General features: G+C 34.7%; 5 protein-coding genes across 7 annotated transcripts in view; all 5 read right to left on the bottom strand.

Moving 5' to 3' along the window:
- Window positions 1-29488: 29488 nt before the first annotated feature.
- Window positions 29489-32530, bottom strand: LOC136063171 (chitin elicitor receptor kinase 1-like; the record flags this gene model as incomplete). Its single annotated transcript, XM_065763152.1, has 4 exons — window positions 29489-29812; window positions 31845-32006; window positions 32094-32192; window positions 32327-32530. Coding segments are annotated over 4 exons (663 nt in total), but the record flags the coding sequence as incomplete, so codon positions are not given.
- A 776-nt stretch (window positions 32531-33306) lies between these two features.
- On the bottom strand, window positions 33307-36505 carry LOC111999190 (chitin elicitor receptor kinase 1). 2 transcript variants are annotated; one of them, XM_065763164.1, is made up of 5 exons: window positions 36326-36505; window positions 35934-36228; window positions 35122-35330; window positions 33473-33812; window positions 33307-33395 (listed from the first exon to the last, which is right to left on the bottom strand). In XM_065763164.1, the coding sequence occupies exons 2-4, from the start codon at window positions 36064-36066 to the stop codon at window positions 33693-33695; spliced, it is 462 nt and encodes a 153-aa protein (XP_065619236.1). In that variant the 5' UTR covers window positions 36067-36228; window positions 36326-36505; the 3' UTR covers window positions 33307-33395; window positions 33473-33692. The 2 variants fall into 2 exon arrangements, with proteins under 2 accessions (XP_065619236.1, XP_065619237.1); XM_065763165.1 differs by having other exon boundaries at window positions 33311-33388.
- A 309-nt stretch (window positions 36506-36814) lies between these two features.
- Window positions 36815-37779, bottom strand: LOC136063174 (lysM domain receptor-like kinase 3). Its single transcript, XM_065763163.1, has one exon. It carries the CDS (start codon window positions 37624-37626, stop codon window positions 36943-36945), a length of 684 nt encoding a protein of 227 aa, XP_065619235.1. The 5' UTR covers window positions 37627-37779; the 3' UTR covers window positions 36815-36942.
- A 16724-nt stretch (window positions 37780-54503) lies between these two features.
- On the bottom strand, window positions 54504-60157 carry LOC111999209 (lysM domain receptor-like kinase 3). 2 transcript variants are annotated; one of them, XM_065763159.1, is made up of 12 exons: window positions 59372-60157; window positions 58921-58954; window positions 58807-58844; window positions 58560-58709; window positions 57753-57961; window positions 56816-56905; window positions 55885-55981; window positions 55648-55799; window positions 55481-55572; window positions 55200-55338; window positions 54973-55071; window positions 54504-54891 (listed from the first exon to the last, which is right to left on the bottom strand). In XM_065763159.1, exons 1-12 carry the CDS (start codon window positions 60003-60005, stop codon window positions 54790-54792), a joined length of 1836 nt encoding a protein of 611 aa, XP_065619231.1. In that variant the 5' UTR covers window positions 60006-60157; the 3' UTR covers window positions 54504-54789. The 2 variants fall into 2 exon arrangements, with proteins under 2 accessions (XP_065619231.1, XP_023887097.1); XM_024031329.2 differs by having other exon boundaries at window positions 58819-58844.
- A 5846-nt stretch (window positions 60158-66003) lies between these two features.
- The window catches only part of LOC111999212 (chitin elicitor receptor kinase 1-like), a 4646-nt gene continuing 1199 nt past the window's right edge, over window positions 66004-69450 (bottom strand). Inside the window, exons 2-6 of the mRNA XM_065763161.1 lie at window positions 69386-69450; window positions 68560-68649; window positions 66590-66683; window positions 66350-66504; window positions 66004-66273 (exon numbers count right to left, since the gene is read on the bottom strand). The exon at window positions 69386-69450 is cut by the window's right edge and continues 144 nt beyond it. Of these exons, the coding sequence (XP_065619233.1) occupies window positions 66175-66273; window positions 66350-66504; window positions 66590-66683; window positions 68560-68649; window positions 69386-69450 (503 nt within the window). The 3' untranslated portion in view covers window positions 66004-66174. The remainder of the gene's footprint in view (window positions 66274-66349; window positions 66505-66589; window positions 66684-68559; window positions 68650-69385) is intronic.

Below are 69450 nucleotides of genomic sequence, written 5' to 3'. Positions count from 1 at the left end.
AATTGCAAGTTTTAATGGTTATTTTTTAAAAGAAGATTTTCTTGATTGGTTACTTGATCTAGAGGATTTATTTGACTATGAGAATATTTGCTATGAGAGAAAAGTTGGACTTGCTTTGTATAAACTTAGTAAGTATGCCTTATGTTGGTGGGAACGAGTACAATCTGATAGAATCCGACAAGGTAAAGACAAAATTCGATCATGGCCAAGGATGAAAAAGATGCTTGCTATCAAATTTTATCCTTTGGATTGTGAAGAAATCTTGTCGTATACAATACAAGATTATTATTGGCCAAGAAATTCATACTTGAATTATTTTGAAGAGCCAAATATTCCACCGCTAAAGGAAGACTTACATGTTGAAGCAAATATTGTTCTTGAAAAATATGGAGAAGTCAAAGAAGAATCTGAAATCAAGATTGTAGAGGAGATTAATGAAGACCCCATTATAGAGAAAGATCTTGAAGTTGAGATAGTAGAGACCATTAAAGAAGAAATTATAGAGGAAGTTGTCAACGATCTCGATGAAATCAAGTTAGATGATTGCAACATTCAAACTCCTATTATTTTATTGGGAGACATCGAAACAAAGTTTATTGATTTTATTGAGGTAGAAAGATTTGACTTGATCATTGACTCTTATTTGGTGAATATTATCAATTACATGAAGATCAATGGAGAAGAAGTTCAAGTTGCCCAATTAATGACTTTTAAGTTTGGCAAGAAGACAAAGAAGATGAAGTATTCAAAGTATTTGTTCTCTTGGCATGGGAGATTTCAGATTTCAAAGATGAACTCGAGGACGAGTTTGTTTCAAGTAGAGGGGTCTGATGTAGGACACAATTTACTATTTAATTATTGTAATTTATTATTTTTGGTATTTTTATGTAAAAAACGTTATTTTAGGTTTAGGTGATTTATTTCCTTGTTTTTAGGTGAATTTAATATTTTTTTGGTCAAATTTGATTCCTGTTATGGTTAGCTATCAATTAGGAGTTATTTTAGATTATATTTTCTTGTTTGTCAAGTTTTAAGGAGCCCTTAAATAGGCCCTTAAGTCTGTAAACGTTTTTCATAGACCATTATCAATAAACACAGACTTTTGTCAAATTTTCTTCTGGTGGATTCCAGTTTTATCTCCTTGTAGATTCAGGGAAATCCCTCGTGGATTTGAGGTTTACTACCAGAAACTAACAGTTTAGTTTCTGTTCCATCAAGAGAGTATCGTGTGTGTTTCTCTTCAGGCTTCCGCGACATCAATATTACAAATAGTTTGTATGTAATTTAAAAAGCTTTAGGTAAAATCCAAGAATAGCCAGGAAAGGCTTTTTTACCAAGCATGGTGCATGGATGGCGTGGCAGACATGGATCTAAAATCCTTGGGTGCAGAGACCCTCTTAAATTCTGGGATCGAAATTTAATTCCCTTATGTGGGAAAACGGACGAAATGGGTAACTAACCATAAAATCCTAACAACATAATTAGTTGTCAACGTTTTCAAACTATATTTTTTTTTAGCACCTCGAGTTTCAAAAACTCGATTTTGGCACATAACTCGAGTCTTTGAGACTCGATTTTTATGGCCTAATCATATCTGATGTAGCATATTTTTCCACGTGGTGACCACATGGAAATCGAGTTTCTTATACTCGATTTCCAAATAAATATAACCAAATAAGAGAGGAACCATAACAGAGAACAACCCGGAGAAAAAAAAAAAAAAAACACAGAATGAGAAGAACCCAGAGAAAAAAGAAAAAAAAAAAAAAACCAGAAGGAGAGATCAGATCGGACCACCGCGCGCACACAGGGGCCCAGGCCGCGCGCGAGCCCCAGGCCGCGCATGAGCCCGGCCGCGCACCGCCCAGCGCCTGTCCCGGCCGCGCCTGGCTGGTGAGGCTCTCTCCCTCTGAGCTCTTTCTCTTTCTCTCCCTCTGATTTGAGTTCTGGTGAGGCTTTCTCTCCCTCTAAGCTCTTTCTCTGTCTCTCCCTCTGAGCTCTTTCTCTTTCTCTCCCTCTGATCTGAGTTTGGATTGAGAATGATGCGTTTGAAGTTTTTGAAATTTGTTTTTGGGTATTTCAGTGCATAGACTTAGAATATTTTTTAATTTTTTTTTGTGTTAGAAATCGAGTCTAAGAAACTCGATTTCCATGTGGTCGCCACGTGGAAAAATATGCCACATCAGATATGATTAGGCCATAAAAATCAAGTCTCAAAGACTCGAGTTATGTGCCAAAATCGAGTTTTTGAAACTCGAGGTGCTAAAAAAAATATAGTTTGAAAATGTTGACAACTAATTATATTGTTAGGATTTTATGGTTAGTTACCCATTTCGTCCTGGGAAAACTGGTTGATCGAGCAAATTTCGTTGCGCCACAACAGGATCTTGGCATAGAATTTTAATGGTGGTGGTCCACCAATTGCTGGATGTATGTGCTCTTGTAGCTAGAATCTAGATTCACATCTTCTCTTATCTTGATCAGATCAGAACTCGGTATTTGTAAGGCTTCATTTGTTATCAATCAAATTCTGAAACTAAGGGAAAATTTATTTATACTTGATGGTGACTTCAAATTAAACTCTATAATATAAAATGGTTCTAAATAAATCTTAAAATATAAGATCTTTATAAATTAAAACTTATAATTTCATTAGTTTCAAATTGAATCTTGAACATCTTAGTTGGAAACCCTAATATGTGTCAGTTGAAATACAAATCTATTGGTAAGAAACAGTGAATTTAATAATTTTATCTTACACTATCTCTTTATGTGTGAGCCTAAATTTTCCTTATTAAGTGGGACCCAATATGTGAAATTACATAAGAGGTAAGGTTGAGACTTGAGAGTGGAGACAAGGTTTAAAAACATCTCTTCTTTCTTTTATCAAGTATTGTAATATGGAAATTTTTAAGTACTCCCGGAGTATAGTGAAATGGAGCTCCCCCCTCTCACATTCATGGTGGACTATATCATGAATGTAAAAGAAGAGAACATCATTTATGATGCTCTGAGAGTATCTAAAAATTATTCTTGTAATAGATAGCTAGGATAAGTCATTTCATCCTTTAAAGCTTCAAAGCTTTTTTCAAACTTTGGGACCTACAGAAGAGAGAGAGATGAGTCTTCTCATCTTTGCACGGGGGAAATCTTAAAAGGGGTTCCAAACGACTGGACAACGAGGACTTACTATTTTCATTTAGGATGTACCGCACATATTTATTCTAATATTATAATAAATTACTAGCCGTTTCAAAATTTCAAACTATTAAAAAAATTGGTAAATTTTTTTAATAATAAGGAAAATTTATACATCTGCCTATCTGAGTTCAAGCTTATTCGTTGTGCTCAGCTCAACTTAGTGTTTTTACTATTACGATTTATTTTGGATTTGGTGGGAAGCATATATCATATTCCAAGTCTATCCATAAAATTAGAACCAACCCACGTGGGCTGGAGTTACTGTACAGGGCTATCCAAAGGTAATCCCTGTCCAACGTACCACTGCAACAAATTAGTTCCATTTATTTTGTGACATTAAAATATTTACAGGCCTTAGATGGGTCCAGGCCCAAAAAGCTCGACATATATATGTGATATGTCCCATCTCTACATTTCCAATCTTTTAGGGCCCACTTCTTGGTAACTAGTTGGTAGTTATCTTGCCTGACCCATAAAATTTTAAATTAAAAAAAAGAAAAAAGAAGACAGTCCTTGGATTGTATCCGAAGGGTACCTTTCTATGCAGCAAAGCAATTTAGCTAGGGTCCACCCCAAGTTGTTCTTGTCTTACAGTGTAATAAAATGAAAAAAAAAAAATAAAATAATAATAATAATTTATTTGGTCCCTTTCTTCACATTAAAATTTGATTATGTGACCACACAAGACAAATAAATCATTCTGAAGTGGGGAAGAAAGCACTATTGAATATTGATGAAGTAGTAGGTCTTTGAGTCTGTCACTGGGCCGAGACCATTAATGAACAGTAACACAGACAAAGGCCTAAGGCCGAAGGCCCCCACCTGAGACAAACATTTATTTCACATTGAATGAAAAAGGTTGAATAACCTATAACAACACACATTTAAGATTCATGGGGGGTTTCCGTTTTCCTTTCTCTTTCACTATTGTAGTTCGTTGAATGAGTCACTTAAACCATCCTCTATCTAGAAAATTTACACCCAGAATGATACTAAATTAATAAGGAAGAGAGTGCAGTCATTGATATATATGGTAGTGCATGTAGTTTTCAGCATACAACTAGAGGGTTTCAATGTTGATGTGTCTCCATTGGCTATCACAAAAAAAAAAAAAAAAAACTCCCATGCATGAGGCCCTATTCCAACAGTAGAAAACAAACTTTAGAATAAAAACATTTAAAGAACAAGGACGTGCAGTCCGTTGAAACACCTTAATCCTACAAAGTAAAGGTGCATTTATTTTTTTATGTTTGTTTTTTTTTAAGCATCTCCTTGTACAATATCGAAAGTGACATCTTGATACCTAAATATAGGGAAGGGACTTATATATATATATAAACAGTTTGCTTCATAAGGTGTATTTATTTATTTTCGTTTGATAGCTGCTACATATCTTTTCACATACTCTTTGAACGTTTTTATTTTTATTTATTATTTTTTTCTCTACTAGCAAAATAAACTTTCTATTATGATCATCATTTACCTTGAGTTCACTAGCGACTTGATTGTTGCTGCTGAGCTACTTTGTAAAATCCGATATAGGACACATTGTTTTTGGTTTGTTATGGAGTTCCTCAAAGAATAAGCAATGTATTAGGTGAAGAGTAATTGTTGCTTTACAGAATATTGTTTTGGGGTTTAAGGAACCTTCGTGGCATTGGTTATAAGGTAACATAACAAAACCTACTGGTCTAACAGTGCGATGAGATAAATAGAGACTGTAGATTGACAAGCTATAGNCCCCCACCCCACCCCACCCCACCCCAAACAAGAAAACAAAGGGAGACCTTCATTTCAAATGACACAAAATTAAGTATCTGGCCTACTATCAAAAAGGTTGATCCCATAAACTCATGTTTACACTACCTATGCTGAGTTTATACAGAATTCACAAAAATTGGATGCATATAATGTAGTGAAAATAATATGTTTACGTAGGATTAAGTGTCTGTTTGGGAACAGTTTATTTAGTTGAAATTGAAAACTTTTTACTAAAAATACTATAGATATAGGTAAAAGTTGGCTAAATAGTAAAATGAGACTAATAAATAGTATTAAAAAGTGTAGCGGAACCCATGAATAGTAGCAAAAATAAGTTGAAATTGCAAATAAGCTGAAATTTTTAGCTTATCCCAAATGGACACTAAGAAGAGATAGAAGAAAAATAGACAATGAATTTACATGGTTCGACAATATGTCTATGTCCATGGGCATCAACAAAAAGAAAGTTTGATTATAACAAATAGACACTCTTGCAAGACCCAAACCCCAAACACAACCTTATTCCTCTTTCACAAAGAATAGAGAACACCCTATTGTATTTGACCTACTGTTGCAGCATAGTCTTTCTTACAATCAATATTACCGGATTCTCTTAAGACATCAGTTAATAAATTATTTTTAAAAAGTTTTAATACTTTATGGGAAATATAAAACATTGTCAAAAAAATTCAAGTGCTTTTTTCCTTTCTTATAAATAGTTTCTAAAAGTATTTCCTAAAGGAATGTTCTTAGGCATTTGTTAACAAAATCCTATTGTTAAAGTTGCAACTAGAACTTAATTTCCAAGTCTTCAAAGGACTTAGTATCCTAGACAAAGGCAAAAATCACTGACTAAATGCAAACCACAAGCCACAAGCCACAGGCAACATGTAATCATTCATCTAACTTGCTAAAACAAAACATTCAAGAATCCAATTAGTAGGAAAACAAGTTCTTTTACTTAAATCCAAAAAATAGTTAAATTCACATCTAGTTGTTACTATTCTTAACACATTCCTGAATTCAATAAGCTAAACTGGCAAAATCCCATCTCAAGTATCTACAAAACAAAACCAAAAAAAAATTCATAAAGTCAAAGCATAACAAACCAACCTTTGCCTGGAATATACACCACACCACTCCCTTGACTGAAATTCACTCCTGGGTTGTAACTCTGCAGCAACGCTACACTAAGATTCGTAGCCGAGGCAATCGATTCCACGGTGTCCTCTGGCCGAAGTGGGCACGTAATAAACAAACCGTAATCCTTCGAAACCGAGCTATCTCCACAAGAACAAGTGACCGTGACATTCAACTTGGCATTGGTATCAGGTATATTGTTGGGGTCATAGCTATTATACTTCTGCAACAACTGATACGTGGTCAGATTGGCATAATACTTCTCTGCCACCGTCAAGTACGTATCCCCTGAATGAACCGTGTACTCGAACATGTGACCCAGAAACTCGCCGTTGATACAGTCACATGGGAAAGGAACATTGACCTTTACACCATCTTGAACACTGTCTTGATTGGGTATCGTTTGCTTGTTGTAACTGACAATTGTACTAGGGTTGATATTAAGGTTAGACTGCAAAACTTGAGCTATGAAAGTGAGATTCGTCTCCGAAAAGTAGTATGAAGCTAAAGCCAAATCACATCCTTTACTACATTTGGATTCAGCTATGGAACTAAAATGTAAAACTGAGACCAACACTAACAACACCAAAATCCCCAACTTGGGTTTCATCGGATTTGCAAGATTGGAATCCTGAATTGTGAAATTTTAGGAAAATCAAGAACTGAGATTTTGGCGATTGGGGAAGAATAATTGGATTTTTGAGACCGTTTTGAGTTTTCGGGATCTGGGTTTGAAAAGAAATGGAGATATACGTGGATAGATGTTATTGGGCGATGAGAAGGTTGTTTGAATCGGACACCGTTAGTTAAGTAAGGTTGAACAAAGACTGAACCCAAACACTGTCTTTGTTTTCATGTTTTGTGTCTCGCTCGGCTAGCTGGCAGTACAGTAATTCCAAAAGTTGCCGTTGGTCCCAACTCCCAACCAAATAAAAAGAAGTTGGGAAGGCGTAGGAGTTTGAAGTCGAGTAATTCTAAGGATTAACCAACCACATCCTCAAATTTTACGGCACGTTAATTTGTGTGATTTTTTAGTAGACAATATAAAATAGTGAGTTACACAAAGCAAGATACATTGACTATTTAAAATCACAGAAGTCAATAAGTTATTAAATTGTAAATTGGATGTATAGTGAATACAAATAGCTTGTTCAAGTTGACTTATATCATCATCATATCATATGAAAACAAAAAAGAGAGGGAAATTGTTGTATTTTTGAAAATATTCAACAAAAATTTGTGTTGAAAATGTTAAAATATGTCGGTTAAATTACAAAACTCACAGTTAATTAGAGTATTTATTATATGCTTGAATTGGAATTTTATTTAATGAATCTTGTCCACTCCTTTTTTTTTTTTTTTTTCAAATTATTTAATAATAAAAAAATATAATCATGTCTTCAAAAGTTTAGAAAGACCCTAAAATTTGGGAATTTTTTTTATAAATGCTTTTTTCTTATAGAATTTTTCTCTTTTTACATTGATTTTTTTTTTCTTTTGGGTTCAATTCCACAACCTTCCTTTAAATTATATGTTTAAAAAGAAAGTTGATTTTTTATTTTTTTATATAGAATAGAAATTCTACTTTAATCTAATCTAAGTGTATATATGTGTGAAACTCCTTCTTAGAGACTTGAACATCGGTCCTTACCCCCCACACCCCATAAACACTTATACTTGTGGAGTGATCATTGCACTAAGGGTGTACGGTGGTAAGAGAAAAAAAAATTGATTTAATAGGGGATGGGCACATTCAAAGGGCAAGTTTCTAAGGTTGAAAGTTTAAATTGATGTAGCTCCTCCTCATAAATGTGGATTTATATTGTCTTGGACACGAATTCCAAATTTACTTAAGTATGTAGGTTTTAATTAGTTAAACAAGTAAAGTATAATGCCATTAAATAATAGATCTAGGATTCAAACATTACCTATACAAAAACTAATTGATATTTTAACGTGATGATAAGAGCAATTATCATAGAGTGAATGTTATAAGTTTAAATTCTACAAAATCTATCAAAGAAGCTATAATAGTGAGCAGTTGTCTGAATTTTGTTTTAATTGTGGATAAGCTTTAGAGGATGTTAATTTCAAACATGGGACAAAAAGGAGCTATGGTCCATGGTTGGTAATGGACCCCAACTAGAGGGAGAGAGAGAGAGGGGGGGGGGGGTGGGGGAACTAATAGGAAGTAGGAAATTCGAGAAAAATCCAAGCCTTCAACTCGGTTCAAAGGTTGGTTGGAGGAGCAGGAAGATGTGTGAAGTTCTCGGTGCCAAAAAGGGAAGAAGAATTGGTAGAGGTTTCATTCCTGTTGGTAGAGGAGATCTGGTCATTAAACGACATCTCCAATCCATAATAAAATGGAAAACTAATGGCTTGTTTGGAAGTTTAGAGAGGGAGGAGAGTAGAGGGGAGTAGAGGGAAGGGGAGTAGTGGGGAGGAGAGTAGAGGAGAATGATTCACCTCCACCTTATTTGGATGTTTTTAAAATTAGTAAGGGGGAAGGGAGTAATTAGCCCTTCTCATTGTGTAATTTTGTTAATATAATAAAGGTAAATTAGGTAATTTACTTGGTCAATAGTTTATGTACTCTACTCCCCCTCTAAATCTCTCAAATTTGGGGGAATTAAAATTGGGGGGCTAGAGGGAGTCCAAACCCCTCCAAACCCCTCCCGCTCATTCTTTAAAAGACTTCCAAATAAGGTAATTGCATTACTCTCCCTCCCTCTACTCTACTCCCCCTCCTTTTTTAAACTTCCAAACATGCCATAAAGGTGAGCTATGAGAACAATCTGGCAGGCTCAAGACAAATTCTTACCCCACTCATTAGTCCTTTTTTATTTATTTATTTTATTTTTTATTTTTTTTTTGGAGAATAAACGGCTGACCCCTCATTACTCATTACTACTAAAAAGTCTACTACCCTCTCAAATCAACACGGGAGACGTTCATTTCAAATGATACAAAATCTAGTACCTGACCTAATATCATAAAGGGTCATCCCATAAACTCATGGTTTCATTACTTATGTTAAGTTGATAGGGATTCAAAAAATTAGATTCTCAATTTTACAATTGGAACGTTAATGAATGTCTGAATGTCTTAAAGGCATTACTTTATAAATTATTTTTAGAAACCTTTTATAAAAACAAGAAAAAAAAAAACTAACTTTTTTTTTAATAACTTTTTATATTTATCATAAAAGTGACCTCCTTTAAAATTGTCCATCAATAATCTAAGGTCACCTGTTAACCATATTAAAACCTTACAATTAACATTTTCTTGTTTAAATTTATAGGCATGATAATACCTTCCAGTACTTCCAATTACGAAACTTCAAGCCAGATATTATTTCAAGGACAACAACCAAATCTCTTTACGACATTCACTTATAGTGACTAGCTAGAAGGGGCGCAATGTCTAATCATGAATCTTATTTGCGATAAGTATCCAATTATAGAAAAGCACTTAACTATTTACTTAACAATGTTTCTCATAAAAAAAAAAAAAAACTATTTACTTAACAATATTTAAATTCACATCTAATTGTTACTGTTTTAACACATTTGTGAATTCAACAAGCTAAATTAACAAAATTCATATTCAGATATCTTTAAAAAAAAAAAAAAAAATCACAAAGTCAAAGCATAGCAAAATTTTTTGGTACCTTTGCCAGGGATATACACCACACCACTCCCTTGGCTGAAATTCACTCCCTGGTTATAACTCTGCAGCAACGTTTCATTAAGATTCGTAGCCAATGCAATCGATTCCAAAGTGTCCCCTGGCTGAAGCGGATAAGTAATAAACAAACCGTAATCCTTCGTAACCGATCTATTGCCACAGGAACATGTGACCGTGACATTCAACTTGGCATTGGTATCAGGTATATGATTGGGGTCATAGCTATTATAATTCTGCAACAACTGATAAGTGGTCAGATTTGCATACCAATCTTGAGCTACCTTCAAGTACGTATCCCCTGAATGAACCGTGTACTCAAACACGTGACCCAGAAACTCGCCGTGGATACAATCACATGGGAATGGAACATTGACTCTTACACCAGCGCTAACATTGTCTTGATTGGTTATCGTTTGCTTGTTGTAACTGACAATTGTTTTAGGGATGATGTTAAGGCTTGACTGCAAAACTTGAGCTATGAATGTGAGATTTGACCCCGACCACACGTAGTATGAAGCTAAAGCCAAATCACATCCTTTACTACACTTGGATTCAGCTATGGAAGTAAAAACTGAGACCAACAATAACATCAACACCAAAATTCCCAATTTGGGTTGCATCGAATTGGCAAGGTTGGAATCCTGATTTCTGAAATTTCAGCAAAATCAAGAGCTGAGATTTTGTCCTTTTTGTGATTGGGGAAGAAGAGAGAGAAATTGAGTTAGAATAGTTGGATTTTTTTGGGACAGTTTTGACTTTTTGAGATCTGGATTTGAAAGAAAGTGAGATAGTTGTGGATGGATGGCATTGGGTGTAAAGAGAGGATAAAAAAAGGGGTTGTTTAGATCAGGCACATTTAAGGAAGGTTAGTTGACAAAGAAAGAAGTGATCCCCAAACGCTGTCATTGTTGTCATGTTGAGAATAGCTTGAGAACCCAAACTCTGGAGTGACAAAGATTACCCGTCTCCCATTTGGAATATCTAATTTAGCTTTGTGCAAATTTTTTTTTAAAAAATTAAAACTTAAAAGTGTACTAAAATATATTTGTATTTAAAAAAAAAAATGTAAGAAAAATGAGGTTTTAAAAAATTGTAAAAAAAAAGAAAAAAGAAAAAAAAAAAGCCTACAAATCAATGCAAAATAGATTTGTCTCAGTTAGCTGCTGATGGTACACTCCTGCAGTTTTGAGTTGGGCTCAATATTTAAAAAAAAAAAAAAATTGTGAAGGTGTAGGCATTTGAAGTGTAATGTACTCGAATAATTCTATAGATACAGTAATCATTTACTTAATTTCACAACTCATTAATTTGTGCAATTGTGAGTGGTTAATGTAAAGTGGTAGGTCGCACAAGACATAAAAATAATATCAACTACTCATAATTGTATACGTGACTAAGTTCTGAAATTAGATTTGTTTGTTTGTAAGCAGATGCAAATTGGTTCCACTTGTCCAAGTTTGCTTTTCCAAGTTTGCTTTTATCATTGACATATTATGTGAATACCAAAAAGAAAGGAAAATTTGTTGCACTTTTCAATATTCAAAAAAAAAAAAAAAATTGAGGAGAAGTTTGTGTTAGAAATACTAAGAACTAAGAAGTGTTATACGTTGGAATTGAAAATTTAATGAATCTTATCCACACCATTTTTATTTTCAAATTATTTAGTAAGAAAAAGAAAATTATGTATTCAAAAGTTTAAAAAGACCAAAAACTTTGGGAATCCATTTTATAAACTCTTTTCTCTTATGAATTATCTTTTACTTTGATTTCTTTTTTCTTTTGGGTTCAATTCCACAACCTTCCTTTCAATTATATGTTCAAAGAGAAAGTTGAGTCAATAGGGAAAAAATTGGATGATTCTTGGAGATTGATTTTAATAAGGGATAGGCACATTGTATCCGTTTGGATACAAGTCTACGTTTTAATTCTGCGTTCCCCCCCCCCCCACTTTTTGAATTTTGTTTTATTGTGGACGACTATGGCATTTAAGAAAGAAATTTCAAGTTTCAAAAGGCATTATTTGAAACAAAAAAGGAGATAGTAATGGACCCAACTAAGGAAAAAAAATGCCAACCAAAACCTGGATTTAGTATAGATGTGATGGAGGTGGGAAACTTGAAAAGAAACCCAAACCTTCAAATTAATTCAGAAGGTTTCTTGGTGGAGCAGGTTGTTGTGTGAAGTTCAAGATGCCAAAAGGGAAAGAAGAATTGGTAGAGGTTTCATTTTTGTTAGTTGAGGAGACTTGCAAGAAGGAAAGATGCTATCAGAGGGCACCAATGGTGTGTCAGCCTAAGCTTCTCTGATGCTTAAGTTAAAGATTTGAACGAACCAAATAAGCTGAAATGACAAAAGTTTTAAGGTTGACTACCTCCCATAATTTCTTTATCTTTCCATATGATGTGTGATGGAATGAGTGGGAGTAATGGTGGCGATACTCTTGGGATTTGTTCCCATAATTGGAGAACGTGGATTGGTGGGAAGATCTCAGGGTGTGATGCCCAAGAGTTTCCATAATATGTTGGCACTAAAGCGTGATTGTTCTGAGGATTAGATGAATGAAATTTTATGTCGGACCACTAGCATTAACAGTGTATATATGTCGAGTGGGTTCCGATGAGTGTGCTCTCATCGGAACTTTTGTTGTCTAGAGGGTCAGACAAGTGACTAGAGAAGCTGGATGATTTGTATTGTGGGTCACCTGTGATATGGGTTGAGTGGCTCAAGGCACACGTTGAACGTGCTATACAGAGGGTTAAGGTCCTAATGTAGAGTATTCTAGAAAGAAGACTCTTATTTGTGTTGGACGAGAAGCTTTCTCATTGGTCTTTAGTTGTTAAGTAGAGGGGTCATAAATGTCATCTCTTTTGGAGGAGCATTGACACTTGTTGGATGAGGCCATTTGGGAGGGTCTTCCTTCTCAAATGGAGGGCACTGTGGTCATCCACAGGGTTAGACAACTCACTTTGGGTGGTGCTGTGATTTGGAGTTCTATATGTGGCAGTTGGTCGTCCATGGGGATGGACGACTACCTTTGTTCAATGTCGATGAAAGGCCGACTTGATGGTCATATTAGACAAATCTATTGTAGAATGTTGGGTAGTTGGTAGAGTAAGTTCAACATGCTCTTTAAAGCCACTTTCATTTCCATTTTGGAGAGCAAACCAAAAATTAGTTCCAGCAATCTCTCTAAAATGCGAAAAAAAAAAAAAAAAAAGTTGCCATAGTAGCTCTCTTTACCAAGAGAGCAGATGTAGACACTCCAAACCATTTTCACACCTTAAAAAAAATTCCACAACTAAATAAATCAGAATAAAAAATTTAGCACAACAAATTATAATATTTAGCTTTAGTCACTACAGCTACAAAGTACAAAACACAATCTTTCTCATAAAACTAATGAAATTAGAACCAAATAAGAAGGAAAAAAAAAAAAAAGAAAAAAGAAAAAGGAAAAGAAAAAAAAGAAGCCGATTTGACCCATCTAGGTTGATGTCGTTGGCGGTAGAGAGGAGGACAAGCAATTGTAGAGTTGGAGTAGATGAAACAGAAGACAAAGATGATGTGGCTTTTGCTCTCTCGAGTTTGCATGGTGACAATAGAGGACAAAGACGACACAACTCTCTCTCTCTCTCTCTCTCTCTCTNCCCACCCCTCCCCTCTCTTTTTTTTTTTTGGCTTCAGCCACAGTTGTTGACCAAGTTAGCAGTGAACAATGCACCCATGCATTGTTCATGGTCCCACAAACTTTATTTTTCAGCAACTTTTTATTAAAAATAGGTCCCATGGCACTATTCACTCATTTAAAAATCATTTTGCTACCGTGTTTTCAGTCTTCAGTTTTTAATTTCAACAAAATAAGTTCTATCCAAACGAAGTCATTTAATAAGGTAAGTTTATGAGGTTGAAAGTTGAAATTGATGTAGCTCCTCCTCTTAATTGTGGATTTATATTATCCCGGACATGACCGCCAAATGTATGAATAAGTTATAAATATGTGGGATTTAGTTAACTCAATTGGTGAATTTTTTTATGGTTAAATAAAGATCTAAGGTTTGAACCTTGCCTACACCGAAAATCATCTGGTGTTTTAGTCTAATGATAAAAACAATCATCATAGAGTTGATTCCATAAGTTTAAATTCTATCAGATCGATCAGAAAAAGTTACAAGGACTTGTTTGAATTTTGTTTTAGTTGTGGACGACTATGGCATTTAAGAAAGAAATTTCAAGTTTCAAAAGGCATTATTTGAAACAAAAAAGGAGATAGTAATGGACCCAACTAAGGAAAAAAAATGCCAACCAAAACCTGGATTTAGTATAGATGTGATGGAGGTGGGAAACTTGAAAAGAAACCCAAACCTTCAAATTAATTCAAGGTCTCTCTCTCTCTCTCTCTCTCTCTCTCTCTCTCTAGTTTGAAAGATCTCCTCTAGTCTTTGCTGTGTGTGTGTGTGTGTGTGTTTTTGTTTTTGTTTAAATGAGATCTAATACTTATGGTATGTGTTGGAGAAACGGGTTGCTATATTAATGAGAAAGGGGTGTGCACCGGAGAAAAAGGGTTAATGAAAAATTAGAAAGTGTAAAATAAGTGATACATTAGAAAGGTAATTTGATATGATTTTTCATTTTAGAAAAATTAGAAAGGGCTGATGATTAAGTAATGAATAATAAGAAACCAAATTCATTAAAAAAAATATTGATAATCCAGAAAAAAGTAAAATTAATGAATTATTTTAGAGGAAAGTGAATTAGCTAAATTCATTCCAAATCATATAGATTTGATAAATTTTAAATTACATAGAATTTTTTAAAGACTTTCCCAAGACTAACGGTAAATTTGATAAATTTCAAATGACAATTAAGCATGAAAATTAAAATTAAATCGTTAACAAAAAAGACTGTTTGAAAATTTGAAAATGTTACTGTTAGAAGTGTAGGGATAAAGAGCCCAAGAGCACATATTGGGCCGTGAGCCTTGTCCGAGGATGCTAAGTAGTTCGAGAATAGATAAACGATAGTGAAGACATAAGAGTCAGAACTCCACGAGCAAACTACGACTGAGAAGGTTAGGGAAGGTTGGTTGAGAAGGAATGTCTCCTTGGCTAAGCAAAACAGAGGTCAGAAGGTGTGGTCTGCCATCTAGAGCAACGTTCCGAGAGATTCTATTGATAAGGATACATATCATGAAAGCATAGGACAAAGGGAAGTTATGAAATATCTAAAAGAAATCTATTGCCACTGCATTGAATGCTCTACAACTAACTCTCTAGTCGCATTAATGTAAAAGTGATACTTGAACAGTAATTTTCAGCCTTACGGCTACTCCTAGAGACTTCAAGAATGTGCTGATAGGATAAGGATCAATGCCAACGACCTAGTCTACACGTGGAGGGTGGAGATGAAAGAAGGAAGATAGTATAAAAGAGAAAAAAGACCTTGAGGGAAGGGGATCGAGGAATTGAGAAAAAAACACTGTAACCACAAGAACTAAACTTGTAATCAAATTCAAAAGAAATATATACAAGAACTGATCTTCTCGGATTGTGCCGACGGCGATTTTCTTTGAATAAAACCAGTTTATCTTTGATTTCTTGTCATCTAGAGCTAATATAGTTGTTGTCTAACTTATTAGAGTCTAGTTTTCTAACTCATTCTCTACAAATTCATTGTATTGGGCTTTTTGGGCCTAAATCCTTTCACCCTTTGAGCTTAGGGATCAAAACGTGCCCTTACAAATACCTTCCAGCACTTCCAATATAGAGACTTCAAAACCATCAAATCTATTTATAACATTCATTTATAATGACTAACATTAACAATAGCAAGGGCGCACTTTGTAATCATTGATTTTATCTGCGAATAATGAAGTATCCAATTATAGAGAAAGTAGTAAAACTTGTTATCCTATTATTTAAATCCTAACAACAAAATCGACTTAAGAACAGGGTCGGCCCAACAAAATTTGGGGCTTAAGGCGAAAATTTTATATGAAGCATTTTTATATGTAAACATTAATTAAATAAAATTATATAATAATAATTAAATTAAGACTGATTTGATGTAAATACAGAAATTGTTGAATAATACTAACTAAACTAAGGTTAATTTCATATAGAAGATTGAATATCATTGTTGAACTATAAATTTAAACAAAAAGACTATGCAAAGTTAAGTAAAGTTGTAATCTAAATTTTAATTTTGTATATACTTTTTAAGAGAAATAGATAGATAGATATTATTTGGTGTGTGACTTAGTAGGAGATTAGTTTACCAAAATTAAGCTCCCAAACTATTAGAAGAGATTAGTCATCATTGATGATTTATCACATTTGCAATATTTTATCTTTTGAAACATTTTTGGGTTTCAATTAGTTTAAAATTTTATTGGTCTCTTATTTTGGAAGTCTTGATAGAAATGAAAAAGAAAAATACTAAAGATACTACAAAATGTTCACAATATAATGTAATAATAACTGTAATTAATGAATTTTAACAACTTAATTTTTTGTATTTGAATTACTTTTTTATGTGATTTGTGACATGTCAATTAAACCTATAATAAAATTTGTGATATTTTTAGCATCACTCTTAAAAAAAAAGGTACCAATTATTTAAAAAATGTTATATTTTAAAAATCTTTTGGACCTTTTACAAAGGAAAATGGGGCCTTTTTTTAGTAGAGAAATTTTATTTTGGTTGTGGGGCCTTAGGCCTAGGCCTTAGGCCGGCCCTGCTTAAGAAAAAAAAAAAAAAAACCAAGCAACAATTAAATTAATATCTAATTGTTACCATTTTAACACATTCCTGAATTCAATAAGCTCTATTGACAAAATCTCAATTCAGATATCTTAAAAAAAAAAAAAAAAAATGGTGAAGTCAAAGCATAGTAAACTTTTCACGTACCTTTGCCTGGCATATACACCAAGCCACTCCCTTGGTTGAAATTCACTCCTGGGTTGTAACTCTCCAGCCATGTCACATCAAGTCCCGTAGCGTCGGCAATCGATTCCACAGTGTCCTCTGGCCGAAGCGGGTACGTAATAAACAAACCGTAACCGTTCGAAACCAAGCGATTCCCGCACGAACAATTGACGCTGATTTTCAACGTGGCACCAACAGGTATATTATTGGTGGGATATTGGCTATTAGTCTGTTGCAAAAACTGATACATGGTCAAATTTGCATTGTAATCTTGAGCCACCTTCATATATGTGTCCCCTTTATTAACTGTGTAATTAAACTCATGACCCATGTTAGTGTATAGATAAATTAGCCTATTGGGCTTAGCCCAGTATATTACTTGTACTGCACTCATGTTACTTGTATTACACACGTACTTAGCCTATATAAGGCTCTCTTTTGTACATTATTTTACATACATCAATATATAGACTATTCAGTCATTCCCTCTCTCTTTATATTGTTAACATGGTATCAGAGCTATTGCTCTGACCTAGTGGTATTTTCCGGCGTTCTTCCGCTGCCCTCGCCTTCACCGGTAGCCACCATCAGAAGTGAGTTACCGCCGTCACACCCAACCACTACCTCTCGGATCTAGTCTATTTATCAATCAAATCGTCGAACCACAGATATGACGTGATAGATTAGACTTCCCCGATCAAAACCTAGCCAGAAACTGTCCCAAAGGAGCTCCCACGCGCCCTCACGCGCCGCCCCAAGATTTTTGGCTGTCGAAGACGCGCTACACGCGCCGCCGCGAAGCCTCACGCGCTCCTACGCGCCTGGCATACTTCCTTCACGCGCTTTCACGCGCCACGCGCCTGCATGCGCCCAATTCCTCTGTTTGCCACGTCAGCCCTAACACGTCATTGCCATGTCAGCATCACACGTCATCCAATGACGTCAGCAGACAGCACCGTTGACCATTGACTTTGACCGTTGACTGTTGTCTTTGACCAAAGTAAAAAATTTTCAACAGGACCTGTCTTGCTCAGTTTTTCGCATAGATTCCGATTTTGGGCTCCGTTTTTGCATTTGAGGTCTCTAAATCTCATTTTTTGGTCATTTTCTTCATTATGGCTCAACATAATGAACGAGACATCATACGTCCTATCACCATTATGTTGGATGGTCCCACTAGCTATCATGCATGGTCTCAGAATATAACTGTCTTTCTCAAGGGTTGTAAACTGTGGAGATATGTGACTGGTTCAATTCCTAAGCCAGTACCAAACCCTGAGTCCAAAGCCACAGCTGCTGAAGAATCTTCCAAGACTACAGTTACAATAGATGATTATGAAGAATGCCTAGAGGAATGGGAGAGTATTCAGAGTAAGATCTTGTCTTGGTTTATCAATACCTCTATTCCCTCAATTCATAATCTTCTTCCTCATCTTGAGACTGCTGAGGCTGCTTGGAAATTTTTGGCTGATCGCTATAATTGTACTAATGATTCAAGCTTGGAGTTCCACATTGAATCAAAACTTTATCAAATGCGTTAAGAGACAGATCAGTCTATTTCTGATTTTTATTCTTAGACTTCTACTATGTGAGAACAACTTTCTGCTGCAGATCCTCCATTAGTGTGTTCTAAGGACATTGAGCTTTTTGTCAAATATCGGGATCGCCGTAAATTTATACACTTCATAATGGGTTTGCGTGAGGATTTTGAGCCTACTAGGGCTTCTCTGCTTAGCCGGTCTCCTACTCCTTCTCTTGATGCTGCAGTCAAGGAGCTCATTTCTGAGGAAAACCGTTGGCCTACTCATCACATGTCATCATTTGATCATGTATTGGCTACACCATCTTCGCAACCTCCCATTGCTGCATTCACTGCTCCTCCTCAAATAAACTCTGGGCGTCCCACCTCTCAGTCTTCCAAAGGTACTCGCTGCGAGTTTTGTCGTGCTAAAGGCCATGACATCTCAGTTTGTCGCAAACTGCAGAAATTTATGCAAGAGCAGAATAGAGCTTCTCTTCCTTGGGCAGCTGCTGTATGTCCTCCGGATCCATCGGTTCCTACAGGTCCATCTTTGGCTTCCTCACTTACTATGGCTGATATTGAGGCAGTTGTTCAACAGGTTTTATCCCGCACTTCCACTGCCCTTTTTGTCACCTCAGGTAAACAACCTTGGTTTTTTGATACTGCATGTTGTAACCATATGACTCCTGATGAATCTCACTTTTCTGATATGGCACCTTTAGAACATCCAATCACCATTTACACTGCTGATGGAACTCCTATGCCTGTTAGTCATAAAGGAACAATCTCTTCTCCTTGTTTATCCCTTAGTGACACTTTTCATATCTCAAAGTTATCCCTCAATTTGCTTTCTGTTGGTCAACTTTGTGAATTAGGCGTAGATCTTCTATTTACTAATCATGGTGTGGATGGGTCAAGTGCTTGGGACAGGCCGTAAAGTTGGTCGCATGTTTGAGGTTCATGACTTGAAGATTCCTTCACAAGTTATTTCTGCAGCTGCTACCACTGCCACCTCCTCACCTGATCTATGGCATGCTCGTCTTGGTCATCCATCCTTATCTCGTCTTCAGTTGTTAGCTTCTCAAGGTCATTTAGGTTCAGTTCAGTTTCAAAAATTTGATTGTACTTCCTGTCATTTTGGCAAACAAACAAAATTACCTTTTAATAATAGTGACTCATTTTCTTCTGTACATTTTGATCTTATACATTCTGATATTTGGGGTCCTGCAGCTGTTCCTACTGAGGGGGGATCTAGATATTTTGTCATATTTGTAGATGATTTTTCTCGATATACTTGGATTTATCTGCTTCACCATAGGTCTGAACTTGTGTCTATTTACCAAAAATTTCATAAAATGATTGAAACACAGTTCAATCGCACCGTCAAAGTTTTTCGATCAGATAATACTCAAGAATATAATGATAAATCTTTCCTTCCTTTTTAGACAATCATGGTACACTTACTCAGCGGTCTTGTCCTTACACCTCTCAACAAAATAGTCGTACAGAACGAAAACATCGTCACATTCTTGATGTTGTTCGTACCCTTCTCATTTCTGCTTCTCTTTCTGAGCGCTTTTGGGGTGAGGCTGCACTCACAGCTGTATACACCATTAATCGTATCCTTTCACCAACTACACACAACAAATCACTATTTGAACTTCTCTATGGTCAAACTCCCGACTACTCCTCTCTTCGGGTTTTTGGTTGTGCTTGCTTTGTCTCTCTTCCTCCTCACGAACGAACAAAGCTCCAACCTCGTGCTCGTCTTTGTTGTTTCCTTGGTTATGGTGTATCTCAAAAGGGGTTTCGCTGCTATGATCCCATTTCTCATCGTCTTCATGTCTCTCGTCGTGTTGAGTTTTGGGAACATCGTCCTTTCACGAGTTTTCAGCAGTTTCCTACATCCTCTTCCTCTAAGTCCCCCATTTTTACTGATCTTTTCCTTCCTCTCTATCCTGAACTTGTGGAGGATTCTTCAACATCGGTTGCCTCTCCAGACGACTCATCTCCGGTTCTGTCCCCGGCATATGACCCGCCTGTCTTGGATTCTGTGGCACCACCCTCTCCTGAGTCTCCTGATGGTCCTGAACTTCGTCGTTCCACTCGGGTAAGCATTCCTCCCCCTTATCGCTCTGATACCATGTTAACAATATAAAGAGAGAGGGAATGACTGAATAGTCTGTATATTGATGTATGTAAAACAATGTACAAAAAAGAGCCTTATATAGGCTAGGTACGTGTGTAATACAAGTAACATGAGTGCAGTACAAGTAACAACCCAGAAACTCGCCGCGGATACAGTCACATGGGAATGGGACATTGGCTCTTATACCCTCTCGAACACTGTCTTTGTTGGGTATGGTTTGCTTGTTGTAGCTGACGATTACTTCGGCGTCAGACTGCAAAACTTCAGCTATGAATGTGAGATTTGAGTCCTTCCAGACGTAGTATGAAGCTAATGCCAAACTACATCCTTTGCTACATTTGGATTCAGCTATGGAACTAAAAACTGAGACCAACATTAACAACACTACCGCCAAAACTCCCAACGTGGGTTTCATCGTATTGGCAAAATTGGAGTCTTGATTTGTGAAAGCTTAGCAAAATCAAATTTTTGGTGATGGGGGGAAGAAGAAGGGAGAAATTGAGTTTAGCTGGATTTTTTGGACCCTTTTTTTACTTTCAAATTTAGGATCGGGTGATTCTCAAAAAAAAAAAAAAAAAAAAATACAGTTAGGATCTGGGTATTGGAGACAGGCGTGGATGGATGTTATTGGGTGTAAAGACTAAAGAGAGGATCAAGGAAGGTTCTTTGAATCAGACGCCTTAATTAGTCAAGGAAGGTTGGACAAAGACTGAGAACTCAAACGCCGTCTTTGTCGTCAAGTTCAATGGGAGTTAAAAGTGTAATGTTAACTGTTTCAAAATATATAGACTCTATTTGACACGAACTCTTCTGCTGCAGTTTATGCCATAACTTCGACGTTGAATGGTGAAGAAAGCATGATACTTACATGTGAAAAGTAGTTTATAGTTACTCACAAATCACAATTAGTCATATTAAAAAAATGATAAAAGTTGTAATACAAAAATGGTGGTTCTAAAAACACTTGTTTGAAAATTCATATTGGTTTCATTGGTCTAAGTTTGTTTATAGTATCTTAAGGAAATGAAAATTTAGAAATAAAAGAGGACACTTAAAATTATGTGGAAGGTAAATAAGGGTGCCGTTGCAGAAAATTTTAATGAATTGGGACTTGGTACAATTAGGCAGAAAAATTAAGGACCACTTTGCAAAAAATATTTGAAGTGTCCAGCCATGACACCTCTTGCTTCCCATCATAACACCATCAGCCTTCCCTCACAACACCTCATACTTCCCTATGCATGAAGGCAGAAGGCTCCCACCATATGACACCTAATTCACTTGCTGCCACCTCCTACTTGCCCATGCAACCATCTAATTTTGCAATCTATTGCTGCCCAATTCGTCCAGAATCTTACACTATAGCAGCCAACATTTTTTTATAGCTAAAACATGAATTGAATAGAAAAGAAAAGAGGCAAGTATTGTACTGGGCAGCACCTATACCTACAAATCGATATTTAGTTGAAATTGAGTTAAGTGAAAGTTTCATGATTTGATTATTCCTTAGCTATGTGTGTTCTTTGTTTTGTGATGAAGATTTATTCTATGAATAAGTGTATTTACTATTATTTCAATGAATTAAGCGGCCACCCTTAAGTGAATTTCGATTGGCATATGCTAAAGGAATGTTGGATTGAAGTCAAGAGCTCTGGCTATAGAGAAAATATGATGGCGTTTTCTCTCTGCTATAGAGTTATTTTTTGGAGCGTAAACTAACTCTTTTGATGTAAAAATTCCATGAGAATTATAGAAATAAATCTTACAAAAATCTGGTCCATTGTCTGATATAATGGATTTTATGCTAACTCTGAATTGAGTTTGCACCATGGTATAGAAAGAAACCAAAGAGGTCTAACCTCTGATTTTGTTTTCTTGAGAAAAGCCCAAGTAGATTTTGTGGTATCATTAACAACTGTCTAAAAATATTTATATCCTTCATGAGTAGGAACAGAATATGACCCCATACAGGTTAAAATAACTTGATTCAAGATCCACAAAACCGAATGAGCAAAGGATCTTTAACTCTTTCTAGAATCACTTGCATATATATATATATATATATATTTGTTATAATATAGAGGAAATGACAATCTTCTTTGTTTTTCCGACAATGATTTGGAAAAGGCAGGCAAATACCATTTAAAGTAAATACCTCATGTGGAAAAGCATAAGGATTTGCTAGGTGACGCATTCTATACAAAGAGGAAATGACAATCTTATTTGTTTTTCCAAAGGACAAACATTACAAGTGTCTTTACAATGATTTGAAAAAGGCAGGTAAATACCATTTAAATGTAAATACCTCATGTGGGAAAGCATGAGGATCTATTAAGTGACGTATTCTATACAAAGAGTATTAAAATATTCTCAAGTGTCATTTTAAAGATAAAAACCAATTAAATATTGAATTTTTGTTTCATTTAGTTCAATGTTCCAAGACTTTTTTTTTTTTTTGTTGAGAAACAAGACTTTTCTAATTAAAGAATAAATATTCTTTGTATCATTTGGTTCAATGTTTTAAGATATTGCATCCCTCACACATACACACAAATCTCTTTGCATTTTAATTTACCATTTTCACTTCTTGCACTTCTATCCCTTTATATATACCTACCCGTAGCCCTTCATGTCATCCATGATTTTGAAACCTAAACCATTTAATGAACTGGAAAATGGAGAGGTTCAAGATTTTTGAGGTTGGACAGAAATTAAACCGAGGTCAAACCGTGATGTGTCATTTAATTTTTTAATATATTTGATACTTAAATTAGTTTATATTTATTAATTTTTCATTCTTGACCAATAAGATGTGTGTGGCCTAATGGTTTGCATGCTGAACATGTTATTTCACTTGCTGAGAGGAAGAAGTCTTGGTAGTAGCATATTTTCATCAATTTTTACCAAAATAATGACATGGATGAACTGAGTTCTTATAGAACCGGTTCCCGATTTAACCCAGTCAGACCGGCCAGTTCGGACAACACCTACCTAGCTCTAATTTTATGTCTTATCTGATTCTAACTTGTATAAGTTGGCTACAACCATGGAAAAGGGGTTTGCATTTTATATTGAGTGATGACAACGGCAATTATGATTTTGATATTAAGGTTGGACATTGTGAACTTGTGGATTTTATAAATGATGTGATTGACTGTAAGTGATTAAGATGTGTGTGTGTGTGTGTGTGTGTGTTTTTTTTTTTTTTTTTTTTTTGAATTAAGGAAAAGAGAAAGACACATTCTATTTCTCTATCAACTGTTATTCTATAATATTCCTCCAAAGTTGTTTTTGTTTTTTTCCTCATTACTTCAATTTAATAATTATAATGGACGTGTTTACAATTTATAATTGTTGCTTTTTATGATGAGCTCATTACTAATAAAGTTTTATAACAATTATCTCCAAAACTATCTTACATAAAATATTACAATATTATCCGTGTGATTAGTAGTATATTTTCATCAATTATTACCAAAATAATGACATGGATGAACTAAGTTCTTATAGAACTGGTTCCCGATTTAACCCAATCAGACCGGCCAGTTCGGACAACACTTACCTAGCTCTAATATTATGTTTCATCTGATTTTAACCTGTATAAGCTGGCTACGACCACGAAAAAAGGGTTTGCATTTTGTATTGAGTGATGACAACGACAACTACAATTTTGATATTAAGGTTGGACATTGTGAACTTGTGGATTTTGTAAATGATGTGATTGGCTGTAGGTGATTTAAGATGTGTGGTTTTTTTTTTTTTTTTTTTTTTTTTTTTGAATTAAGGAAAAGAGAAAGACACATTCTATTTCTCTATCAACTTTTATTCTATAGTATTCCTCCAAAGTTGTTTTTGTTTTTCTCCTCATTACTTCAATTGAATAATTATAATGGACGTGTCTACAATTTATAATTGTTGTTTTTTATGATGAACTTATTACTAATAAAGTTTTATAACAATTATGCTATAATACATATACAACATTCTCCAAAACCATCTTATATAAAATATTACAATATTATCCGTGCGATTAGTAGCATATTTTCATCAATTTTTACCAAAATAATGAAATGGTTGAACTGAGTTCTTATTGAACCGGTTCTCGATTTAACCCAGTCAGACCAGCCAGTTCGGACAACACTTACCTAGCTCTAATATTATGTCTCATCTGATTCTAACCCATATAAGTTGGCTACAACCATGGAAAAGGGGTTTGCATTTTATATTGAGTGATGACAACGGCAATTACGATTTTGATATTAAGGTTGGACATTGTGAACTTGTGGATTTTGTAAATGATGTGATTGATTGTAGGTGATTAAGATGTGTGTGTGTGTGTGTGTGTGTGTTTTTTTTTTTTTTTGAATTAAGGAAAAGAGAAAGACACATTCTATTTCTCTATCAACTTTTATTCTATAATATTCCTCCAAAGTTGTTTTTGTTTTTTTCCTCATTATTTCAATTGAATTATTACAATGGACATGTCTACAATTTATAATTGTTGCTTTTTATGATAAACTCATTACTAATAAAGTTTTATAACAATTATGCTATAATACATATACAACATTCTCCAAAACCATTTTATATAAAATATTACAATATTATCCGTGCATCGCACGGATAACTTACTAGTTTTATTTAAAGAAGGATGTCCTAATTTGTAATGCTGCACTTTGGACATATCACAGATAGAATTTACAATGGAATATTGAAAGGAATTAGCTAGATTCGAATTGGAAAGATATTCAGTCAAGGAAGAGGGAATTATGGCTTTGTAAGAGGATCTTTGCAACAAATACAATCCATTGTGCACTTCACCTACTCCAATTGTCCTCCAACAAGAAAGGTTCTTTAAAAAGCAAAATTGGGACAAGAATACAAGGAAGTATGGTTATTTCTGTGTAATTTCGTTAACAGAAAACAAGTTGAATTAAAAAAAAGTTAAAAATAAATGTGCTGAGATTCTAATTGAACCTATGTGTGTGACTTGGGTAATTTATCCATTAGGCAATTCAACAACACATAGAGTAATGGAAATAATTATGGTTAACAAGGTCATAGAGCAAACAATGTGATCAATGACAGCTGAATCTAGAGCCCGAGTATTATTTTCAAATGCAGTTCAATTTACGACTTTAGCACTAGAAATGGAATGCCTAAGATCAAAGGAATGTTTAGGTAATAGTTGATTACTTGCGTGGGTTTCAGTTAACTCAACTAGTAAAGTTTCTAATGGTTAAATAAGAGATCTGAGATTCTATCAATGCCTACACCAAAAACCAACTGGTGTATTGGTCTGATGTTAAATGGCAATTATCAGGAGCAATGCCATAAGTTGAAACAATACCTCTCAAAAAAAAAAAAAAAAAAAATTGATTACTTGCTAAAGGAGTGGATTGGTGTGAAATGGACTGATGTGGATTGAAAGAGACATTGTTTTCCATGGTCACAATTGTTGCTTGAATCTCATGATCATAGCAGGAATCTTCTTGTATTGTTATGGTGTAAAAGGAAATTGTTTCTTATTTGTACTAACTACAAAATTCGAGGAAAAATCTTGGCTTTACACTTGATTGGCCATTGGATTCTTCCATTTAGACTTATAACCATGAGGATATCCATGGATCTTGTAGCATTTATCGATGATATGTCCAGTGATTCCACAATGACTACACACAAGCCTTGCTTTCCCTTTGTTTTTGGAGTTCCTTGCACCAAAATTCCCAATTTTTGTAGCAAGGTTAGTGGATTCAACAAAATATCTAGTTGAATGTCCAATTGATCCCTGTCTTTATTCTTGTGAAGAGATGGAAATGGATCTATTAGCTAGAAGAACTTGCCCTCAGATCTGATCAGAGGAATCGTTGAGACCTAAGTAATTGTAAGACCGATTCTTGCTGCAGAAGAACAGTGATCCCGAAGTTATGAATTTCATCCCAGAGGATCGTCAATTGAGTGAAGAAAAATCACTCACAAAAACTTCACCTCGTGAAATGCTAGCAAGGACTTTCTGTAACTGGAATGCTCTTAGTCCATTCCCTTGAGAAAAAATCTATCTAAGATTGTTACAAACCTCAAGAGCAGTATTGCAATAAACTAGACTCATTTCGATCCTTGGTGAGACATAATTGAGAATCCAAATGCAACTATATTGTTGCAACGTGTCTAGGCTTGCACCATAGTTGTATTCTCCACAGAGGGTGAGAAACATCAATTGTTGGCGTTGACGTCATTGAAATGGTTTGTGTCAACTCACAGCTCTGATACCATATCGAATTGCAGAGAAGTTCTCAATTGTATTAATTTAATTGATTCAATCTGTACAGCTCCTCTATGTTTGAGTATAATAGAAAATAAAGGCTAGGAGAAAAAAAACTAACTCCTAACAGATTATCTCCTAAATCAGTTACATTGACATCCAATCATACAGGGACACCTGGACTTAGTTAATCCCATGTTGTTAATTGTTACAATAAAATGAAGATCAAAGTTTAGTTACAAAATTGGTTGTAGCCTTATGCTATAAACTCACTCAATGAAATAAATATTATTGCATATTTTGAAAATCTAACCATTAAATTACATGTTCTCTACGTTCTTAATACATATGTCAATTTTTATGTCAATCAGATATTATTCATTATATAATCTATAATTTTATATTTTATACATAATTTTAAATTATAAAAACTTGCAATTTAAAAATTTATTGATGACATAGCTATTGATCTTTAATTTTTTTGAAATTTTGCAAACATGTAGGATATAAGAAGAAGATGTAATCCAATGATGAATTTGTAAAAATTTACCTTTAATAAAAAGATATTGAGTGAGTTTGTAACCTAAGGTTACAATTAATTTTGTAGCTAAACTTTGTTCCAAAATGAATAGGAAGGAAATACATGACTTGCAGTCTAGAGTAGACCACAACAAGCATACGACTGTCGTTTAAGCAGTCTGTTGAATCTTCAGCAATTTGCAATTTAGCCTTAGCATTTTGAAAAAAGGGTGAGATTACATTTGCATAAAATCTGGCTGCACTTGGCAACTTATCAAAAAAGTAAAGTTAATTATTCATAATGTAACTGCTCTATTAATGTTGGAAGGAAAGACGAGAGATACAATAGATCAATGGAGGAGATATGGTAATTGAGGATGGCTGATAAAATTGTAGCCATTGTAATGGATCATATTGTCCAGGGCTAAGTAGAGTTGAACGCGGTTTTGTTTTGCATTTTGGGTTCTTCCTCAGTATCTTCTTGATAATTTATTTCCTGCATAAGGTAAGCAGTCTTGTTTTAATTGACGCTATTGTAATCATATATGCATGAATAATGCTATAGACAAACTATTTTATAATATTTTTACAAACTGTTAATGTGATTAGCTTTTTATTGGTTTTCATTTTGGCCTATTATTAACATCATTTTTTTTTTATTTACCAATAACTACTCACCACATCAGTAGTTTGTAATTTTTTTTGTAAAAAAATTTATATCTCTAGCATTATTCTATATGCATTTAGATCGACATCAAAATTAGGAAGTTAGAACAAGGAAACATGTTATATTAACCTTGAATGAGTGTGAAGGAATATCGTTTTGAAGCAAAGAAATGAGTGGGTCTTGACTATTAAGTCCACTAGTTGCAGACCCACGCGATGTGTGGGAATATAAATATTATGTAATGAGGTGTTATATATAAAAAATAACTATTATTTTAAGTATTGTTTATTTTTTAAGAATATTTCTACAAGTATTTTTTTTAATCTTTTTATCTCTACAAATATATCATTTTATTTTTTTATTTTTGTGTGTTTGATTAATATTTTTTTTAAGGTGAACCATATTTTTCTAACTTTTATTGTAGTGTATTATATTTGCCTAATATACAACTAAACTTTATAAGTTTCAAATTTCTGATTCAAATTTCTCATCTCTTAAGGAATAAGAAAATTATCATAATAATAAAAAATCACATAACAGAAATACAATGTCATCTTAGCCAAAATTAAAATGAAACTAAAGGAATAAAGAAAATAGACTTTATAATAATTTATTATTCAAACACTTAGTAGGCATATTCAAATTCCTATTTCCAAAAGAAACTAAGTATTAACCCAAACTAAAATTCAACTAAAGCTATTAAAGGGAAAGAGAAGACTTTCCAATGGGAAATTAGGGGGAAAAAACACAATACCAAAACACATATTAAAAAGAAAAAAGAAAAAAGAGCAATCAACCTTAATTAGATGTATAAGAAAGAACAAAAATCTACCAAAAGAAAGTAGAGAGGGAGAGAGAGAGAGTACTCATAGTTTTGTGGCGGAAAAATATGGACTGAATTGAGAAAATGATATCAAATTTATACAAAATAAAATGGAGAGAAAAAGAGTCAAAATATTAGAAAGAGGAAGAAAGTGTAACGGAAAAGTAAAGAGTAGTGAGGAGATTAAGAGATAAAAAGGAAGGGAAAATGTTGGAAGAAGTGCAGACTCGCATGTTACGCGTGATAATTTATTATTATTATTATTTATTTTTTTAAGCAATTTGCACTAAGGCTAAAAAAAAAAAAAAAAGAAGAAGTATATATAAGGTTTTTATTAACTTAAAAATAATGAAAAACCAATTGACTACTCCATAAATCACACATTACACAACATTCAATCCTAAGAAACTTATAAAATTATGATTAAAAAAAAAAAAACAACAACAACAACTACTACTACTACTTATAAATTACAACCCAATTCCATCATACAACTACGCAATCAAAAAAATGAACTACAACATGAATTACCTTTCAAACTATTGCTTGAAATTCTCATAATTGTTGGAAGAATTTAAATTCAAATAAATAAAATTTTCTTCATAAAATGTCATCATGAAATGTTACAATGCACAAAAGGAAAATAAATAATTGCTAATTCATCTTAATAATATTTTTAAATAAAATTTAATATTAAAAAATAATACAATTTTTCCTCAGGAATTTGAAAGGTAAGTTAGTGAAAATATTCACATTTTAATAAAAGCTATTTATAACCTTTTTTGTATCATTAAAAAAAAATATAGAATTTGTGAATCATTCTTTTAGTTTTAAACAAACTTTCTCAAACCTAATTTGTTCAGATTTTTTTGCAATTTAACATCATTTTGTTAACAATTTCGTTAGTTATCATGTTTCCGAAACTATTTAAGAAACTAGTATCTCAAGTTTCTAAGAGTTCAGTGAAGAAACTCGAGTCCTTGACTCGAGTTCCATGAGGTGGCAAAGCTAAAGTGGAATAAAAATTCATGTGGAACTCGAGTCTCTAAGACTTGAGTTCCACCAAAGAAAACCAAAAGAAGAAATAAAAAAACATGGGTATCTTCTTCTTCTTCTTTGAGCCTTTTCCTCTCCCTCTGAAAAAGATCCACGAGTTCCTACAAAAGACCAAAGAAACAACAAAAACAAGAACATGAAGCAAGAGATCAAAACAGAAACCATGAACACCCAAAGAGATCAAAAACAAAAACACGAAGCAACAAACCCAAAGAGATCAAAAACACAAACCACGAAGAAGGCTCCAAGAATCGGCTCAAACTGAACCCAAGTGGCAAATGCTCCAAGTGAAGGTTTTCCTCTAATTCCTTAATTTTCTTCTCCTTCTTTGATCAATTGCATGAATTAGATTTGTTATTTGTGTAGAGCAGGAACTCGAGTCTTTTTAGACTCGAGTTCCACGTGGATTTTATTCCACCTCAGCTTTGCCAGCACATGGAACTTGAGGCTCTAAGATTCGAGTTGCTATAGTGAACTTAAGTCTAAAAAATTCGAGATATTAGTTTGCTAATAAGTTTGGAAACGATGCTAACTAATGAATATGTTTGAAAATGTGTATAATATGGAAAATTTGGCCAATTTGCTCTACCCTACAATCCAAAAGGTGGTTCATGATGAATGTAACTCTTTTTTTTTTTATACAAAAAATAGATTTTGTATTGATTGTATTCATCTGTTCATATTGTTCCTATAATATTTTCTGATGTAAAATATTTTAAAATAAGAAGATTATATGGTTGACTATGTTGTTAACCATTGTTAACCTTTGTTATCATTATTCACAAAGTATTTTCACAATTGTTAACATTATAAGAATTTTTGTATAATATAGTTTTCTCCTTAAGATAATTAGATTGTCTTTTCCAATTAATTTTTATTTTCTATTATTAATTAATTTTAACATTATTATTGTTACTCCAATTTAGCCATATTAGCTGCAATGTCATTATCCTTTTTCTTTCCAATTTTTCCTAATTTTTAAACACTTACTCACTTTAGGTGAATTAAAACTCCAATATATATAATAGTCAAAATATCATCTCTTTCTTCTTTTTAACTCTTCTTATTATTAATTTCTTAACGTATTATTACACTTTCTTCAATTTCTCTCCTTGTTTTTACCTTTTCATCTCCCAATATGTGTTCCCACCTACACCAAAAACTAACTATCTTTTTTTTTTTTTTTTGAGGTGTCTTGATTTGATGATAAAGAATTATCATCAAGAGTGGACACCATAAGTTGAAACTCTCTTAAAAAAAAAAAAAAAACTCACAATATATATAGTTTATTCTTTAAAATTTAGTAAAGACAATTTGTTCTCCTTAAAAATTGAACTACTTTTAAATTTTTTTATTATTTATTTATTTATTTTTATCTCTTTATCACTAAAAATATATCATTCTATTATTTTGGATGTTCTTTTTTTTTTTTTTTAATTTTTTAATTTTTTTTTATAAACTTTAATGTGTTTGATTAATATTATTATTTTTTGAAGTGATTTATGTTCTTCCTAAATTATCAATTAATATTTTTTGGCTACCCAACCATGGTGGATGGGGTAAGTGATTTATGTTCTCAAACTTTTGTTATAGTGTGTTATGTCCTTTTTTTTTTTTTTTTTTTTTTAAGATAAAATTTCTACTCTAACCTAATCTAAGTGTATATGTGTGTGAAGCTCTCTCCTAGAGACTTGAATACCGGCCCATGTCCCCTACACCTCACAAGCATTTATACTTGTGAAGTGATCACTGCACCAAGGGTGCACGGTGGTATAGTGTGTTATGTCTTTCTTTTTGTAAAACTAAACTCTTTTAAGTTTTAAATTAATTATTTCAATTTCTCATTCTTTTACAGATATTATTATGATAATCAAATCTCATTACAAATTTATAAACTTTCAGACTCTTAACAGATGACTGGGAACAAGAATAGGGTCAGCAGTCAGCTATTGCAAAACCTATATTTGGTTTAGCCCCAAGGGGCTGGAATTATGTTCCTAGCATGGAGATTGATTCCGTCTATAAAAGAAATAATTGAAGTGATGCAGAGGATGCTATTATTGAAATGGCTTAATAATACTCACAGAAAGAAAAACCCTGACGTTTAAAGATATTGCACTATCTGCATTCTACCTTTCTGAACATTAGATTGAGGAGAGCTTGATTTTCATAAAAGGAGCCAACCTCCAAATCCTCAGCTGTCGATGAAAGTATAATCAAGGCAACCACAATAGATCTCATGCTCGGACGTAGTCGCGTATCCTTTTGCGTGCATGCGTTGGCAAGCTGCGCCACCTACAATCAAACACCTCTATTGAATCATTGGAAATGAAATTAATCACAAAAAAGTACTTAATGGTTTTTGTGTGAGAATTGTTTCACCGTCCCGACTGAGTCGAGGGGGTAGTCATCTCCAAGACGAGGATCAACTACTTTGCGCAAGTCATCTCTGGGATCAGGTTGATTAAATACATCCTCAAACTGTGAAACACAACAAATAAAATAAATATATGTCCAAGCTTGATTTCTTTGAAATTGGTTTTAGACAGGAGTAAGCCTAATAAAAGCTTCATATCAAGCTGTTTAATTAGAGGGATCGATGGAAAGAAGATTACTAAAGCGACAAGGCTCTTAGATTCAGAAGTGGAATCATATGCCTTGAAAACAGCTTCCTTGGCAGAAATAAGCTCATAAAGGACAACACCAATAGCATATACATCTACTTTGGGAGAAACATCTCCATACTGAGCATATCTGCAAAGAAGGTAGAAAATAATCCAATTTTTACTGAAATTGTAGCTAAAGTTTTTCCTCCCATATTAGGAAGGAGTCCCTGGGATCAGTAAACAATGAGTAGCGAACTCATCTTTGTGAAATCCATTTCCAAGGAGAACATCAGCGACCAGAAGAACAAAATATCAACAGTAACACAGGATACAATATTGGCAGAAATAGGGGAAAAAAGAGAGGTATATCCTGGCACCTAAAAAAGCATAAATTATCGCTAACAAAAGGTCTCTCAAATTTTTGATGGCAGCTGCCATGCCATTAACCACTAGTGAAATTAATAAATCGTCAAGCCCAAACAATCTCATCGATATGTATCAAATGTTGGACATTGCTTATCAATCACAGACAATGCAAGTCCTTTGGTCAGAAAATTATACTGGCAGAGAAAACACTAGATAGCCACTCATTGAGCTTATATAGGGTCCTTCTAACAGCAGCTCGCATCTGCAAAACACCCCAATCCCATCTCCCATTGCTGAAATTGTTACTCTCTTGATAAATTTACAGACAAAAGTAAACTTACTCAGGTGGTATGTTATAGTGGCGTTTTTCTGCTAAATTTTTTTATAACTCCATTTTTAAGCCCTATAGTGACGTTTTTAAGCCCTATAGCGGCGTTTTTTGAACTCGAGTTTTTAAAACTCGATTTTCACTTGGATTTTTTTTACAGTTCGGGCCTCAAAAACTTGATTTTTATCTTGGAACTCGAGTTTTAGACACTCGAGATGCTAGTTTTCAAAATCCTTTTGCAACGTGACAACTAACTAAATTTTTTAATATTTATTGTTATTTAAAAAAAAAATTCGGTGGTATGTATCCAAACGTTCCCATGACACGTGTGGGGAGTGAAACACCTCCAACTTTAGACAGCTTAGTTAACCCAAAATCTGCAACCTACAATGCAATAAAGCAATGTGAACAAATTTATGAAGATCCATAGCAACAATAGAGTTACTAAATACGAATGCAACCTTTGCGTGAAAGTTATTGTCTATCAATATATTTGCTGATTTAATATCACGATGGATATAAACCGGAATAGTATGCTCATGGATATATTCAAGACCTCTTGCTGAATCAAGGGCAATTTGTACCCTAGTAGACCATGGCAAGGGGTCCCTCCCTGGAAACATATAAACATAATTATGACCATTGATCTGAATTTGACATCACTTAGAAACATCATCACCATCACCATACACATGTAATCTCACCTGATGAACCACGCAAATGTTCATTTAAGTTGCCATTTTCAATATATTCATAGACCAAAAAAAGAGAACCCTGAACGCAATACCCGATCAAGCACACCTGCATTGGTTGTTAGTAAGTAATATATAGCATATAGACAAAGAATCAAACATCTTAAAGCTCTGTCTACACTACAGAGAAATAACATGACTACTGCATTTTTGGTATGCACACTTGTATTTAATACACACAGCTACCTAATAAAAAACCATCCTACCAGAGCATCATTATTATTAGTTAATGGATATAGGATATCCCCAATAACCACAAATACAAGTAAATAAATCAACCAAAATTGCCTTCTGTCTGCAATCATTTCAATTCTTGGGAGGCAGATTATATTTTCCAGAAATAATGTCCAAAGAATATGATTGATGAAACTTTCATTCAGCTTTTAAAGCAATAAGCATATTCTTTTAGTATTCTTGGGAAAGAAAGTATATTACCAGGTTCAAGTGATGAACACTTGTTAAAACCTTTAATTCAGCTAGAAATTCTTTAGATGCTTGCATAGCCATCTTCTTGATTGCGGATTTATGCACAGATAAGAGTGATGGGGGGAGACTGTTTGGAAAGTGAAAACTGATAATATGACGGCATTGCTAAAAGTTGATGTGCTTGCTTAGCCATCCATATGGAGTCATCACAAATGCAAAATGCTATGTAGAGCTTAGATGTTGATGAATTTACAAATTCTTATTTAGCATGAGCAAAGGTTAAAGGTTGATTGAACAGTGTATCCATTTTTCTCATTACCACTGCTACTTCTCCAGATTGGTATCTAAACTTTACTCAACTAGCCTCATACAAATAAACTAAAGCTGACTTTGCAAATTCCATATATACTGTTCTGTTCAGCTTGACTTCCATATTTAGATTCTTTCTTTCAATCAACCTCAACATTCCTAGTTTAGAGTAGCTAAAATTGACAAAAAATATAATCATATTCAGATAAGAATACAAAAGTTACTGCAGTCATTTGATCTATTCAACTATTCATTTTGCTAAGTAGTCCTCACCTTGAACCTTTATATGTGCTTTAATAAGTTTGTTCCCAATATCATCTTAATTGATTAAAAATAAAAATTGAAAACCAAAGTTCTCACCATCTCCTATCTAAAAGGATCACTATGGTTTTCCTATTTGATATCTTTCCCTAAAAGGATTATCATCAATTGTCAAGAAAGGTTGCAAACCTGCCATGTAGACGGACTAGCGTATCATTTAATATAGACCTAAATAACTACAACTCTTGACTAATAAAATCAGTCAAGTTACAGAGTCAACTACATAATTAATTTGCAAATCTGCCATACATTGTTAACGTACAATCCACCTATGATGAAAAATAATACTTATGAATACAAACCTTGCCTCTCAGCTCTGCATAATAAACAGCCCCAAAACCACCTTCACCAATTTTACTAGCCATGCTGAAGTCATTAGTAGCTGTGGCAAGTTCTTCATATGAGAACTCAACTGATATGTGCACAGTTATACTTATACCTATATGACCTGAAGCTGGACCACCACTGGGACCAGTTGATTCTGCATGTCTATTCTTGGTACGTCTGTGGCCTAAATAAAAACAGAGGTAAAAAAATTAGTGAATTCATGTCTAAGCTCCTGCTTGAAAAAAAATAAAATAAAAATAAAAAGCAAAAATCCGTACAACTTCATTGTTTCTATCAGTCACAATGACTCTTTATATACAGTTCAAACAATTCAGAGGAGATGCTTAAAAGGTTAGGTTGGCCAACCATTTTGCAGAAAACAAGATTTAATCAGAGCACCAACACCAGTGAAAACTTTTTCAATAAAATCAACAATCACATTCATTGAAAGAGTATCATCTGTCAGCAACTTCAGATAACTTTATTCATAAATGAAAGAAATAAATTAATAAGAAACATAATGTCTTTTTCTTTTTTTTTTGGGGGGCGGGCGTGGGTAAAGGGATGCTCAACAATAAATAAGAATAAGAACTTTAGTTATCTATGAGTAATGTGACTGTTTGGCTGACGATGATTAAATTGAAATTTCTAGCATTTCCATTCAGAGGTAAATTAAGTACAAAGATGATTTTCAAGACCAGTAGATCCATGAAGCAATCATTCATTGACAATTATTTTTAGAAGCACAAAAGCAGGTGGGTAAGAGTTCTGAACAAAATATATATACCGCGCTCATGCTGAGCAGATGCACCCTCAGGTGCTGAAGAGAGCAACAATGCCTCCACCTTCATCTTCCGGTAACATCTGAAAAATATACAGGCTGCAAGTAACAGCACACTAGCCACACCTCCCATAGCCATGCCAGCAATAACTCTGACTGCTAATCCTGCTTATTGATAAGCAAATATTAAGCACAAAAGCACCATCAACTGCCCACTTTATAATCTCATATTTGTCTCCAAATATTAAAGTAAACATAATCACTGTAAAACCAACTGTGGGAGAAGGCCAAACCGGTTGAGCTGCAAAAGGGATAAAATGAAAAGAAACAATAGAAAATGAGAAACAGATGTAAGCTGTAGGTTCATTTAGTATGAAGATAAAATTTGTAGAAGGTACCTTGATACCAGAGGTGGATAAGTATCATTTTGATCTGCAAATGGAAATAAATGGGAATAAAAATGTCAAGCTAATTTAAAAAATCATGGTCCCCAGAAACTATTTTGAAAGGAAAAGGGTATCATCTCAATATGCTTTAATCTCAAGGAAAGCATAATATTGCATAATTATTGTGGCCCCTTGGTGCAATAGACAAAGGAAATAGTGAATACTTTTCACAGAATTTGTAATTGGACAAATGTGATCATGGTAAACAAAACAAAAAGGAATCACTGTCAAAATCACCAATGTGATAATCATGCTAGAATAATGTCAAAAAGGAAAACCATATATGTTTAATTTAACTAGAATTTGTTTAGAGAAGACCAAATTTAATTTTATCGGATTTTGTTTACATATAGTTGCTTTAATTCAATAGAGAGGTGAGTCATTTTCATTGGTTATTTTTTAATATAAAAAGAAATTAAAAAAAAGGTAGCATATAAAAATACAAATACATCTAGAAAAAGACAAGTTTGTTTATTTTTGTTTTGTTTTGGTGAGAAGAAAGAAGACAAGATTTCACACCTCTGAACCTAACCAAATAAATCTAATGAACAAAATCCCAAATCACATATCTAAAAAAGGAAAAAAAAATTATTTAACTCAAGGTTTGACAAACAAGTCACACCTTTTCCTGGGAAGTACACCACACCACTCCCTTGTGTGAAATATATACCAGGGTTGTAACTCCTTAGCAACGGTACACTAAGACCTGTAACCGAAGCAATTGCATCCGCAGTGTCCCCTAGCCGTAGTGGATACGTAATAAACAAACCGTATTTCTTCGAAACCGAGCTATTCCCACACGAACATGTCACTGTCACATTCATCTTTGCATTCTCATCAGGTATCATATTGGGATCATAGCTATTGTACTGCCTTAACAACTGGTACGTTGTCAGATTCGCATACCAAGTCTGCGCCACTTTCTCGTACGTGTCTCCTGATTGAACCGTGTAATCAAACACATGACCCAGAAACTTGCCATCAATACAGTCACATGGGAATGGAACATGCGCTCTTACACCTTGTTGAACACTGTCTTTGCTGTTTATGGTTTTCTTGTTGTAACTGAGAATAGTATCAGCGTCGATGTTAAGGTTGGACTGAAAAAGTTGAGCTATGAATGTGAGGTTTGAGTCCTTCCACATGTAGTATGAAGCTAAAGCCAAATCACATCCTTTGTTACATTTGGATTCTGCTATGGAACAACAAACTGACATCAACACCAACACTAAAAATCTCAACTTGGGTTTCATTCTATTGGGAAAATTGGAACCGTGATTGTGGAATTTCGGCAAAATCAAGAATTGGGTAATAGCAATTGGGAAAGGTAGAGAGAAATTGAAACTGAAGAGTTTGATTTATTTTTACTTTTACCATTGACTTAGAGAAAATTCCCGCGGTTTTCTGGACTAAATTGAGACTTCAAAACTCGTGGGGGCTGTCAAGTGGTCTCGAGTCATGAGCGTGTGTGAGGGTCCGCCGGTCAACATTTGCTTTTGTTTTGATTAAAAATTTTGTTTTAGTTTTTTTTTTTCCCCCTTAAGCACATAATTACATATATACATATATTTGATAATTTTTCAATTTCATCAATATTTTTTTTTTTGTAAAGAAAAAAATAAATATGGCAATGGGTCTGATTATGTGGGTTTTTGGAGCCAACCCGTTTAGAACCTTTTTAAATGAGTTTAAGGTGGATTTGAATTTTGAAATCATTTTTTTTTTTTTTTTGGAAACCGGAACCAACCAATCAATTAATATATATATATATATATAAAAGTAGAGACCTCATGTGAGAGTGCATGAGATCCTGACACATTATTTTTTTTTTTTTTTTGGAAACCGGAACCAACCAATCAATTAATATATATATATATATATAAAAGTAGAGACCTCATGTGAGAGTGCATGAGATCCTGACACATGACACTCTAATGTTGCATTTAGACTTTTTTACCTCTTTTCATTAAGGTTTTTTTATTTTATTTTTATTTTATTTTATTTTACTGTTACTCAATAGATCATAATAACTTATTTTTACTATTGTTTAAATTTAACATGTTTTACCTCTTTTTATTAAGTATTTTTTACTGTTATCCAATAGATGATAGTAATTTTTTTTTTTTTTTTTACTATTATATCAAATATAAGCTGTTCTAGAGAATTAGACCAATTAAACCAAAAGTTATTCGCTACAAAGTAGATTACTTTTTAAAAGTAAACCAAACCTTATGAAAAACTCAAGCCTAGTTATTACCTTACATAATATGACCAAAGCTTGACCTTTCTCACGTGTAAGTCAAAGCAAAAACTCTTACCCTCTTACAAACTCTTTTCTTCCTCCCTCACGTATAGATAATACTTCTAGAAAATCTCATTCTCATGAAATCATGTCTCCATTTTTCTCCAATTTCAATTCAATATGCTTTTGTCAATTAATAATGTTCTATGAAATTTATGCAAAAAAATTCTCTGTCATCAACTAGAATTTAAAAAAAGAAAAAAGAAAAAAAAAACCTACTAGAGATCCCTGAGGTTGTTGAAATAATTGACAAGTGCATATTTTTGAAATTTATAATAACAAAAAGTCTAATAAATAGCATATACTATTTCACAAAATACCATTAACTTAATATTTTCTTTAAATAAATTCAATGATAGGAATGGTAAAAAACATGATCCTATACAAGAAATACCAAAAATACAAGTAAAAGAATTTTCATAGGAGGATTTATCTTTAAATAATATAAAAACAATAGCATAGATAAAATGCATTGAATGAGATCCTACAAAACAAGTTTGTTAATCATTTCAAATTATACTCATCACTTACGTAAAAAAATAATAATACATCATTTTATTTACATTAAAAAAATAATACATATTAATTTCAAAGTTCATTGCAAGATGTGAACTGTTAGGGTATTGCAACAATAAGTAACATTGGTACAACAATGAGTTAGATCATTTTGGTGTGCAAAATATGAAACAAAAACAAATCTTTCCATCCCAAAGTTAGAGGCACTCACATTAACTACATACTCTCCAAATATTTATAATATATTTATCTAACTATAACTACTATACACACACACACACACACACACACACAATTGCAAACTACTTTAGATACATGATTCAAATTGAATTTTTTGATGCAACTGACAAAACAAATTTCGTGATATTTAATCGAGATGCCGAGAAAATCCTAAATAAATCTACAAGAGATTTTGCTGAAAAATAAACTGAAGTACAACTTATTTAAATTATTTTAAAACTATTGATATTCGAGAAAGAATCCCACGTGATTTGAAAAAAAAAAAAAAAAAAGGAAAAAATGGATTTTCCCACTTCATTTGAATAAATTCAATATAAATGATGGTTTTGAAAATTACATAATTGCTAAGATTTTTGATGCACCTTCAAATGACAAAAAAGTATGGAAGAAAAAAAAAAAACACAATCGAATATGCTATATTAATTCTTTTTGCTCCACTATTCCAAAATTAACAAAAATAAAAAATAAAAGTATTTACAAAAAACTGTCACATCATTGAAATTTAATATAAATGTAAATAACTACGAAAAATCTTAGCGACAAAGTCAAAACTTTGTACGATCCAATCAAGAATCTCCCGGTACCAATTCATTAGTGATTAACACAAATGATGCAACAATAGGAAAAATGATGAAAGCTCAAAAATTGAACAAATATGAATGGACTAAACTTCAAACGTTGAAGATGGAGAAACTGATGATGATAACAAGCATCACCATACCGCAATAACAAAACATTGAAAAAACCCCAAAAAAAAAAAAAAAAATTTTGTAATGAAGCCTTTTATTACATCACATAATAAAAATCAATAATACTGAATGAATTAATATACTTTTATCAACTTTTATTATATAATATTAGTCCAAATTTTTTTTAATTATTGCTCATTACTTAAACAAAATAATTATAATAGATAGGGTAAAATACTATTTTGGTCCCTAAAGCTTACCAAAAGTTTTTTTTTTCACCCCTAAACTTTAAGAAGTTTATTTTTCGTTCCTAAACTATTGAAAAGTTCATATTTCGTCCCTAACTATTGAAAACGTTTTATTTATGTCATTAAACTTTACTAAAAGTTTGTTTTTCATCTCTAAACTATTGAAAAAGTTCATTTTTCATCATTATTTTTGTTTCTATATATACACTATTAAAAAAAACTCTTTACAGAGTTTAGGGATAAAAAACAAACTTTTAGTAAAGTTTAGGGACCAAAATAGTATTTTACCCTAATAGATATATGTGTGCAATTTATAATTGTTACTTTTTATGATAAACTCATTACAAAAAAAGTTTTATAATAAATATGCTATAATATATGTATAATATTTTCCAAAATCAAATTTACATAAAACATTATAATATTATCCGTGCATCGCACGGACAACTTACTAGTTTTCATTAATTTAGAGAACTAGCATCCAAATACAAGGCATCCACCGTAGGTGGAGGATCCCCCTCCAACCAAACAATGTCATTATCAATTGATCTAGCAAATCTAGCCAAAGCATGAGTGACACTATTAGCAGTGTGCCTAACACAATTTGTCAAAATGGATCTGAAACCTGCAACCAAGCACCAAATATCCTCATAAATTAATCCAAGCCGTGACAGATTCGGTTGAGCCTGGGAAACCGTCTGCATCACCAACGCACTATCACCCTCCAAGATTATCTCCATGAAGCCAGTGCCTATTGCAAACTCGAGGGCTTTATGACATGCCATCACTTCCACCTCTTCACTATCTCTTACAGCAGCGCCCTTCGCAGCAAGAGTAGCCATTACTTCACCCTTTTCATTCCTAATCACAGCCTCATAGCCCAAAGCAGCTCCCTCATCAAAGCAAGCGCCATCAAAATTCAGTTTGAAGAAATTCCCCTATGGAGGCTACAATGTCTGTTGCGGTGGAGACTGAATTGGAACTGCGTTGGAGCTGGCACACTCAACTGATCTTGTGCTTCTGTATACTCCCTCAAATAATCCAAAGCTTGCTAAGACGACCTTGAAGGATGCTGGAATACACCCCCGTGCAAGGCTGTGTTGCACTGATTCCATATCTGCCAACAAGTGACCCAAAACAAATCCCATTCCTCCCTTGAAAGCTTCGGCATTAAACCTGTAACCAGCTGCAGAAAATCAACCTGCATAGTACTTGATTTTTGAAGAGGGCTTAAACTCCCAGCCCAAACATCCTGAGCTACCCCACAGCCCCAGAACACATGCAAGACTGATTCAACCTCATTATGACAGAAACAGTACCGTGCCTATTCCACTACCCTTCTGTGTGTCAGATTTTCTTATGTAGGCAAAATGTTAAGACATGCACGCCATGAAAATTTTTTAATCTTGTTAGGAACGTTGGCCTTCCATATACATGACCAGAGTGCCCCATTCATTCTTCGCATCGATGTCTCCCCAAGATTGCTCTTTTCCATTCATAGCTGCTTTGCCACATAATACCCGGACTTCACCATATAATTTCCTTTCTTTGAACCAGACCACACCATCACATCTTGCACTGCCCGCCTGCTCAAAGGAACTTGGAGAATAGCTTCTGCATCAAATGGATGGAACATGGCAATGATATGTTCCTTGTCCCACTAATGATTCGGCCAATCAATTAAATCCGAGACCCTTTACTTCCAAATCTCCTCCTCCGGTTGAAAAAGAATTTTTTTTTGTTGGTTGATTAGGTAGCCAGCAATCCTTTAAAACCCGAATGGTAGCCCTATACCCACTCTCCAATAACATCCTTTCTTCAAAAGTGGTTGAGCCGCTATCAAACTCTTCCATACATAGGAATTATTTTGACAATCCTTCGCCTTAAGGAAATCACACATCGGAAAATATTTTGCTTTGAAACAACTATACACAAGAGAGTTTTTGTCCTGCATTAAACGCCAAGTTGCCAACCTTGTTTCGCTATCATGGCTAAATTAAATGATCATAAATCTTTGAAGCCCATTCCCCTCTCTTTCTTTGACAGTGTTAAAAAATTTCAATTTTTCTAGTGTATTTTCCTTTCCTCCTCAATTTGTCCCCACCAAAACTAGCACACATGGCATCCAACTCATCACATAATTTCCTAGGTAGCTGAAAAACCCCCATTGTATACGTGAGAATGGATTAAGCCACTGCTTTTATAAGAACCTCCTTGCCGACCTGAGATAGCAACTTCCCCTTCCAACCTTGCATCTTTTTCCAAACCCGTTCCTTAATGAAAGCAAAAGTATCATATTTCCTTCTTCCTATCAAAGTAGGCAGCCCCAGGTAAGAATCAAATTTCTCCACTTCCTTTACCTTTAGTTTGTTAATTATCCATGTTTTCTGTTCCACAGACACATTACTACCGAAGTAGGCAGAAGACTTCTCCAGATTTCTGCATTGGCTCGAGGCGTCAGCATATAGCTGTAGATTATCAGAAACAACCTACACTTCATTTTTATTAGCTTGAATAAAAATCAAAGAATCATCAACAAAAAACAGATTATTTAGAGATGGGGCACTTCTACATACTGCCACTTCGTGCAACCTCCCTTCAAATTCAGCTTTAGCAAGTAGCAACGTAAAGCCTTCAGCACATATCATAAACAAGTAAAAGGACAACGGATCACCTTGTCGTATACCCCTACTAGGAACAATATTCTCATATGCTTTTCCATTAATTCGGACTGAAAAGGAGGGTGTAGAGACACAGCTCATAACCCTGTCCACCCAAACCTTCGGAAACCCCAGTTTAATCATCATGCCTTTAAGAAAACCCCATTCCACCCTATCATAGGCCTTACTAACATCCAATTTAAGAGCTAAAGCCCCCTTCTTCCCCTTTTTTCTAATATGCATGGCATGCAAAGTCTCATAGGCTACTAACATGTTATCAGTAATAAGGCGTCCAGGTACAAAGGCACTTTGAGTAAGGGAGATTAATTGTGGCAATATCAACTTTAGCCTATTCGCCAAGACTTTTGAAATAATTTTATATATCACATTACACAGACTAATAGGTCTAAAATCAACCATTTTTTCCGATTTCTTTACTTTGGGAATCAAAACAATATGAGTGTAATTAATGTCAGGCACCATATGACCAATATGGAGAAAATCTAACACAACATCAGTAACCTTATTACCAACAATATGCCAAAATTTTTGATAAAAAAATGCATTCATACCATCGAGTCCAAGAGTCTTTGTTGGTCCCATCTGGAACAACGCTGCTTTCACTTCTTCACTACTATACAGCTTGGACAGCACCTCCAACATATCATCAATTATTTTTCTGTTAACTGTGCTAAGGCATTCCTCCATTCTATCACAAGTACTTGCTTTAAAAATATTCATGAAATAATCCGATGCCACCTCCGCCACTCCATCCATGTCCTCCACCCACACCCCATTAGCATTTTTGATTCCCTTAATAAAATTCCTTTGCCTACGTTGGGAAGCTTTGGAATGGAAAAATTTAGTATTTCTATCCCCATACTTTAACCATGACACTCGGGACCTCTGATGCCAAAAAATCTCTTGCTTAAGCAATAAATCATCCAACTGTTTACTCACTTCAAAAAATTCACTTCTGCTATCTTTAGTCATCTCCTTTGCATTCAGCACCTCCAGTTTCTTTTGTAATCTTTTAATTTCCTCTATTTTAGGTTTAGTCTTTGAAGAACCCCACACATCCAAATCAACCCCATAGCCTTGGATTCGGTCCATAACACCCCTCCAACTCGGACTGCCCTGCCCACCTTTTGTCCACGCCTCATGCACCACTTCCTCACAATCATCCCATAACAACCAACTCTCTTCAAACTTAAAACCACCAGCCCCCCTCCCCCAAGTCGCCTATCATTCATAGTTCTCAATAGAACAGGAATATGATCAAAAGCATGGCTGAACAAATGAGAAATCGAATTGGAATGGAACTTTTCAATCCAATCTTTGTTAGCAACAGCTCTATCCAATCGTTGCTTTGTGTGGGTCGATCCTGGCCGTCGGTTTGTCCAAGTAAATTTATGCCCAGTAAAACCCAAATCTGTCAACTCACAATTCTCCAAAGCAACCCGAAAATCCTCCATCTGATTATGCTAAGGTGCATTGACACTTTGTTTTTCCAATGCGTGAAGTGTAGCATTGAAATCCCCAATACAACAACATAGACTCTCAACAAAAGACTTTAAATGAGATAACAGCGCTCGCAACTTCCACTTTTCATTTGCCTTTGGCCATCCATAAAACCCTGTAAGAAACCACACAAAACCATCCTTCTCCACAACCTTAGCCAAAATATGGTTATTAGTAAAATTAATAACATCTAAAGTCACCTCCTCCTTCCAAAGCAAAGCCAACCCTCCACCCGAATTAGGCCTTTTCACTATTAATTTATTTTTAAAAGGTACATCACCACAATGCTTCTCAAAACCACTTCGATCCAACCTTGTTTCCATTAAGAAACATACATTGGGAGCTTGTTCCCTCGCTAATTTGTGAAGGCTTTGAACTGTCCAAAGGTTCCCAAGCCCTTGGCAGTTCCAACTTAAAAGTCTAATTGCTCTCGGCAAGGATGTTGCAACACCCCCGCTGCTTCAGTCATAGTTAAGTCCTCATAAACCTTCCATTTTTTTCCTAATATTCTTGTTTGCCTCTGCCTCCCCATCAGCTACCATAGCAAGGTTGTTTCTTTTTCCCAAAATGGATTTAGCGACAGGCCCAACATCCATCCAGACTAGTCTGGTCTATGTAGAGGGCTTTCTAATGTTATTTAGCCCAATCCCAGCATTACTGATTTGCACGTGCTCTTCATGTACTGTTGGTGCCACCTCAGACCTCTCGTGTAAGCATAGTTTCTACCTTACCAAAATTAAGGAACCAGAATCTCCACCTCCCTTATTCACGTCTCCACTCCCTTGAATCTCGGCTATGTTCCCACTGTCAGCCCAATCTTCTCCCACAATTCCGGTAACACCCCCCACGCCCTCCATAACCGTGTTGGTATGTTTACTCCCTTCCCCACCACCGCTGGCTCCCACCTTTGCCGTATTCTATGGAGCGGACTGACCCTTATTGATACATTTCTATCCCACATACTCATCATCCTTCGTAACTTCCCTCCTCTATCGTGATCTCGTTCTACCCCTTGAAGCCTTTAGCCAATCGCCATAACCGCATTCAACCTCAGTCCCAGATTTTGTTTTGCTAAAATACTGAGCACAAAATTGTAGTTCATGCCCAAGCAGTCCACAATAATGGCACAATATCGGCAATCACTCGTACTTAAGATCCACCAAATATTTCTTCCCATCCAAACCTGCCAAGAAAGCCCCACGACGTATCTCATTGTCTAGTGGAATAGCCACCTTAACCCATATAAAAAAATTCTGCCTTTTTAGTGTTACGCCTTCTCTCAACCTCCAACACCCTCCCTAATCGGTTCCCCACCTCCTCAGCTACTCAGCTAGATCTCATCTCAAAAGGTGCCCCCCATATTTGTATCCATAGAGCTATTGAATCAAACTTAACATTCATCGCCGTCATCCCCGACTTCCATCTTGTTAATAGTAGTGCTTGATTATCAAAACTCCATAAGCCTCCATTATAGACTCTGTTCAACTGAAATTCAGATTTGAACTTAAACTGAAACAAGTTTGACCCTACTTCAACCACTTGCACACCATCCTCCAGTCCCCAAGCTTTTTTGAGTGTCACCAACGCTACTCTTTTATTAAAAGGTTTGCAAGTTAAAAACTTCCCAATAAGACTTAAAGCATAGCTCTCTAATTCTTCTTGTTGACCTTTATCAGATATGTTGATTGTCTCTTCTTCTGCCAAGTTTAACTTCATCTTCTCTAGGTTTTGTGAAACATCGTTTGCCATGTTTGTGAACTCCACAGCAGAGGAGAAACAACGGCAAAAAGAAATCAAAAAAAGCAGCCCCGTAGAAAACCCTAGGGAGGGATTTCTCGTGAAAAAATGAGAGAGAGAAACTCCTACAAAATAGGAAAAAAAAAAGACCTTGAATTTTGAAATCATTCTTAAACCTATTAAGGTTTGAGAAGATTTTGTATTTTATACCTTCTTTACCTAAACAAGTGAATTCTTTATACGTTTATAAAAAATAAAAATAAAAAGTGTGATTTGTTAAAAAAAAAAAAAAAAAAAAATCCAAAGATCAACTTGCAGATATCTTCACCAAGGCACTTCCTAAGGGACGCACTCGTGATTTGGTTGACAACCTCAAGCTGGTCTCACAACCACCTTGAGTTTGAGGGGGGCTGTTAATGTATATTATGTTATGGGCTTTAGGCCCAGCTAGTTTACTTGTATAGCACACTTGTACTTGTACTACACTTTACTTGTACCGCACACATATGCTTACTTGTACCACACACATATGCCTCCTATATAAAGGCATCACATGTATATTTCTGATTATGAAATACAATACTACGATTCAGTATTTCTAACACTTTGAAACAACTATACACAAGAGAGTTTTTGTCCTGCATTAAACGCCAAGTTGCCAACCTTGTTTCGCTATCATGGCTAAATTAAATGATCATAAATCTTTGAAGCCCATTCCCCTCTCTTTCTTTGACAGTGTTAAAAAATTTCAATTTTTCCAGTGTATTTTCCTTTCCTCCTCAATTTGTCCCCACCAAAACTAGCACACATGGCATCCAACTCATCACATAATTTCCTAGGTAGCTGAAAAACCCCCATTGTATACGTGAGAATGGATTAAGCCACTGCTTTTATAAGAACCTCCTTGCCGACCCGAGATAGCAACTTCCCCTTCCAACCTTGCATCTTTTTCCAAACCCGTTCCTTAATGAAAGCAAAAGTATCATATTTCCTTCTTCCTATCAAAGTAGGCAACCCCAAGTAAGCATCAAATTTCTCCACTTCCTTTACCTTTAGTTTGTTAATTATCCATGTTTTCTGTTCCACAGACACATTACTACCGAAGTAGGCAGAAGACTTCTCCAGATTTATGCATTCACTCGAGGCGTCAGCATATAGCTGTAGATTATCAGAAACAACCTACACTTCATTTTTATTAGCTTGAATAAAAATCAAAGAATCATCAACAAAAAACAGATTATTTAGAGATGGGGCACTTCTACATACTGCCACTTCGTGCAACCTCCCTTCAAATTTAGCTTTAGCAAGGAGCAACGTAAAGCCTTCAGCACATATCATAAACAAGTAAGAGGACAACGGATCACCTTGTCGTATACCCCTACTAGGATCAATATTCTCATATGCTTTTCCATTAATTCGGACTGAAAAGGAGGGTGTAGAGACACAACTCATAACCCTGTCCACCCAAACCTTCGAAAACCCCAGTTTAATCATCATGCCTTTAAGAAAACCCCATTCCACCCTATCATAGGCCTTACTAACATCCAATTTAAGAGCTAAAGCCCCCTTCTTCCCCTTTTTTCTAATATGCATGGCATTGAAAGTCTCATAGGCTACTAACACGTTATCAGTAATAAGGCGTCCAGGTACAAAGGCACTTTGAGTAAGGGAGATTAACTGTGGCAATATCTGATAAGTTCTTAGGAATCAGTGGGCTGAAAAGTCTTCGGATGCTGTTGATCTTGAAGAATAAGTCCTGGAAAATCAAAGAAAATCAGAGAAGACCGGTGGAAGCCGGTCTTTAATCCTCCCATGGTAAAGTTAGTGGATTGAAGTAGAAAAAAGAGCACTTCAAAGACTTCACCAATTTTTTTATCTAGAATTCCAAAAAAGAGAAAAAGTCCCCTTACCTCTGCGTAGAAAGGTCTTTATATAGTGTTAGAAATTAGTTATTTCTCCTATCGTCGTAGAGTTTGGAGGATTCAGAGGATAACTTCCATAACTGTCATAGGAGTCACCTTATCGGGACCTGTGTTCTGATTCAAACAATATGACTCTTCAACATGACTCTTGGCTCTTGGAAGAGTGTTGAAGTGTAACTCTTGGTGAACCTCACTCATCCATCATTAAGGAAGGACGAGGTTCACTGCTTGCTCGTCCTTCATTGGACGAGTGAATGGAGGACGAAAGTAAGAGGACGGTTAAGGAAGGACGAGTGTACCAACCCTTCGTTCTCCACTCTGTACATTGCTATGGATGGCCATATGGACGAGTAATTAACTTGGTGTTTTTCTTGCACCATCAATATCAACTTTAGCCTATTCGCCAAGACTTTTGAAATAATTTTATATATCACATTACACAGACTAATAGGTCTAAAATTAGTCATTTTTTCAGATTTCTTTACTTTGGGAATCAAAACAATATGAGTGTAATTAATGTCAGGCACCATATGACCAATATGGAGAAAATCTAACACAACATCAGTAACCTTATTACCAATAATATGCCAAAATTTTTGATAAAAAAATGCATTCATACCATCGAGTCCAAAAGTCTTTGTTGGTCCCATCTGGAACAACGCTGCTTTCACTTCTTCACTACTATACAGCTTGGACAGCACCTCCAACATATCATCAATTATTTTTCTGTTAATTGTGCTAAGGCATTCCTCCATTCTATCACAAGTACTTGCTTTAAAAATATTCATGAAATAATCCGATGCCACCTCCGCCACTCCATCCACGTCCTCCACCCACACCCTATTAGCATTCTTGATTCCCTTAATAAAATTCCTTTGCCTACGTTGGGAAGCTTTGGAATGGAAAAATTTAGTATTTCTATCCCCATACTTTAACCATGACACTCGGGACCTCTGATGCCAAAAAATCTCTTGCTTAAGCAATAAATCATCCAACTGTTTACTCACTTAAAAAAATTCACTTCTGCTATCTTTAGTCATCTCCTTTGCATTCAGCACCTCCAGTTTCATTTGTAATCTTTTAATTTCCTCTATTTCAGGTTTAGTCTTTGAAGAACCCCACACATCCAAATCAACCCCATAGCCTTGGATTCGGTCCATAACACCCCTCCAACTCGGACTACCCTGCCCACCTTTTGTCCATGCCTTATGCACCACTTCCTCACAATCATCCCATAACAACCAACTCTCTTCAAACTTAAAACCACCAGCCCCCCTTCCCCAAGTCGTCTATCATTCATAGTTCTCAATAGAACAGGAATATGATCAAAAGCATGGCTGAACAAATGAGAAATCGAATTGGAACGGAACTTTTCAATCCAATCTTTGTTAGCAATAGCTCTATCCAATCGTTGCTTTGTGTGGGCTGATCCTGGCCGTCGGTTTGTCCAAGTAAATTTATGCCCAGTAAAACCCAAATCTGTCAACTCACAATTCTCCAAAGCAACCCGAAAATCCTCCATCTGATTATGGTAAGGTGCATTGACACTTTGTTTTTCCAATGCGTGAAGTATAGCATTGAAATCCCTAATACAACAACATAGACCCTCAACAAAAGACTTTAAATGAGATAACAGCGCTCGCGACTTCCACTTTTCATTTGCCTTTGGCCATCCATAAAACCCTGTAAGAAACCACACAAAACCATCCTTCTCCACAACCTTAGCCAAAATATGGTTATTAGTAAAATTAGTAACATCTAAAGTCACATCCTCCTTCCAAAGCAAAGCCAACCCTCCACCCGAATTAGGCCTTTTCACTATTAATTTATTTTTAAAAGGTACATCACCACAATGCTTCTCAAAACCACTTCGATCCAACCTTGTTTCCATTAAGAAACATACATCGGGAGCTTGTTCCCTCGCTAATTTGTGAAGGCTTTGAACTGTCCAAAGGTTCCCAAGCCCTTGGCAGTTCCAACTTAAAAGCCTAATTGCTCTCGGCAAGGGTGTTGCAACACCCCCGCTGCTTCAGTCATAATTAAGTCCTTACAAACCTTCCATTTTTTTCCTAATATTCTTGTTTGCCTCTGCCTCCCCATCAGCTACCATAGCAAGGTTGTTTCTTTTTCCCAAAATGGATTTAGCTCCCTCTTTTAAGACTCCCACAGGCCCAACATCCATCCAGACTAGTCTGGTCTATGTAGAGGGCTTTCTAATGTTATTTAGCCCAATCCCAGCATTACTGATTTGCACGTGCTCTTCATGTACTGTTGGTGCCACCTCAGACCTCTCGTGTAAGCATAGTTTCTACCCTACCAAAATTAAGGAACCAGAATCTCCACCTCCCTTATTCACGTCTCCACTCCCTTGAATCTCGGCTATGTTCCCACTGTCAGCCCAATCTTCTCCCACAATTCCGGTAACACCCCTCACGCCCTCCATAACCGTGTTGGTATGTTTATTCCTTCCCCACCACCGCTGGCTCCCACCTTTGCCGTATTCTGTGGAGCAGACTGACCCTTATTGATACATTTCTATCCCACATACTCATCATCCTTCGTAACTTCCCTCCTCTATGGTGATCTCGTTCTACCCCTTGAAGCCTTCAGCCAATCGCCATAACCGCATTCAACCTCAGTCCCAGATTTTGTTTTGCTAAAATACTGAGCACAAAACTGTAGTTCATGCCCAAGCAATCCACAATAATGGCACAATATCGACAATCACTCGTACTTAAGATCCACCCAATATTTCTTCCCATCCAAACCTGCCAAGAAAGCCCCACGACGTATCTCTTTGTCTAGTGGAATAGCCACCTTAACCCACATAAAAAAATTCTGCCTTTTTAGTGTTATGCCTTCTCTCAACCTCCAACACCCTCCCTAATCGGTTCCCCACCTCCTCAGCTACTCAGCTAGATCTCATCTCAAAAGGTGCCCCCCATATTTGTATCCATAGAGCTATTGAATCAAACTTAACATTCGTCACCGTCATCCCCGACTTCCATCTTGTTAATAGTAGTGCTTGATTATCAAAACTCCATAAGCCTCCATTATAGACTCTGTTCAACTAAAATTCAGATTTGAACTTAAACTGAAACAAGTTTGACCCTACTTCAACCACTTGCACACCATCCTCCAGTCCCCAAGCTTTTTTGAGTGTCACCAACGCTACTCTTTTATTAAAAGGTTTGCTAGTTAAAAACTTCCCAATAAGACTTAAAGCATAGCTTTCTAATTCTTCTTGTTGACCTTTATCAGATATGTTGATTGTCTCTTCTTCTGCCAAGGTTAACTTCATCTTCTCTAGGTTTTGTGAAACATCGTTTGCCATGTTTGTGAACTCCACAGTAGAGGAGAAACAACGGCAAAAAGAAATCAAAAAAAGCAGCCCCGTAGAAAACCCTAGGGAGGGATTTCTCGTGAAAAAATGAGAGAGAGAAACTCCTACAAAATAGGAAAAAAAAAGACCCTGAATTTTGAAATCATTCTTAAACCAATTAAGGTTTGAGAAGATTTTGTATTTTATACCTTCTTTACCTAAACAAGTGAATTCTTTATACGTTTATAAAAAATAAAAATAAAAAGTGTGATTTGTTAAAAAAAAAGGAGTTTTACTTACCCTTGGTGGATGAAGAGTAGAGAAATTGTATTTTTTTTTTTTGAATTCTTTTTTTGTTTATTTTAGCTATCCAAGTTGACAAGTCTTCTGAACTTGTACGTTCTTCGTAGCTTTCTTCAATTAAATTCCCACAAATCTTGTGAAGTGAAAAATGTCTTCATTGGTATGCTCCAAAAATCATAGCCCTCATAGGTAAAAACTGGAACAATGTTTTGGACATAGTAATGCACTAGAACACTTGGGGAATTCTAGCATTTTGCCCTTATATTTAAAAAAATTTAGCAATATGTTTCTGTTTTGAAACTATTTAGGTCCATACCCCTATTTTGAAACTTGATTTTATTAAAATCGAGTTTCAATTAAAAAACTCGATTGGTAGAAAATCAAGTATGGGGCGATCAAACTTTAAAAAAAAAAAAAAAAAAAGACTACATGGAACTCGAGTTCATGGAGCTCGAGTTCCATTTAAAACTCCACTATATGGCTCCTTAAATGCAGCTATAGGTATTGAACTTGAGTTCTATGAACTCAAGTTCCACAATTTTTTTTTTTTTTTTTTTTAAAGTTTCATTTGGCATAACTTAATTTTAAACCAATCGAGTTTTTTTTTTTTTTTTTTTTCTCGAGTTCTATGAACTCAAGTTCCACAATTTTTTTTTTTTTTTTTTTTTTTTTAAGTTTCATTTGGCATAACTTAATTTTAAATCAATCGAGTTTTTTTTATTGAAACTCAATTTTATTAAAATTGAGTTTCAAAACAGAAACATTGACCTAAATAGTTCCAAACAAGGACATATTGCTAAATTTTTTTAAAAATAAGAATAAAATGCTAGAATTCCCCTAGAACTTCTTGCCAGAGTTTATGGTTAGTTTACTCTGATACCAAGATGGGTGCAAGATTGTAATTGTAAGTGGCTAGAGATTTTTATTTTTATTTTTTTTATTAGTTAAGAAGCATAGGGACGGGTAGGTTGATAACATGCTTTTAATACGTAAAGGAAATTTATTTTGTTTGCTACGAGGAGGAGCACGTTTAATAACAAAAAACGCACTGTTTGCTATTTCATTTTATTTTATTTGTTTGTTATTACATGAATGACTTTATATAGAAGTTCGCGGTTGCTGCTAAACTGACTACATGAGCTTCCCGTATGCAGTAGAACAAAAGATGAATTCTAGTTGCTTTTGGATTCATTGAGATGCTCTAGAGTTTGCTTGGTTTCTCCTTAGAATAACAGCCGAGTTGTCTACCAACATTTTCAACTTCTATATTTTACTACCACAGTTCTTCTATTGGGTGAATTACTAATCCTTTTGATAGCTAACACAGTTAGCTGGGACTAACAAATTAGATGTTTCTACCTTTCCAAGCATTAGATTGACAAGAGCTTGATTTTTGTAATAGGAGCCAAGATCCAAATCTTTACTTGGAAGAAAGTATAATAAGGGCATGATGTATGAGCCACAAGGAGATATTTATTTTAATTTAGTATCATTTAAGTTTGCTAGTAAATTATTTTATTTTTAGGTCATAGCATTTAATTGGGTTTATCAAGATTTATTTAAAGATAGGGTTATCTTTGTAATGATATAATTAGGGTTTTCTAAAAAAAAATGTAATTAGGATTTTTTAGGACAAAATTGCTAAATGTCCTTTTCTCCCAAACTAAGCAGCGTTTTGCCCCATTTCCCAAACTAATTAGGAAAATGCCCCTCTTTTGAAAATTGATTTTCTCAAAATCGAGTTAGGCTCTATAACGGCGTTTTTAAGGAGCCTATAGTGATGTTTTTAGGACCTATAGTGACGTTTTATAACTCGACTTCTATTAAATCAAGTTATAAGCAATTTTTTTAATTTTTTTTACCTATAACTCGATTTCATACAAATTGAGTTACAAAATGCCACTATAGGTCTTGAAAATGTCACTATAGGCTCCTTAAAAATGCCGCTATAAGGCATAACTCGATTTTGAGAAAATCAATTTTCAAAAGTGGAACATTTCTCTAATTAGTTTGGAAAATGGGGCAAAACACTGCTTAGTTTGTCCAAAAAGGGCATTTAGCAATTTTGTCCGAATTTTCTATATCAATTAGGTTTTTTATTTTTTTTTTATTTTTTTTTTATTTTTTATGTGAATTAGACATAAGATTTAGTATTCATGTATAAAAAAATATTATACTCCTATTGTAAGAACTTATTTTTATGAATAAAAGTTTCAATTGAGATTGTCTCCATGATCTGGTACCAACTCTAACCAATCCAAGTACCAACTCTTAGTAGTTATTTATTTATTTATTTTTTACTTAGGTTGTGTTTGGTTGGTTCGGGTAATTTGTGGGGATAATATTTAGGGGAGATATTTGGTTGGGAGGGGATGGGGAAGGGGGAGAGAGAAAATACGGGAGATATTTGGTTGGGAGGGGAGGTGGGACTCGTGTTTTCTTTCTAGCCTCACCAAAATTCAACACCCCAAATTGGGGAAAAAATGGGGGAGGAGACATGGGTTGAAGAAAATTACTTATCTACACCCTAAAACCATATGTGCATTGATTTTGTTTTTTGTTTTTAAAAAAAAAACCAATGTTTGAGCCTTTTATTTTTATTTTTATTTATTTATTTACTCCAACAATACTTCTTTTTCCTTTATAAATTTTTTTAAAAAATTTATGTAATAAATGCATTAAAGTAAATTTATACAAATTCTATTGTCTATAATCTTATTTTTCTTCTCAACCAAATAAAAGAGTTTTTTTATCCCTCTACTTTTTTGTCCCCAACCAAACACACGAGAGAGTGAACTAATTTTTTTCTATCTTCCCACTTTTTCATCATCTTACCATTTTTTATCCCCTATTTTTCCATCCCCAAACAAACAAAGCCCTAGTGTTACTCCAAGCAAAACTTGATACTGATTCCTAGGTTTCTATCATTTATTTTTGTTAATGTTTAATTTTTCTGTCAAAGTTCTGGCTTGTCCTGCATTAAGGCAACCACTATAGATCTCATACTTGGACGTAGTTGTGGATCCTCTTGTGTGCATGCTTTGGCAAGCTGAGCCACCTGTAACCAAACACCTCTATAGAATTATGGGGAATGAAATCATTAAAAAGTAAAAATAGGTTTTTGTATAAGTTGCTTTACCGTCCAGACTGAGTTAAGTGGGTAGTCATCTCCAAGACAAGGGTCAATTACTTTGCACAGGGCCTCTCTGGGATCAGGCTGCTTAAGAACATCCTCAAACTATGGAACACAGAAAATAAAATAAATAGATGTCCAAAGTTGGTTTCCTAGAATAGTACCAGACATGAGTAAGCCTAGTAAAAGCATAGCATCCAGCTGTTTAATTAGTGGGATGGAAAGAAGATTACTAAGGCGACAAGGCTCTGATATTCAGAAGTGGAATCATATGCCTTGAGCAATGCTTCCTTGGCAGAAATAAGCTCAAAAAGGACAACCCCAAAAGCATAAACATCTACTTTGGGAGAAACATCTCCACCCCAAGCATATCTGCGCAGAAGATAGGTAAAAAATAATCCATTTTTTTACAGAAATCATAGCTAAAGTTTTTCCTCCCCATTTACAAAGCAGTCCAGGGGATCAGTGAACAATGACCATAGGTTAATAATTTTACGAACAAAAGTAAACTTACTCAGGTGGCATGTATCCAAATGTTCCCATGACTTGTGTGGAGCTTGATACACCTCCAACTTTAGACAGTTTAGCTAACCCAAAATCTGCAACCTACAATATAATGCAATAAAACAAAGTGAACACATTTTTGAAGATCAATAGCAAGAATAGAGTTACTAATGCAACCTTTGCATGGAAGTTCTTGTCTATCAATATATTTGCTGATTTAATATCTCGATGGATATAAACCGGAATGGTATGCTCGTGGATATATTCGAGACCTCTGGCTGAATCAAGTGCAATTTGTATCCTTGTAGGCCATGTCAACGGGTCCCTCCCTAGAAACATATAAACATAATTATGACCATTGATCTGAATGTGACATCACTTAAAAAGATCATCACTATGCACATACAATCTCACCTGATGTGCCACGCAAATGTTGCTTTAAGTTGCCATTCTCAATATATTCATAGACCAAAAAAAGAGAACCCTGAATGCAATACCCGATCAAGCACACCTGCATTGGTTGATAGTAAGTAATATATAGTGTATAGATGATAAAAAAAAAAATCAAATATCTTAAAGCTCTGTCTACATAACAGAGAAAATAACATGACTACTGCATACAAGCGTCTAACACCTCAGCATTAAGGTCTTACTTGCAACTGGCACAACTCTAAGGGCTTCTATTATTCAACTTAAAAAAAAAAACTCTTTTGGTCATATTTAGGGCATGGATGGCATTGGCAAAGGGATAAATAAATGGCATGGCTAACCCTGGATGGACATATTAATTGAGCTCACCTGTTTGTGTTTGTATATGTATAAACATGATGGAAAGGAGTAAATTAAGGGATCAGTTAATAAAATCATATATACGGATATAATTGCACAGATGATTTACTGATTTAGACAATTACTGGTTATGTAAGCATACAAATCCATGGGCCAATGATGCTTCACTTTAAAAATGAGATAATAATGAGATAGGTGCAATGAGGTGAGGATCATATCCCTCATATATGATACATAAATGAAAATTTATATAAAGCTTCTGGCTTATGTGAACAATTCTCCAAAGACTATGATTGGAAAAACTTTGGTTCATTTTTTCCCAAACAATAGGCATTATATTTTTAGAGGTCGGGCCTTGGTGTAATGGCAAGTGCCTTCCACCAAAAGCAACAAGTTACGAATTCGAACCCAGAATCAGCCTCTCCAAAATAATATTGGAGGTAAGGTAGCCTACCATGACCTCCCCCAGACCTTACAAAAATGGGAGTTTTGTGCTTTGGGTATGACCTTTAATAAGAATATATTTTAAAAATTCCTGGGAAAGAAAGTATATTACCAGATTCAAGTGATGAACACTTGTTAAAACCTTTAATTCAGCAAGAAATTCTTTGGATGCTTGCATATCCATCTTCTTGATTGCAGCTTTCTGCACAAATTGAGTGATGGGGAGGGACTGTTAGGAAAGTGAACTGACAGCAAGATGACATGGCTAAAAGCTGATGTGCCTGTTTAGCCATCCATATAGGGTAATGACAAATGCAACATGCAACATGGAGCATAGATGTTGATAAATGTATATTTCATAATTAACCTGAGCAAACGGTAAAGACTGACTGAACTGTGCATCCATTTTTCTCACTCGTTAGATTAATTTCTCATCCACTCCCACTTCTCCAGATTGGGTGCTGAGCCCTACTCAATTACCCTCATACATCCAACCTGGAGCTAACTTTGCAAATTTCATATATACCATTTTGTCCAGCTTGACTTCTGTACTAAATTTTTTCTTACAATCAAACTCAAAATTTCTAGTTTAGAGTAGCTAAAATATCCAACAATATGTCATAGAGCACAGATTCAGATAAGAATACAACAGTTACGTCAAGTCACTTAATCTATTCAGCTATTCATTTTGCATAGTCCTCACCTTGAACCTTTATATGTGCTTTAATAATTTTGTTCCCAAACTCTTCTAAATTAGTTAAAAATTAAAATTAAAATTCAAAGTTCTCACCATCTCCCATCTAAAAGGATTGGCATGGTGTTCCTATTTTGACATCTATCCCTAAAAGATTTATCATCAAATGTCATGAAAGGTTGCAAACCTGCTATGTAGAGGGACTAGCATATCATTTTATATAGACCTACATGACCAAAACTCAACTAATAAAATCAGTCAAGTTGCAGAGCAACTACTTAATCAATTTGCATCTGCCGTGCATGATTAATGTGCAATCCGCCTATGATGAATAAAAATACATGTGGCTACGAACCTTGCCTCTCAACTCTGCATAATAAACAGCCCCAAAACCACCTTCACCAATCTTGCTAGCCATGCTGAAGTCATTGGTAACTGTGGCAAGTTCTTCATATGAGAACTCTACTGATTTGTGCACAGTTATACCTATACATCCCAAAGCTTTATCTGGATCACCAGCAGGACCAGTTGATTCTGCATTTCTAGCCATGGTATGTCTAGGGTCTAAATATAAAATTGATGGAAAAGCAATTAGTGAAATCATGTCTAACCTCCCATTTTATTGAACAAAAGAAGTAGAAAGATCCATACAATTTCATTGTTTCTATGAGTCACGATGATTCTTTATATACAGTACAATGGAGTCAGTGGAGCTGCTTAAATAGGATGTCCAATGTTAACTTTGCAAACTATTTTGCAGAAAAAAGGATAGATCAAAGTACTGACACTAGTGAGAGTTTCAAGTTGCAAACTCTTCAAATAAAATCAACAATCACATTCATTAAAATAGTAACATCTGTCAGCAACTTCAGATAAATTCATTCACAAATGAAAAATTAATGAGAACTATAATGCTTTTTTTTTTTTTTTTTTTGTGGGGGTGGGGAGGGGAAGAATTGTAAGGGCATGCTTAAAAATAAATAAGCATAAGATCTATAGTTATCTATGAGCAATGTGATGATGATTGAATAAGATTTTCACTTCATTTAATTGAGATTTCTAGCATTTCCATTCAGTAGATCCATGAAGCAATCATTCTTTGACAGATATCTATAAAAGTTAACAAGACAGGTGGGGAAGAGTTCTAAACAAATAAATATACCACGCCCATGCTGACCCTTAGATGCTGTAAAGAGCGACAATGCCTCCACCTTCATCTTTCGGTAACATCCGAAATATATACAAGTTGCAAGTAACAGCAGAATAGCTACAGCTCCCATAGCTATGCCAGCAATAACTCCGGCTGCTAATCCTGCTTATTGATAAGCAAATATTAAGCACAAAATTAGTATCAGTTGTCCACTTTACAATCTCATATTTGTCTCCAAAATCAAAGAAAACTTAATCACTGTAAAACCAACTGTTGGAGAAGGCCAAACCGCTTGTGCTGCAAAAGGGACAAAATGAGAAACAGTTGTAAGCTGTAGGTTCATTTAGCATGAAGATAAAATTTTAGAAGGTACCTTGATACCAGAGGTGGATAAGTATCATTTTGATCTGCAAATGAAAAGAAAGGGGAAAAAATGTCAAGCAAATGGAAATTCATGGTCCCCAGAAACTATTTTGAAAGGAAAAGGGTATCATCTCGGTATGCTTAAAACTCAATGAAATACATGGTAATATTGCCTTTTCTTCTCCTATATGGATGATATTCTAACAAATGCATGCTAACAATGAAATTAAATGATTGCAAGTGCCGAAATTGTTTCTTATTTATTTATTTTTAATAGATATAATAGGATTTAAAACGTATTTTCAATTAGAAAGAAACAAAAGTAAGGATCTGAGCTACTTTAGCGAAGTACACTACGTAGGTTGAGTTTAGATAGAATTCAAATAAATAGAATAACCCAAAAAATAAACCCATCCAAACAAACTTAAAAAAACTATTTGGTTTCACTGAAATAAACTCACCTTTGGCAGGGATATACACCACCCCACTTCCTTGGCTGAAATTCTTTCCCAGGTTGTAACCCTCCAGCAACGCCACACTAAGACTCGTAGCCGACGCAATCGATTCGATGGTGTCCTCTGGCCGAAGCGGGTATGTAATAAACAAACCATAATCCTTTGAAACCGAGCTATTGCCACAGGAACATGTGACCATGACATTCAACTTGGTATTGGTATTGGTATTGGTATCATTGGGGTCATAGCTATTATACTGTTGCAACAACTGATATGTGGTCAGATTGGCATAATACTCCTGTGCCACCGTCATGTACGTAACCCCTGAATGAACCGTGTACTCAAACATGTGACCCAGAAACTGGCCGTTGATACAGTCACATGGGAATGGAACACTGGCTTTTACACCATCTTGAACACTGTTTTCATTGGCTATCGTTTGCTTGTTGTAACTGACAATTGTACTAGGGTTGATATTAAGGTTGGACTGCAAAACTTGAGCCATGAAAGTGAGATTTGTATCCGGCATCACGTAGTATGAAGCTAAAGCCAAATCACATCCTTTGCTACATTTGGATTCAGCTATGGAAAAGCAAACTGAGACCAACACCAATAACGAAAGCCACAACTTGGGTTTCATCGGATTGGCAAAAATGGAACCCTGATTTGTGGGATTTAGGAAAAATCAAGAATTCGGATTTTGGTCATTGGAATTGGGAAAGAAAGAGATGAATTTGAATAGTTTGATTTTTCTAGTATTTTTTTAATTCCCACTCGCTGATGACGACTTTCTCTATCTGAGCAGAAATTATACGGTAGACCAAGCCAATTTTCTACTATTCCACTACGTGAAAGAAATGTTTTTTAATTCTCACTGAGAGGGCATTCCCGCGTAACCCCCTCTCCTCTTTACAATCTTTACACCCGCCTTGTGCGTCCAATAATGTTTTTTTTTTTTAAATTTTTTAGTTTAGTGTTATAATACTTAATATATATATATATATATATATATATTTTAAAGGGGGTCGTATAAATTTTGGAATTTTTTAAAGAATTAAAAAAAAACCATAAAATTTTTAGAATAAGAATGTTACGAGAGGTAGTGGGTTTTTTTTTTTTGGAAAAAGTAATTTTTTTTTATAATTAAAGTATTTGAATTCAAAGAGATAATAAATACGGATAGGAATTAGACATTTGAATACAAATAGGTGTTGAGAATAACAATTTTTTTTTTCCTTTTGTATGTGAGATAGTATTACCGATTAAACATTTTTTGCTTTTTTATAGGAAAAAAAATTAAACTAAAGAGTATGTTATTTCAGAACTTGTATTAGGATATTTTGGTACGCTAAAAATTGAAGACGAAACATGAAAATCCTCTTATTAATAATAATAATAATATATATATATATATATACTATTTGCCAGTTTCACACTATTTTTTTGTTTCTTTTAAAGTTAACAGATAATCTAAAAGTATTAGTTTAAAAAAAATTGTTTAACTTTTATCTCAAAAAATAATTATATTTTCAGAAACTTTTTATAGTAAAGAAAAAAACCAATTGATTTTTTTTTTTGACAATTTTTATATTTTCATAAAAGTGGTATCAAAACTTTTGTTTAACATAGTTCATTAACAAATGTTTTAAAAGAATTTGCATCAGTCTCAACAAACTTGTCTAACATTAAAATTTTAGCTAAAACCCACAAAAAAACCAACACATTAGTCTCAACAAACTACCAAAAAATTTTAACATTCAGTTTCACTTGCCACAACCAGGGAGACATGTTCCTCGCTGCTCCTAAGAAAATATATACTCCCTCCGTCCCAAATTTTTTGTCCTATTTGAAAAGTCAAACTTTTTAAGGAACATCATTTATTGTCTTGTTTACCTTTTAAAAATGTATAAGTTTCCAAAATTATCCTTAAAAAAAAATTATTAAAAAATTGAATTAATAAATTAATAGGGGTATAATAGGAACATTAGTAAATTAATGATTTTTATTTTTAGAAACAGGACAATATTTTGGGACATCTCAAAATGGAATAGAGGACAAAAAAAATGGGACGGAGAGTATATTTTTTATTTTCTCTCTCTCTCTCTCTCTCTCTCTCTCTCTCTCTCTCTTCATTTTGGACTTTGAGCAAATCGATAATAGTATATTCAAAAAAGTGGGCTTCATGGAGGGTGAAGAGAGAGCAGAGGGTGAAAAGATCAAACAACGAAGAAAATGGATCTTTGGAGTGAATAAGGTCCTAATAAGCCTATGAGCAGTTTCCATTCAGCCATGTTGGAGGAGGGTTCGGATCTTTTGGACTTGATTAAGGCACCATTGATGTTGAAGGGTAGTAGGATTATGATTTTCTGTTAGGATTTGAGTGGGGTCTTCAAGGGCAGAGGTTCAACAGAGAACTAGAGAGAGGAACTGAGATGGAATTCTTGTAGTGGGTGTGGTGGTTTTTGAGGTGGGTACGGTGGTTGTTGGATTTGTGTTGTTTTTTGTAGTAGGTGTGTTTGTTTCTGACAATGGGAGAGGTGGTTGCTGGGTTTGTGTTTATTTTTGTTATGATTTTTGCATTGGTGAGGTGGTTTTGGTTTGAGTTTTTTGTGAAAAGGAATGTGAAATTTTTTTATTTTGCTTGGTGGTGTTGCTGAAGGAGATTCAATTAGGTTGCAAAAGGAGGTTTTGTGAAGCCTAGTATGGTTGTGACTTTTGGTCCTGTTAAGTTATGTTTTTTCACATAACATTTATGTTGGCTTTATTCCATGATAAAAAGTGTTGTATTTCATTAATTTATTTCTTTATATTTTGTGGGATTTAATTGTAATGGGTTTAGTCTTAAGTGATGAAGATTTTATCAAGACAATTGAAGTCACATGAGGAGCACATGTTGAAAGCTAAAGAGTCAGTGTATCTCGCGAGTAATCTTATGACTTGGCCAACTCTCGAGATGACTTGCGAAATGCACTAACAGTTGGGATTTTAAGTGTGACTCTTATACCCTTCACCCATACTATATATATATATATATATATACTCTCATTACCCACAAAATTGTAAAGAAGAAAAACCCTAGAGAGTGGTTTTCACAACACCCACCTTTTAGAGAGAGCTACTTATCTTCAAAAGAGAAATCCTTGTAGTCTCTACCTCTTCCCCTCTCCCATTGTCATACATTGAGAAAAGATTTGTACTCAAACACAACTCACACTCAATCTGAGTGTAGAGAGTATATTGGAGCTTGGGAAGTATTGGATCTTTGCCAAAATAAGCCGGTGAGGCTTGGTGGTGCAATTGGACAGTATTGCGGGATCCAGGAATCTAGTGAAGACAAGATTCCGAGAAGTCCGTTAGTAGCTGGAGCTTGGACGGCTCAAGTACTTTGGGTAAATTAGGCTTAAAGGGTCTTTTTGGTTATCCTTGTAGTCAAATTTATTCACTAGTATATCATTTCAGCTTGGACGACCGTAGAGAGGTTTTTACACCGAGTTCTTTAGTTTTCCTCTTGGATAACATATTGCCATGTTATCTTGGGTTTGTTATACTTTTCCCTATTTCCCTTTACATATTTTCCTTGCACTTATATGTTCATCCATGCAATTGTTGAATGTTTTGATTGATTAATTTGCTAATCACTTATATTCCATATTAAGTGTGTTAAGTGTAAAATTAATCAAGTAGTAATTAAGAATTGGAGGTCTAAACAAGCTTTAGTAGTTTTACTATTGAGCTTTCATGTCCCACCAGGCTGACCATTGAAGTTAAGTCCGTTGAAATGCATCATGAGGCTCTCTTGAAGGCTCTTCTTGGTGACAATGTTGGTTTCAATGTTAAGAATGTTTCTGTGAAGGATCTAAAGTGTGGGATTGTTGCCTCCAACTCCAAGGATGATCCTGCCAAGGAGGTAGCCAACTTCACCTCTCAAATTGTTGGGAAAGGGTTGGGGTTTGGGGAAGATAAATAGGAAAAAGGAAAATTAGAATGCTAATTTGTTTATTATTTTGTAGAGAGGGAAAAAATAATATTTAAATAAGGTGAAGAAACAAATATTGAGGCCAATGCAATCCCTTTGGATATAGGTTTGTTAAACTAGAAAAAGTGAAGTTTTTTGGATTAGTGTAGCTAAACTTTTGTAGAGGCCGATGTGAATGCTCTAAGGGCATCCATTACTAGGCCCCTATTTCAAATAATCCAACTTTTAAATTTTTTTTTTTAATTTTAAAATAAGCTAGTTTTTAACTTTTTGTCTCACCAAATAAACTACTGTAAATAAACAAGTCCATCAAAACAATTTTACAACAAATCTTAGGTGGTGACAAGTCCACTATTGACGTAACTTTTTTATTCACTAGTAACTTGTCACTAAAAATTGTTGTGAAATGTTATGGACATAGAGCAAACATTGTCGCCCCAATACTAAGTCAAGAGTACCACTTGAAGTTCCCCACTTTTCGAACTATTCAATTAGAGAGAGAGAGAGAGAAATCCACTCCATGATGTCCGTTTATATCATTAGATCAAGATACTATTAAATGATTTTTGGTGAAAATTAAATTAAAATCCCAAGTCCTGTGTTGGATAATATGAGGCTTTACATTAATTGAGCCAACTGAAACTCACAACCATTTTTCATATTTTGATTAGGAAAAAGTTTAGGCATAATTCTTACTTAAAAAAATTGACATGACTACAATTTACAAAACTGTTCCATAATTTTTAGTTATAACATTTATTAACACTTGAACCAAGTAAAAAAGTTTACCCCTAAAGGAAGAAAAAAAAAAGTTAAAAGTATCACACTTTTTTTTTTTACAAGATAGAATTCTACTCTAACCTAATCTAAGTGTATATGTGCGTGAAGCTTCGTTCTAGAGACTTGAACCTCGGCCCTTTCCCCCCATACTCTAGAAGTACTTATACTTGTGGAGTGACCATCGCACAAAGGGTATGCGGTGGTAGTATCACACATCTTCAAAACACAATAAATATGATGTGGTTTAAACAAAAAAATCTCTCTTAATGCTATTTTTTTTCTCTCCAGATTCTACCTTCCCTGAACTATATTGAAGAGATTTTGTTTTTCATACAAGGAACCTATATCCCAATCATCAGTAGTAGATGTTAGCGTCATCAGGGCAACTACAATAGACCTCATAGTCGGTTGTAATTGAGGATTCGCATGTGTGCATGCTTTGGCAAGTTGAGCCATTTGCAACCAAAACAATCATAAAAAAATTTATTAGAATTGGAATCATTAAGTTTAACTTGATAGATTGTTCTTTCAGAAAATCTTTTACCTTGAGGACTGAGTCCAGTGGGTAATGATCACCAAGCCTAGGATCAACTAGTTTGCGAAGGCCTTCTGTAGGGTTAGGTTGATTAAGAACATCATCAAACTGTAAAACAGAAAAGGGTAGTAAGCTCAGGTTGCTTTCTTAAAGCTTATGAGTAGCATTTGACAGGAGGAAGTGTAAGCTTCATGATGATGTACAAAAATCGTCAGTGAGTTGATCGTCCACACACGCGCCAATGAGTGTATCTGAAGAACAAAAGAGAAAACCCAATTAAAGGGCACATCGGTGGGTATTGACCAAAAACCCTCCAAAGGTTAAGTCAGTGATAAAAGAATCTTCAAGAACTTGAGAGTGCAAGAGTTAGGGAGAATTTGCGTACCTCAAGAAGGGTAAAGTTTGTGGTTTATATAGTAGTAGAGAGCTGACTCGAATCTCTTGATGCGGGGGGGGTTTACTTGTAGAGAGAAGAATCCAAGATACTCGGGATTGCCTTTCCATATAAAGGAGATTTAATTGCGTGGTAGGGTCTTTGGTCATGATGTGCAAGTAATTTCCATGCAAGGATGTGTGGGTAGGCCCCACGTAAACCTCATGGAAAAACTAGGGGGATAGATTGTCGAGATTAGGGATTGCCCGATTTGTGGGTCGGTCATCCCCTTTTGGGGTCGTCAAGAAGGTTCGGCACCCCATACCGATCAGTCAAAAATCATCCTCATCACTTCATATAGAGCTATTGGCACAAAAGAAAAAAGTGATCAGAGTGTAAGTGGAGGAATGGCAAGGAGGTTTACCATGTTGGCAAGGCCTTTTGATTCAACATTGAATTCATTCGTCTTGCACACAGCTTGTCTTGCAGAAATAAGTTTGTGATGCCCCAATTTGATTGATTGTGTGATGTGTGTGGGTGTGTGATGAGTCCCACATCGGGTATTTACTGGGTAGATCTGGGTTTTATTAACAACTACAAGGAGCCTCAATTTTGACTAGTCATTTTGAGGTATAACGCAGATGTGGCTAGCACTTTTCCTTGAATCGTTACAAAGTTCATAAACAACAACCCCAAAAGCATAGACGTCTATTTTGGGAGAAGATTAGTCCCAAGTCCATGTGGATCCTGAACCTGTTTGTTGGTCAGCTAGTAATACGAACAAATAAATAAAAATCCAGGACAGGTCCTGTTGCAATTCTAAAGCCTAAAGGCATGCCAACAACCATTCACGATCTCAAATGAATTTTCAGAAAGCAGGAGGCCAAAACAACTAATTCCGGTTTTGTATATGTGGGACAGTACTAAACAATTATTTACAATCTAATGGCCCTATTAGTCATAAATTTATATACTGGGGGGAAAACTATAAGAAGCATTTTAGAATAGCCAATTGTAGAGATACTGTTCTTCACACATTCTGATAGCTTACATCCGGTAAGTCAACCGAAGTACAATGTCAGATACCATCAATACTGAAAGTTTAAGCACATACCGACATCCTAAGTAGATAAAAAAACATTATCTTACTCTGGTGACATGTATCCAAATGTACCCACGAGACGTGTGGGAAATGATATACTTCCAACAACTTCTGTGAGTTTTGCTAATCCGAAATCTGCAACCTGCAACATATGTATGTCAGTACCAAATGTGAGAAGGCTTTAAACTCCATACTGACAATAGAGGTACAAATACAACCTTCGCGTTGAAGTTTTTGTCTATCAATATATTTGCTGATTTAATATCACGATGGATGTAAACTGTGTCAGTATGCTCATGAAGATATTCAAGACCTCTTGCTGAATCCAGAGCTATTTGCACCCTAGCAGACCATGGCAGGGAGTGCTTATTCCCTGTGAACAATTAAACATAATTCTTACCATTTCTTTGAAAGCAATGATGCTAAAATAGATCTCCACAGTGCACATATATGCTCACCTGAGCCACGCAAATGTTGGCCTAAGTTTCCATTCTCAATGAACTCATAGACTAGAAAAAGAGAACCCTCAACGCAATATCCAATCAACCGTACCTGCAGTGATTGTAAGTAATGCATGGTATCTGGAAGTTTAGAAGTAACCAAATCTCATAGAACTCATTCATCCTTGAGAGAAAAAAAGCACAACTGCATTGCTTGCATAACCTGACCAAGGAATTATATAGGCAGGGGACTTAGAAAAATCCTCCCTGACAAATGATTTTATTTATCAGGTGGTTACTTTACATGAATAAAAAACGTTTTTAATTTTTTTTTTTAAAATTTTTAAATAAAGCTTTTTACCAGGTTCAAATAATCTCTTCTGAAAATAATCTCCTCTGATAACTAATCCATAAGGTCTTACTTGTAATTTAAATTCAATGCAACAACTTTTAATTCTAACTAGCCGCGAACCCGCGCGTTGCGCGTGATAATTATTTTTATGGTGATTTTATTAAAAAAAATTTACAATTTAAACTAATCTAATAATGAGTAATGTATTTCATAATTATATTTTTATTTATTATAAGAACAATCATAAATGTAATATATGATCAATCCAATACACCAAAAAAACATAAACTAAAAAAAATTAATAAAACTTAAAAATGATTAATTCAACCAATATTAGGATAAAATTTTGTTTTTGATAATCTATTAAGGTTATTTTCTTTGTAGAAATTATAATTTCGGCTGCTCAAAACATATTATCAAATAAACAATTATTAGCAAAATCTAAGAATTAAATTTCTATACATGCATTGTAATAAAATAATAATAATTAAAATAAAATTGCAAAAGTTAAAATTTGTCACCTATCCGATTATTTTTGAGAGAGAGAGAGAGAGAGAGAGAGAGAGAGAGAGAGAGAGGGAACCTTTTTTTTTTTGTGAGGGAAAACTATGCATAGAATAGAAGAGATAGTGACAGATTTATAGTAAGAATGTGTGAATAAGAAGAGACAAAAATAAAGGAAGATGAAGGGAAAGAGGAAGAATGATATTAATGTAGAGGGTAGTGGGGAGATGAAAAGGTAAATGAGGGAGAAAGATTGAAGAAGTAGTGGGGAGATGAAATGTTAAGGGAGAGAGAAAGATTGAAGAAGTGTAAATAAGTAGTAGAAGTAAATAAATAAATAGTGGGCTGCATTTATAGGGCTGAAAATTGTAAAAATTATTTTAAAATTATAGGAAAATTATATTTTAAAAAAGAAAAGAAAAGAAAAAAAGACGTGGCAGCTGATGTGGCGCAACGTGAGAGCAGCAGCATTAAACGCTACGCTTCAGCTTTTAGTAATATATAGATTTTGTGCTTGGTTTGGGGGACATAAGGTATTCATGATAGAGTCTATGCATAGCTGACCTTTGAAATAAATAAGTAATTAGTACAGAGAAGTAGCGTTTCAAGTCCTATGCAGTTAAGCAAAGAACAAGTAAAATTATGTGTTTCCACTGAACGGAATATATTATAACAATGTAAAGGGTTAAATTGATACTGGAATCTATATTGGTAGCTCTACAACAGATAATAAGACTGTTCTACAGTCACATAAGCATACACTGGATACTTAAGCTGTGCATGTAAGTATACAACATAAGCTTTTGGTCTTTGACAAAAAGGGCCAATTGTGCCTCACTTGGGAACCATGTGAAATTCAGTATCAGGTTTAGATGAATGCAAGGATATGATGATATTCATATTCTCTGAAAAAATAAGACAGGCATGCACTTCTAGACAGCTTTCTAGCTGATGCCAGCGATTTTTCTTTGGTAAGTAACATACCAGAGATTATCCAAACTAATTAATTAGATAAAATATCAGTTATATCTATTTGCACTTTTGCAGAAAGAAAAAACATTTTCATTCAAATTTCATCTTCTCAAGCAATGATCATATTCACTTCTTGTTGTTGGAGAAAAAAGTGTATTACCAGGTTCAAGTGATAAACACGTGTTAGAACCTTTAATTCAGCAAGAAACTCTTTTGATGCTTGCATATCCATCTTCTTGATTGCAGCTTTCTACATAAACAGATTAATATGTGATATTTAGATAGTAAGACAAGGTAAACAAAGAGAAACAACATAACACGGCCAAAAAATATGATGCTTGCATATCTATCCGGTATCCACAAAGAGCATTAGCAAGTGCCGCATACAATGCAGAATGAACACCACTATGCAACTGCGCCAAGTTGTATTATGAAGGAAACGAAACGTTTCAGCTCTAACTGAAGAAAAAATTAAAGGCTGACTGAATTGTTCATACATTTTTCCCACTCAGTAGGCTTAATCTCACATCTGCTTCCTTTCATTCAGATTGAAATTAAATTCCACCCAACTTGTCACAGATAAGTTATAACCATTTGGAGCACGACTCTAATAGTCCTATTTTCACCATTCATGTCCATCTGACACAAATCCCTTATAATCAACCTCCTAAAATGCCCCAACATTCCAGCTATGTGTGTTGAAAATAGATTATCATTATGAACCTTTAGATTACCTTTCTGAGCTTTTTAATTGGGTAAACAGGAAGGCGTTCACCATTTTATATGTAAACGAATGCTTCACTTCTGCAATGCAGTGGGTAGCATATCATTTACTGTAAAGATTCATTGTTCTTACTCTTGAGTCTTGACTAAGAAACTCAGCAAGTTGCAATGCTATGTGATAGAGGATGCCTCACAGTAATTTGATTGAAACTTTTCTTTCACAACACAGTTATGAAAACAGATTAATGTATGTGACTACAAACCTCTCCTCTCAGTTCTGCATAATAAACTGCACCAAAACCACCTTCTCTGATCTTATGAGCCATAC

The sequence above is a fragment of the Quercus suber genome, unplaced genomic scaffold, assembly GCF_002906115.3.
Source record: "Quercus suber isolate HL8 unplaced genomic scaffold, Cork oak 2.0 scaffold_494, whole genome shotgun sequence".
NCBI classification, from domain to species: domain Eukaryota; kingdom Viridiplantae; phylum Streptophyta; class Magnoliopsida; order Fagales; family Fagaceae; genus Quercus; species Quercus suber.
This window is presented reverse-complemented; position numbering and strand designations above follow the sequence as displayed.

Coding starts and splice junctions, on each gene's coding strand:
- LOC111999190 (XM_065763164.1), bottom strand. CDS start 36,066: ATGGCTATGGGAGGTGTGGCTAGTGTGCTGTTACTTGCAGCCTGTATA. Junction 35,331..35,933: donor ATCTGCTCAGCATGAGCGCG/GTATATATATTT, acceptor GTTTTTATTTAG/GCCACAGACGTACCAAGAAT. Junction 33,813..35,121: donor ATGCAGAGCTGAGAGGCAAG/GTTTGTATTCAT, acceptor CAACCAATGCAG/GTGTGCTTGATCGGGTATTG.
- LOC136063174 (XM_065763163.1), bottom strand. CDS start 37,626: ATGAAACCCAAGTTGAGATTTTTAGTGTTGGTGTTGATGTCAGTTTGT.
- LOC111999209 (XM_065763159.1), bottom strand. CDS start 60,005: ATGAAACCCAAGTTGTGGCTTTCGTTATTGGTGTTGGTCTCAGTTTGC. Junction 58,955..59,371: donor GGTGTATATCCCTGCCAAAG/GTGAGTTTATTT, acceptor TTTCATTTGCAG/ATCAAAATGATACTTATCCA. Junction 54,892..54,972: donor CACTTAACTCAGTCTGGACG/GTAAAGCAACTT, acceptor GTTTGGTTACAG/GTGGCTCAGCTTGCCAAAGC.